The sequence below is a fragment of the Suncus etruscus genome, chromosome 2 (genome assembly GCF_024139225.1).
Source record: "Suncus etruscus isolate mSunEtr1 chromosome 2, mSunEtr1.pri.cur, whole genome shotgun sequence".
Classification (NCBI taxonomy): domain Eukaryota; kingdom Metazoa; phylum Chordata; class Mammalia; order Eulipotyphla; family Soricidae; genus Suncus; species Suncus etruscus.
The window spans coordinates 46650910-46722998 of NC_064849.1; the positions used below are offsets into that span (position 1 = coordinate 46650910).

General features: G+C 33.4%; 1 non-coding gene across 1 annotated transcript; it reads right to left on the reverse strand.

The window, feature by feature from the left end:
- Nucleotides 1-41979: 41979 nt before the first annotated feature.
- LOC126002611 (small nucleolar RNA SNORA51) lies at nucleotides 41980-42112 on the reverse strand. The gene has a single exon (XR_007493294.1). It is a non-coding gene; the product is annotated as a small nucleolar RNA SNORA51 (small nucleolar RNA).
- Between the last annotated feature and the right edge of the window lie 29977 nt (nucleotides 42113-72089).

Genomic DNA, 72089 nt, shown 5'->3' on the forward strand with positions numbered 1-72089 from the left:
ACCTTAAATCAGAATAATAAAGTTGTTCTTTTTCCTCATAGAATAATACTTTTTAAGGCAACAATAAAACTGATTTTTCTGTCAAGGTTCAAAGGGATTCATCTTGTACATATTCTTATTTTTTGAAGATAGCAAATAATTATTTATCAGAGAAACTGATAGGAGATAGAAAAAGAAAAAAATGACATTCAACATACTCTTAAATAACAGAGCCAAGAGAACAGAGGTTGAAAAGAGGAAGTTAGGGAGCATCCCAAGGAAGAAAAAGTAAATAAATTTTAATTGTATGCCAATATTAATGTATCATTTCCACTGAGTTTAAGAAATTAAGTCTGGTCTGCACTGTTAGAGGCACTTAGGTGAGCAAACTTCTACATTATATTCATAGACATTATTCGCAAATGTGCTTTATAACCAAATTTATTTATTTATTTATAATTATGAGAACAATGATGCAAAGAAAGAGGACAAGGTAAAGTCACTGTGGAAGTACAATCACCAATAAACAGAGTTCTCAGAAGAAATCCCCTTGCTGACACCTTAATTTTGAACATAAAGTCAAGGAACATTAAGAAATAAAACAGACCCCATGTACAATTAATTACTTTGTCCCTCAAGTTTCCAGATATACATTATAACATGTCTTAGTGGTACACAAAGCAATTTAAAGCCATGACATTTGTGTAACTCCTGAAACATTGAAGGCATAGTATTTTTTACATTTACATGAATATGCATATTAGTTTATGTTAACCTCAAAAGTTTAAGTAGGTTTTTTTATTTAAGGTTTAGAGTCAAAGGAGCAAAGTAAAACGGTGTTAGAGTGGCAATTATTGTTTGCATAGGCCACCAAAATATGGTTGACATGAAAAGGAAAAGCCTTGGCATAAATATAAGGAGACCCTTTCCCTGAAGTGTCCTGGCATAAGACCAGCTCTAAGTTCCTGCAGAATAGTTTGTCTAATCCAAGTCCTTGTCTGTAGTGCCAATACAGTTTTACTTTTTAAACGGTCTCTGTTGTTGGCAAAAAGATCCTGGAATCTGCATATCCTACATTGAATTCAGGCTGGTGTCGAGCATCCTCTAATTTCACCTCACAATTAAAGGGCAATGCAAAGAGCCCTGTCCAGTAAGCAGGACATTATTTTTGTTAAGTCTTCTCAGTGTTAAGGGAAGTCTCTTTTGAGTAGGTCAATGTCAGAGCAGCGCTAGGGTCTTCCCTGGTAGAGGATTGCTTCTAGGTGATGTTATAGATAGTGTTGGATGTTTCATACAAGACTTCCCTAGTTCAGGGTGAATGGAGAATGCCCATTCTTCTGAGGCCTGTGCTAGGTCATAATGTCAATGTTCAGGGTGTAAGGTCCAATTGCACTACAAGTTTTGTGTGTTCCCATCTCTATTAGATAAGAACTTATTTGTATGTATAGAATTTCACCATTTTAATGTGCTTATGCAAACAAGGAATAATGCCATGTGACATTATTGGTACATCTAAGGGCTGCAAGGACAAGTCCTACAATCCCAGTGACTTGGTTCATACATAAGCGATAAACTGAGGGAATCTTTCACCAAATACCTTATTGATCAGTTCACAAAGAGAAGAAAAGATAAAAAGTATGGGAAATCATCACTATATAAGAAAATATTAAGTAAGAGATATAGCTGTCAAAGAAATAGATATAAAAATTCAAAGGGCATATTTGCTGTTTTATACTTTTGAAATAGTTGGGTGGGTGTTAAATCCGGTGTACCATGTTGTCTGTGATTTTGGATGGTGTAGTGCTGAAGTTAAAAAGGGTAAATGTGGAGTAATGATAGTTTGGAGTGAGAGAATTAAAGAGTAAAAATGAGTTTTTTAGGGCTGTGATAAAGAGCAGAATACAAACTGGACATTCTGCACACATAAAAATATATCTTAAGTACATGGAGTACTACTAATATATATTGTGTGCCCCCGCACGGTTAGAAATATGTACACTGGTATGAAATTACCAGTGACTGCCTGAGTACAGCTGAGCAAATATCTGCCACCCCTGTTAAGCTCCTCCAAGTGTAAAAAAAGCCTTTGGCACAATGGAGGTCTGCTGAAACCCATGCTGACCGAAACTCCCGGCTCCCAGGAAGGAAGGAGATCCTTCCCGGGCGGAAGTTCAAAGCCCGCACCCTAAGCCTCCCTCTGGAGCCGGCTTGGGAGTGGAGAAAGCCTAGGGTACCCCATTAGCTCCTCCCAGGAATCAACCTTGCTGGCTTGCCCAGGCATGTGGCCCAGGGGAAGCCCTGGAGCTCCGGAGGAAAGAGATAGAGGGGTGCTGGGGTGACCCAAGTCCTGCACCCTGGCCCTAGGCCAGGTTAAAAAGGCCTTTGGCACAATGGAGGTTTGCTGAAACCCATGCTGGCTGAGACTCCAGGCTCCCAGAAAGGAAGGAGCTATCACCAAATTTTTAAAGTCCCTCCAGTGAACAAAATAGGCTGCCAATATATTTCTTGGTGTGTCAGATATTTCCTATCCTATATAGTAAGACACCAGATTTGGCTCCAGAACACAGAAAATTCAGCTCAAAGAATGAATATTAAATCATAGAGTAAAAGCAGTGTCTTTGCATTTGAATCTACAACTTATTAAAATTTGGACAAGAACTTATTTTCAGTGACTGGGTAAGTTTTTTCTCAGCATTTTAATACTATTAAGAAAATCCATAGGATACATTTAGACAACATGTGTGGTATAAAATTAAGTAGATTTTTGAAATGCCACTGGCGAGTAATTTTGTATATAACAAGCTAAAATTTGAGTTATAATGAATACGCAGTTATAAAGCTTTAAAATCTTAAGCCTTTCATCAAAGTCATATGGGAAACGAATATTATGAAGAATATTATGAAAGTCCTTATCATGTGTCTGAAGTAATTACATGAACTGACTCAATTTTTTTAATTATTTCTAAAGTACTTTATATCTCAAGCGAAAATAGTGAATATTTAGTATATTTAATTTTACTTTTTAAGACATTTCTCTTACGGTCATCTTTTAAGATATCAACATTCAATTCATTTTTAATAATAAAATTTAATATTTTACTTATCATAAATTATATTATTATTTTATTTGTAAATATAGGCACATAATTAAAATAACTTTGTTTAGAAATAAACTTGTATGAAAATAAATTGTGAATATCAAATAAGAATATTTTGAAATTAGATAAAAATTATTTTAAGGTTCAATTTTTAAGGCTCAATCTAAGCAAAAATTTATTTAGATTATTATGGAATATCATGGAATATTGTGACTATTATAGAATATTATTAAATAGAGAATATTATGGAAAATTTTGCAGCCATCAGGAGAGATAAATTTATGAAATTTTCTTATACATGGATGTACATAAAATCTATTATGCTGATTGAAATAAGTCAGAGGGAAAGAGATAGTCACAGAATAGTCTTACTCTTCTAGTGTTTAAAGAAAAATAGAAAGCATTATTCTAATAATACCCAGAGACCATAGAGATGAGGACTGGAAGGACCGAATCACTATATGAAGCTCACCACAAAGAGAGGTGACTGCAGTTAAAGAATTAACTACTCTGACAACTATGGTGACAATGTCAATGAGTGAGAGAAGTGGAATGCCTGTCTCAAATACAGGTGGAGGTGGAGTGGGAGGATGGAGAAATGGACATTAGTGATTGGAATTTGTACTGGTGATGGGGTGTTCTTTTTATGACTGAAACCCAACAAAAAATCATGTTTGTAATCAAGGTACTTAAATCAATATATTATTTTTTTAATTTTTTACTTAGAATAAAAAATAACCATGGACTCTTAAAATAGAAAAATAAATAAAACAATAGTATGTTTCATTTAGGAAAGGTGATACAGATAGTAAACAAGTAATCAAATGAAAATAATGATATCTAGTGAGAATTTCAACTTTACCTAATCCTAGAATCAAGGAAGTTGTTCATAAAACTATTAGTAAGAGTCTTAATTAGAAATGTAAATGTAGAAAATGACTTTCATATATGAATATTTCTGTATTGTAGACATACAATTAATAGATGTACATATGTAAGTATTTGCATATTTTTATCAAAATGTGTATTTTCTCATGTACCACAAATAAATCATGAAAAACATCAAGTATAGATTTGAGTTGAAATAGAAAAAACAGAAATAAAATTAAGTCACTAGAGATGTTATAATTTAAGTAACTTAAATTCTAAAGCAAATATAATAATAATGATTTATAAAAATATATCTCCCTTTTAGTAATGTAAGTATAGAACACTGGCTAATTTTTATTTAAAAAATAAGAACACTTTATATTAAGCTAAATTCAGAATAGTTTGCTTTATTTTAATATAAATATTTATAATTTATTGCTTCTACACACTTTTCCTTTTGCATTTCACTCTTTCAAAATATAAGCATTTATGTTTGTTCAATGTATTGATTTTTACCTTAGCAAGTTATTTAGAAAAATTACTACTAGATAAAAATTTATACCATTAACTTACATGTCCACTTTATCAGTAATAATTATTAATAATTTCTTAATTATGCAATTTCAGTTTCACAGAATTGTAAAACTATATTATTATTAGAAAATCAAGGGGCCGGAACTGTGGAGCAGCGGTATGGTGTTTGTCTTGCACAGGGCTAACCTAGGACTGACCACAGTTCAATACCCTGGTGTCCCATATAGTCCCCCAAGCCAGGAGACATTTCTGACGTAGAGCCAGGAGTAACCCCATGAGCATCACAGAGTGTGGACCCAATATTAAAAAAAAAAAAAAGAAAGAAAGAAAAAGAAAAAGAAAAAGAGAAAATCAAGATTATTTCTGTAGCATTAAAGTTTTGTCCTAAGCAAAATAAAATATCTATTCTAGTGAGGCTATATATTTCCCTGTAGTTGTTATTTTTAAGTTTGCTTTTTAATCATTATTTACTTATAGGTCAGTGCAATATCTATTATACTTGTAAAGTTTGATGGCAATGTAATTTTCACATTTGAACAATGAATCATAACTTCACTCAGTGGAAGGATATATCTACAACTGTATTTGAAAATGAAGTGTCAATCTGTACCAATCTCTACACATAACCACTAGTGACAATACATAAAGTGATGTTTCAAAGTTTCTTAATATTTTAAATATAAGTGATATTTTTAACATTAAAATAAATCTAGGATTAAGAGTACATACTATTTTTTAGTATCTGAGTTTTAGAACAGAGTTTTTAGAAGAAAATTTTAATGGAGATATAAATATACTGCCACATTATTTTTCAAATGACTAAAATTTAGAAATCCAATTATATAGTCTACTATATATCATAATTTTGAGTCTATTACTCGCTGACTTAAATTTTTCAATTCTTAATTAATGCCCAAATTATTTTTACAAAATTACATATTTTTATTTTAAAACTTATGTGTAAAATTGGTTAGATCAAAATTTTTCTTATTGCGAGTAACAGAATCTTACGTTAGTCTGGTAAAATACATTAGACACAAGAAGATCACAGAACATAATTATTAAGTATGTTTAAGGATGCTAAGGAAAGAAGACACATGAGCTGAGTTTTAATGTAAAGAGCACAATACTTTACCTTAAAGTAAATTTTATATTAATTTTAGTTAAATAAAAAACTACTATTCTTTTAACATTTGCCTTATAATAGTAAGGATTTTTTCTATATATTTATTATATTTATATACTCCTAACATGGCTAACACTAAACATTTTAATTTATTCACTGAGATTATTTTCCAGTTTATAAGGTATAAATTCACAAAGTAAATGTTTTTAAATAAAAATGAATATAGCAAGTTTAATACTATTTTGTCTATAGGTAATATATTTTAGATAGGTACTTTAAGCAATTCTTTTAAGTATAAGAACAGCAAAATCCCTGAACCGTATACAGGAGGTCACAATGAAGATAAATGTTCAAAAGACATTTCTAATTTAAACTAACAGAAGTATATAATTCTGTTGTCAAGAAATTAAAAAAAAATAAATGACCAGTACATAGAAAGGTTAGGTTATATAACAGAATTGTGACTTTTCTGTGACATTTTCACTACAAGCAATAGTGATACCAACATTCTTTTATTTTCCATCTAGTTCACCCCTACATCCCCAGAGATCAATTTTCAAGATTTTTTTGTAAAGCTAATAAAGATGAGAGATTTTTTATAGGAAAGCAAATTTATTGTTCTTAGATAAACATGTCTTTATCAACCTAGTAATTTATCATTTTTGTATATTTTTGTATATTTTGTATATTTCATTATATTCTAATCACAGTGATAACTATACTATTTAAACTTTCATTAACCATTTTAGAGCAATCAGGCATTAAACTGTGAATTGATGAATGAATTAATTTACTATTTACTTACAGAAAATTTCCCACCCAAAAAATAAATGACTGATTTTTTCAAGTAGACATGAATGTTTTTCAAAAATTAATCTTTTTCTGAAAGAGAAAACAAAAGTCAGTAATATTATGAGGTTTGAAATTATTGCATGTGCTTTTTTGTTTCCTATTACAGTGCTAAAAATTACAACCCATGAGCAGAAAGAATAGTGCGGTGGTTAAGGGGCTCACCTTGCAGTGCAGCCAACACACCAGATTGTTACTGAAAGGGCTTATGCTCCCTTAAGTACTGCCAGAGCACACAGTTGGCAATCAGCCCTAAGTACTTCAGAATATTCTCCTACTTCATCCCCTGCACACGTGCACGCGCGCGCGCGCACACACACACATACACACACACACACACACACGCACACACACACAAATACAAACACACACACTATGTAGAAACTCATGAAATATGCTTGTCAGCAACCACCTGATCACTGAAAAAAAATGGCAAACAATGAAACCCAACTACGAACATGTTTGAAATCATGGGGTCCCCAAATATCCTGAAAAAGGTTTGAGAGGCTCAAACAAAAATGAACAAGTAAAGAAAAATCACAAATGATTTATTTAGTTTTATAGCTAAAGGAGCTGGAAAAGATCAGCAGTTAATAAAGCAAGTAAATGTTAAAAAAAATAAATGAATACTGATAACAAGAAAGATAAATACTATTATCTATGACAGTTAGAGTTGATATTTATAAAATAAATACAATAGATAAAAGTTAAAAAATATATAAAGAGAGAAAACACTACTAAATACAACGAGAAATTAAGTGAAATTATACTAAATAGCATTAAAATACAAAGACTTATAAGAAGCCACATTGAATAGTTTATACTATAAAACTGTCTGGTAAATAAAAGTAAAAACATTTAGATAAATAAAACTAGTCAATAATAAGAGAGAAAAGACTGAAAAATTAATTAACACCAATATGGGAATTTAAGCTAATTAACCTATCCCAACATAATGTATCAGATATCTTTGGTATTTATTAAATGTACTATCCTCTGACTCTTGAAAAATTTAGGAAATTATTTCAAGTATATTTCATAAAACCAAATTTACTATGAGTCTAAGAGTAGGCAAAGACATTTTGTGCACTCATACTTACACACAGACACAAACACACATACACACTACTATCAATTTACAATGCCAAGAATATGGCTCGAGGGCTAGAGCACAATCTATTATATTTAAGGCACCACCAAGTGTGGTAACTCCAGAACACTGAAAGGAGTAGGCTTACTTAAAAAATTAAAAATGTATAAACGTTTTCAACTAAATGCTATCAAATCACATTTAACAATGCACCAAAAAGAAGCATATATCATAGAAAAACTCGAGTATATTCTTAGCATAATACCATAGTTCCACATACTTCAATCAGTATAATTTATTATAGTGATAAAGGACAGAGAAAAATCACTTGACGCTGTAAATAAATGCTGAATAAGCATTTGATAAGTCTCACACCAATTAATAATAATAACCATAGTGAAATAGAAGGGAATAATATCCGTACAAAACTATGTCAGATATTACAAACCCTGTGCTAATTTCTTATACATGGCGACAGGCCGAAATCTTTTTCTTTATTAGGAACAAGACAAGGTTGTTCAATATTACCTCTTTATTTAATTAAGTATTAAAGGTCTTAGCCAGAGCAATTAGACAACAAGAGGAAATAAAAGCATTCCATAATGGAAAATAAGTGAAGCCATCATTACTTGTAGATAATATAATTATAATAACCCCTAAAGACTCTATTAAAAATCTATTAGACACAATTAGTACAGAAAAATGATTGGTTGTAAAATCAATAAGTAGGGATATTTTTCATTATTATATAAATTAATGAATGAGAGGAATAAATTAATAGAGTAATATTCTTACATGCATTCAAAGAATTGAAATACTGAGGAATAAATTGAAAGAGGAGGTGAAAGACCTAAAGTGTGAAAAAGTATATGATACTTAAAAGACAAAGAAGAGAATGAAGGATATTAAAACAAATTGAAAGAAATCTACAGAAAAGAATCTACAGAGACGGTAACTATTATATTACATTACTAAGAAGAATTTATGTCAAAAATTCCATTTTACCAAAATATACATATTTAATGTAACCCACAATGATTTAATAGAAAAAAATAATTTTATCATTTCATAAAAGACCTTGGATAATTATTATACTCCTGAGGCAGCAAAAAATAAAAAAAGAAGAAATGATCATGCTACCTATTTCAAAAACACTATGAAATAGAATAAATTAACTCAAATAAATTAAATTAAAAAATCCAGAAACATTTCTACACATTTATCAATATAAAATTTATGAAAAAATATGTTGATAATGTTCTATTGAGGAAGACGATTAGAATAAATGTTGGTGGGAAAACTGGACATCCAAATGTAAAATAAATAAATAAATGATAAAGCTTAAAAAATAAAATAAATTAAATATTTAAGTTTAAAGCTCAAAACTGTAGTGAACACAAAAACTAATAATCTTTCGTGAAAGCAATACAGGACAGTAACAGAATTTTTAAGAACTAAATCATCAGAAAAAGGTAGATGAAAGTAAAAATAAATATTTAAAATTTTTTTGATCAACATTTTGAAAACATCTAATTATGTATTAAGATCACATGCCTTTTCCTAATCTATGATCAATACTATATCATAACTAACATGTAGTATGTTATAATGTATCGCGTTATATTGTTAATATACATTTAAAGAATTTATATAGATATGTTCATTGTCTTGCTTTAAATAAGTATTTCCCCCAATTGTTAATTTGATTAAATTCATGTCTTTAGTTTTTAGTTTTAGGCCATACTTGTAGGTACTTAGACCTTACTCCTGGCACTGCACTCAGGAATCACTTTTGCAAAGTTCAGGGGACTACACAGATTGCCAGAAATAAAATCTGCATTTGGTGTGAGCAATGCAAGTAAGGTATGTGATTACCTTATTAACTGTACTATCTCATGAGCCCAAGTCAAATAGAAAATTTTAATATAGTTCTTTTTGGATATGCTATGCAAAATGTTGGAGATTGTGTTTAAATTTGAAATATATATTGAATGTATTAGTTCATATAAATCAATTTCCTTTTTCTGACTTGTTTCTGACATCTTTTAGCATCATATTTTAACTATTCTATTCAAAGATTATATGTGTGTATATATGGATTATAGAATGTTTTACCTTTATTTTCTTATATTGTCTACAATAACGCTTTGGAAATGACAATCCAAAATTATTTTTATATCAAATTTATATTAAATAATTTAATAAAAATAGTTTTCTTAACCTAAAAAATTCAGAGTGCTTTCATAACTTCTTTGTATATTTTAAATATTAGCTTTTGAAATATTTCCTATTCAGTAGATATTGTTTTATTTGATACATATTTCTTTTGCTGGGAAATTTTTCAGCGTGATGTAAGACCATTTATTTATTTTTTTTGTTCCCTTGATATTAGAGTTGAGACATCAAACATATCTCAACCACATCTCTTATTCTGATGACAGGGAGAATATCACCTATGATTGTTATATGTTATCATTTTATACTTATCAATCACTCAGATAAATTTTAGCAAATATATTGAACAGTTTGATCTTCAAAAATAAAATGAAGGAAAGAAAACATTAAAAATAGTAAAAAAATATTGATGAGATAGAATAGGGAAAACTGAGGATTAATTTAAATAATCATTGACATTATAAAATATAAGAATAATATTGCAATAACCTTTATTTAGCGAGACTAAAGAAAATGTAATTAAAACAAAATAAATAATTTAATGAAATGGAAGTAATTGAGGTTAAACCATTCTGTAGACTATTTGCCCCTACCCATGACACACATACTGAACTGTAATACTCTTTTTTTGTATAGTACTGACTTAGAAAGTAAGTTAAAAGAAAATTATAGTAGTGGGTCAGGGGAAAAGAGAGTTCTCTCTCAAGATATTTTAAGCTTCTGTCAGTGGTCAATGAATTCAGGGGATGATCGTCTCTTCCTTATAAAATATTGGGTGAATATAGTTAAACAACATTTATATCTGGGGTCTGGATGGCAACCTTCAATACTTTCTCGAGGGCCTAGTATCTGCTCTTTCTTAAAGCCAGAATTCTTGGCAGTAAGATTAACATGCATGAGACTTTCATTTAGTATTTGGAGATTAAAAATGATAAAGAGGAAATAAGAGGTAATAACAAGTATGTGAAGAGTAAGATGGATTTAGTACTTATACATTTACTTAAATAAAATATTTACTTGATGAAATAAATTGAGTGATTGACTATGTCTTAGAAACCTATTTTTTTTCCTCCTTCAGTAACACTCTGTAATGCTTAGTTACCAAAGTTTATCTGAATTAATGCATAGAAAAAACACCAAGGTCAACATGAGAAATTTATTAATGCGATAAATTAAGTTCTTTAGATTTGATCAACACTTTGATGCTATTGTGTCCCACTGGTGCTCATCCGCCATCAGTGGATTGAATTGGTCTGGAGCATATATCAGAATTTCACTTTTTAAAACTGAAATGACTTTGGCTTATGACATTTTTTAGATTTCATGTAGATCTCATTATAAGTCAACCTTTTAATATATTATACCATCCTTGATCATATGATTGGCCCCATCTACCTGATTCTTTTGTCCCTTTTTTACATCTTTATTTAAACATTTTGATTACAAACATGATTGTGATTAGGTTTCAGTCATGTAAAGAACACCCCCGCCCCTTCACCAGTGCAACATTTGGGACATTGGTGGTGGGAATGTATTTTTGTTTGTTTTTTAAATTTTGTTACTGGGACACACTTGGCAATGCTCAGGGCTTACTTCTGGCTTTGTGCTCAGAAATCACTCCTACTATTGCTCTTGCCTGACTAATTACGAAAGCAAACATCCTAACCAAGCATTAGTTAATCAGTTAATCTAACCTTACCATCCCATTTATTATCAGGGATAACTTTTGAAAACAATGACAGGAATAAGCCTTGAGTACTGCTACATTTGGCCAAAAGACAAACAAATAAAACCAAAAATCTATTTTGAAGGCTTTCACATACATCATATCAAATGGATAAAAGTATAATAGAAATACCCATAGAATGAAAAAGAATGGAATAAAAACATGTCTGCAACCAAAGAGGATTTTATATACCTAGCATCACCAGGAGTGGCTCCTTAATACAGAGGCAGAATTCCACTCTGGACACTTCTGAGTCTGGCCTAAATATATCTTTTCTACCCTCTCAACATTTTTTAAAAAGTGATAGCAAAGGTGTTTAGGAGTTTGTCTTTCATAATTACAACTGACTGCACAATCTAGGTCCAGCAAACATGAGTTAGAAGCACTATCTTCTGTACCATCTTACTGGTAGTAGAAGTTTGTTTTATCACTTACAAATCATTTTAAGCAGTATGCTGCTGTAATTTACATCATTTGCTAAAAGGTAAATGATTTTGTTAAAAAGAATACCATGGAAAGTAGGCTTCATCTGTATTTATTTAATATAATCTGTGAATGCAATTATATATTGTAATAATATAAAATGTGCTGTTTTAAAAAACACAGTCAGATGCTACAATTAAAAATTGCATTCATTTTTGACCTTGATATCTTCTATGGAATGCTAAACTTAAGGTAAAATTTTTCATGTTTTTAATAGCACCTATGTTAAAATTATATAGCACTTTTTATTAGTTCTTTTTTTTTATTTTCTTTTGTTTTTTTTTGGGCCACACCCAGTGATGCTCAGAGGTAACTCCTGGCTATGCGCTCAGAAATTGCTCATGGCTTTGGGGACCATATGGGACTCCAGGGATCGAACCCAGATCCATCCTGGGTCAGCCGCATGCAAGGCAAATGCTTTACCACTGCACTATCATGCAGGCCCTAGTTCTTGTTTTTTGTGAGATTTCATTAGTCGTTATGAAAATTGGGAATATCCTGATTGTTAAAATTTACATATATATACATATATGTATACATATTAATATATAATAATACTCACCCTACTGAGATTTTGATACTTGTCATTAGTGAATGCGTTTAGAGTTATTTCCTCTAAGATATTATGCATAAATATCATCTATATATGCCAATGTGAAACATCAGTCATAGAATAAGTGCATATCAACACATAAATTCTTATTAACAAATTTTATTTTTAAATATGTTATTGCAGTTAATTTTTAAAACAACATATTGTCATACAGCTTAGTTTGAAATGTTGCACAGACTATAACAGGTAACAGAATTAAATGAATGATTAGCATTGGTTAATACTATATTTAAAAATAAACCTTATGTTTAGACATAAACATTTATTTTTTTACATTTTTATATATTAAACTCCATTAAATATTTTACAATATAATTATTGACATTTTATTTCATAATATATTTGTAAATAAACCCTAAAATTACCAAAATATTATTCTCTGGAATTCATTGGAGGAGGGAGGCCAGTGTTGGTGCTTGAACAACTGATTTTAAAAACAGAATGAATAATTATATAATGAAATAATGGTTCTGGATCTTCTTTGTCTATTACCATTTTTATGCAAAACAAACAAAATCTAAACAAAACTGATGTTGAAAAAAGAATTGTTATATCCTATAATGCTTCTTCTAAAATGAAAACTTGTAAATGGAGCCTGGACTTTTTTCTCAGTAAACTAAAATATAAATAATAAAGAAGCCATTATCACAGTTTCTTGGTGGAACTTGTAACACTAGCTGAGCTGAACAAAGACTAATGTTCCTTAGTACAATAATTGGATACCATTGTGTTTTGAAGACTCAGACGAATTCTGCTAATGGTGAAGCTATTCTTTCTTCAGTAAATCCTAGGTTGTTGCCACAGAAAGAAAATAATATTTTAGGAGGTAGGTAAGGAATCAGCCAGATTTACTCCTCTCCATTAAGCAAATTTGTATTAAAATTTAGTTCATCTTCATTGGTTAATGACCACAATTCACTCTGACACATCATCCTAAGTCACTTGATAGTGGATGAGAGTAGTATTTTCAGAGTGAAGGGAAAGGAAGGGAGGTAAGATGAAGAGGGGAGATAAACTTCAATAAAGAACATTAGGAACAATGTGAAATGAGAACTAGAAATGATGCTGATGTATACATATATATTAGACACACACACACGCACACACATATAATTAAGTTTTGAACTTTTTTCCCTTTGCAGACCAACAAAACTTTTGGTTTTTAGAAGATTCAAACCAAGTTATCATAAATTTTGATTTTTCTTCTGAGTTTGCTCTTGAATCTGCATTTATTCTTTTTTAATATAATTTTTATTTTAATCATAATGGCTTACAAGTCATTGACAATAATATTTTAGGTACATATTAACATAAAATCAGGGGAATTCCCATCACCCCTCCACCTCTGTTCCAGTCCTACTTCCCATATATTCTTCTCTCACCACCACCCCCCTCCCCGGTTCCTAGAGTAAGTGGTCCCCTCTGTGCCTAGCTTACTACTTAGTGGTACACCTGTTTGGTCTTGGTACCTCTCTTATCCCACCCCCCAATTGGGAGGTGGACTAGATAGTTCAAGTTATGTGGTTTTGTTTGAAGAAGAGAAAAGTAATTACCTGGAGTAAAAAAGGATGAAAATGGACAGAGTCCTTCTAGAGGCTTTCATCTTTGGTTTGAGAGACAAAGGGGAAAAAGAAGGTGAAACACCACAATAGTACATAAAGAACTGTCAAATAAAATATCCAGTGAGCATTTCCCCCCCCAAAAAAGGTGGGGGGTATGCACCATATAAAGGCCATGTTATTGAGATTTTAAAAAATGTGGCAGAGCACATAAGAAAAGAAGAAAATAAATAAATAAATACAAGTGGATACATCTACTTCAATAGCCAAACCACAACAATGAAATCAACAAAAAAATAGATAAGTAAATAATAAAAATAAAAAAAATGTTTTGTGCTTTTTTTTTTCCTCGTGCAGATGCACAGTAAATATTGGGGTCATTCGAAAAGGAATTTCCTTTGCCTAAGAGATACAGGGTTTCTCCACCCTTGAAGTATATTGTCAGGGGATTAACTATAGACTCCTTTTAGGTTCATTTACTCACCCCATGGTGTTTTTGTGGTGTATGGAAGACTTCTGCTCCGTCCTGGGTAATAAAATCAGACCGCTGTATTTAGAAGTCTCGGTATCTGCACGAGTCAAGGAGTTAAACTTATGTCTTTCTTTGTGGTTCTAGAAGTTCTGTTCCCTCAGTGTCGTTTTAATCCGTCTTCTATGGTTGGCGGTCCTGGTCTTTGCACTGATCCTAGGAAGGGGCTTGGGATAGCGTCTTTCGTTATGTTTCCAGAAGTCCCCTTCCATTGCAATAGTCTCAGTCAGACCTCTGGAACTAGGGATCATAGTTGTTATGCAGGTCGTAGCCTATGCCCTAGACTAGGATTTTTTTATTGGTCCCAGGATACATACAGTCTGGCCGATGTTCTGTCAGCCAGTCATCTGTAAATCGCGATCTTGGCATTTGGATAGACCAAAGGGTGACAAGTCTTCTGATTTTGTCTTATCGTTAACTGGTTGCTCTTGGGTCAAGTTGTTCCCATTATCCTCGTTGTCAGGGTATCATATTAGGGCTGGCACTTGTTGGTGTTCGAGCACTATTAAGGATGTCCTGGTTGGGATTTGTTTCCTGTGGCTGTTGTGAAGAAGTGTGTCGTTTCTATGTCTGTGATCCAGGGTTCAAGGCTAGACAGTTGGTGTCTAATCACCTGGGGTCTAAGTTGGGTCCAGGTGACATATTTTCAAGGTGGGAAATACTCCTGTATTGTAAACAAGTATGAGTTCTTATCCCTAATAAATAAGAACTCTTTTTTCCCCAGCTAGAGGATCTTTTGGGTTAGTTTTCCTTAGAGATGGGGGCTATTTTCCATCAGAGATATATTCCAGACAATAATGTGCACGAATCTCCACTAACTTTAGGTGGCAGCAGAGATTTGCTATTTGAACCATGGCAGATACTAAGAAAAATGTTCTTTAAAGGTAAGATAAATCTTCACTGTGCCTTTTAAATGAAATAAAGAGAAAAATAATGTATGCTTCCATAATTGTTGTTGTGTTATAGAAAACAGCATACAAAATTAACCTAAAATCAAACTTATCTGGTGTGAGAGATACATGATCACATAGGTGGTTTTACAGGATGAGGCCCATCCATTGTACTCTGGTTGTGATGATCACTATAATTTTCCCAATTGTGGGTAACTGGACTGCATAAATTATGGCACTGGCAAACACCATTTGCTCCCTCACTTGGAAAAAATTCTAAATATTTCTGGACAAATTTACGTAATTGGTTTATTTAATAAATATTTCACCATAGTTTATAACCATCTTTCTCTGCTCAGAATTTTTGAGAATATTGTGCTCTAATAATAATTCTGCTATAAAGCATAAATTATGTATTATTGTTCATATTTTGTCATATTCTTCTACTTTAGCTGTATTTTATGGTCAATTTTAAAGCTATGTTTTTCCTTTTACATTCAGTCTATTGACTAAAGATATATCCTTGATGCTGACATTCTAAATTTTCTTTCTAATCCTTGGCACTGACCTACAACCATAATCACAGTTGGTACCAGAGGCTTCAAAATTAATCATCCATGTCTGTCCTACCTCATATCTAACCCCCACCACCAATTCAAGTAATAAGAGTGAGTTTTTGTATTTATATTCTTTGTCAGCTCAGACCCTATTTATTTCTAGCATAAGTAGCATTGACTTGTTTTCTTTATTTCGCAGACTCAAATTTTCCTGTACAAAAATGATTTGCTTAGTTTATAATCTTATAATCTACATGATTTCAAATAATTTTTGTGTGACACACATTTTCCAGTTCTATAATAGTGATTACATAAAAAGTTGTATATTTTTTAACTGAAATATCTTATTTCTATTGTGTGATACATAGAATTCAATTTATTTATAAATTAATTTATGCAACATCATCTAACTTCAGTATCCAGCCTGAGCTGGATAGGTAATCCTTACTATAACTAGGTATCAAAATTCTATCAGTCATGATAAAAAAATAAACAAAACATTTTTCTTACAAGAAAAACAAGAACTGGGGCTGGCGTGGTGGCACTAGAGGTAAGGTGTCTGCCTTGCCAGCGCTAGCCTAGGACTGACCGTGGTTCGATCCCCCGGCGTCCGCTATGGTCCCCCAAGCCAGAAGTAACCCCTGAGCATTACCGGGTGTGGCCCAAAAACAAAAACAAAAACAAAAAAAAAGAAAAAGAAAAGAAAAAAAAACAAGAACTAGGGCCGGTGCAATAGCACAGAGATAGGGCATTTGCCTTGCACACAGCTGACCTAGGACTGACGGGAAAGGGTTTGATCCCCTGGCATCCCATATGATCCCCCAAGTCAGGAGCGATTTCTGAGTGCATAGCCAGGAGTAAACTCTGAGCTTCAATGGGTTTGGCCAAAAAAAAAATCGAAAAGAAAATATTTTCCGTATCTTAATTCTAAGATAAAAACTATATATATATATGAATGTGGCAATTGTCATATATTAATACTAAGGGATCAATTGTCATTTACATTAAAAAACAAGTAGTTCAAAATTCTTCACTAATGTAGTAGGAAGTATTGCATTTGTAATTTTTTAATTTTTTTTGCTGGTGTTTCATTTGCTTGTTTTTATACTTGTTTTTTTATATTTATATTTATAGTATTAGGTCATTTAGGCCTTTACTAGTCTATGTATGTGTTAGTTCCTATGACATTAAGTATATTATATACACTCTTTATCTCATTTTTTTATATTTCTTAATATATTTCTGTAAAAATGGTCTTTTATGATATTTTACATAACAATAATATTATAATTAGAAAGAAATTCTCATTTTCTCTTTGCCAGTGCAAGGAGTAGTCCTTTTTATTTACAGTCCTTATACTATATTTTTAACATTCCCATGTTTTCTTGGTCTCTGATAAATGTGAAGTTACCTAAGGCAAATGTCCAGACCATTCTGTTTGATCCTTGAATTCTCTGTAACTTTCTTGTCAATTAATATGAAATGCAAAGAAACCTATTTTCATTTAAAAGGGCTTACTTAAAACCTTATCTTAAAAAAAAAACAACCTTATCTTTAACTTCCCTATATTCTCTGTAACCACTAAGATACAATTTTTCTATAACCCCCACCATAAACCTAGCCATAGATAACTTAGTCCTATATTAAATTCCTCCTCAAATGCTGAGTTTCTTATTTCTATACTTTATAATGACCTTATCCTTTTTTTTTAACCTTCTAATTCTGACTATCAAGAAAGAAATTATTCAGGAACTTAGAGATCATAAATGAATTCAGAGACTCATCTTCACCAATCCTACATCAGTAATAACTATTTTTATTGACCAGCCCTTAACTACTCAAAAATGTTTAATTTGTGAAAAATTTACATATATGTATATGTATTTAAGAGCAAATAATAACATTGTAAAACATGAAGAGTCTTAAAAATAGGAATATAGTAGGTAAAATATTAAGAATATAAAATATTTCTTGTTTAGTAAAATTCTAGAGCAATTAAAGGTAGGATTCAAGTCACTTAAATAATTTTTGTTAAATTTTATTTTTCAGTCATTTCAGTCTTTTATATTTATATCTTATACATTATTTGTACATTATTTGTAAAATAGAAGCTTAAGCCATTGACAAAGTGGTTTATTGGCTTCAACTGATTTTATTATAAGAAGATCATATATTGATTGAAGGATTTCAGTTTACACTTGCATTCATGTAAGTATTCAACTCTTTTCTTGGATATTGTCTATTTGTCCTTCAGTAAGAAAAAAAATTAAAAATCTGACTTTTTTAGTCAGCAAAAGATAATATGGCTTTTTATGACTGCAGAAACTTTTTAGATCATCAGTACATAAGGTTTCTCTGTAATAGTGATACAGAGAGAGAAAAAGGAGAGAGAAAAAGAGAGAGAACTTATCAACAAAAATTATGTCTAGGGCCCGGAGAGATAGCACAGCGGTGTTTGCCTTGCAAGCAGCCGATCCAGGACCAAAGGTGGTTGGTTCAAATCCCGGTGTCCCACATGGTCCCCCGTGCCTGCCAGGAGCTATTTCTGAGCAGACAGCCAGGAGTAACTCCTGAGCACTGCCAGGTGTGGCCCAAAAACAAACAAACAAAAAATTATGTCTAAATATTATGAAAATACATAATACAATACTATTAGACACAAACTTTACCTTCTTTTTTGCCTAGTTTTTTTTTTTTTTTTATAAAATTCAGGGTTAATTCTGCATAAATTTTATTTTTAATGAGAGGACACAACTACCAATAGTACCATCTGAGGACTGCCAAATATGGCCATTTAAAAATGAAATAAAAGCATTTCTAGACTGTATGTCAGATGAAAATCTTATTTTTTTCAATTTTTTCACTATTTCATCGCTTTACACTTAGTTTTTTAAATATTATCTCCCAATTAGTTTAATAAGCTTTGTGAATTACTTTAGCCAAAGTAGCAATAGCAAACATAACACAAGTAGCCACTGTGAAGTACTTTTTTCCATTTTCTTATTTTCTTTTGGAACCATTTGCTGGATGAAGAAGCTCAGCAAAGCTTGCCTTCAAGATGACATTAAGCACAGTTGAGATCGAATTAAATCCATCATCCCTGACTGTACTGGGACAATCTAGAGATAAAAAAGTGAACCATTTTGACAATTCCATCCAGCTTAGTCAATTGAAAGAAACAGTTGAGCTAGCTCAGAGAGAGATAGAGAGACCAATGTTTTCTGTTGTAAAAATAATTTTATTTTAACACATTAGTAGAATTAGAATAAATGATATTGTATCCAGTACAAGAGAAAACATTCTGTATGAAATATTTTAGAGACTCATTTACATAAAATAAAAATTTCACTCTAATAATATTTATATGTTTCAGCAAAAACTTTATCCTTGCCTAGTTATAGTCACAGCCATTGAACCATGGATTTAGCATATTCAAGCTGAACTTCAAAGTTAATTACAGTAAAGAGGATTTTTCATCTGATGATTATGCACCTTCCTTTTAAATAACAGAAATTCTTTTAAAAACCTTTTTTAGATCAACTATATGGTGGTCAAATTATTCTGTGAAGAAAACCTCATTGCTAATTTATTATAAATATTGAATAAGGGTTGAATTACTTATGTCCATTCTGGCACCAAAAAAAATAATTTTTCAGGACCAGTCAACAGAACAATGAATAGGGCTTTTGCCTTACATGCATGCTGTTGCCCAGTTTGGTTACCCGGCTTCCTTATCTCTGTTTACTCAGTCTTTAAGAAATGATTCTTGACTGCAGAACTAGGAGTTAACCCTGTGCACAGCAAGACACCCCTAAAAGTTATTTTCTCCAAATACCAAAAATACATGTGTGCTGCAACTTAAAAATAATAGTAGATAAATTTTAATTTTCAAAGGAAGAGGTCATAAGTTGAGAGTTTGATAATATATTATGAGTGTATTGGCAGGTGGGAAAGTGTATGACAATGTTTAATGTTGTTTAGCTATATATGTACCAAATATGCTCAATATTATATGTAATTTAAGTAGACCAAGAATAACAGTAGAAGGGCTGAGCAATAGTGTCCTGGGTTTTGCCTTGCACATGGATGACTCAATTTTGTTTATCTGGATCCCATGTAGTCCCCCGAACACTACCTGGGGTGATTCCTGTGGAACAGGCAGAAATAAGCCTGAGCAGCTCCAAGACAACAGCAACAACAACAACAACAACAACAACAACAACGACAACAAACTATGTGTAAAATTTGAGTTATAAAGTAATCACTTTACAATCTTGAAAAAAATTTTCTACTATATTTCTGTAAAGTAACTCAATGAAGCAAAATAGGTTTTTAAACTACATTAATAATAGACTTATTTTATCTAAAATCTAGATTTCCTATTTATTCATTTTAGCTGTTATATTTTAGCTATATCAAATGAAAGTTCTCTTTTTATACCTAAAGTATTCAAAGTATCTTTAACATATCATACCATAAATCTTATTTTAATTTTTAAACTTAAAAACTTAATTTAAATATTTTTGTCATATTGTCTTATATTCTAAGAAAATTTGCCACACAACTAGCTAATTATAAAAATAATTAAAGAATAGTTTTTAGTCAGCCTACTCATTCTAATTTAAGAAGAAAGAATACACATTTTGAATTTATGTTTAGCACTGGACTTACTTTGATAAGAAAAAAAGTTTATATTGAACCTGTTGATCTCTATATCTTCTTTTAGCAATATAATAATTATATGAATACCATATGCATTCAAATAAATTTATGGCTTTTCCTGAGTGTGAAGCATGTGGGATCTCTCCAATACTGAAGAACATGTTAAAAAAAGAAAACAGAATGTCTTAAATGGATCTTGAAAATATTTATTTAACTTCAGTGCTTATCTCAGGTTTTGTTCATCATCTCATTTAGCCTTTTGAAGGAGATCCTTAAATAATCTCGAGTTCAGATTTATTACTCTATTAATAATTTAATTTCAACTGAGCTATCTTCCTAAAATATATGTATTATTTTTAACTTTCTTGGAATTTTAGAGGAATATTCTTTACTCTGAGAGTAGGGTCAGTCTATCTTCCCACATATCATCTCCTTCCAGGCTTTCACTTTTCTATTTTTCACCACTCTAAAAACGTCATTTGCACAATGACTCACATCAAGCAACTGATATATTGAAATTTATATGGTTTTAGGGGTCAAATGTGGTGGCGCAAGCGGTAGGGCATTTGCCTTGCACACACTAACCTGGGATGGACCTCAGTTCAACCTCCGGCATCCAATATAGTTCCCCTAAGCCAGGAGCGATTTCTGAGCACCAACCCAGAAGTAACCCCCTGAGCATCACCAGGTGTGGTTCAAAAAAACAAACAAAAATATATAGTTTTACTTGATAAAGATGTATAACAAATAGTAAGTTTTATTTGTTTAACTTGTATTTTTTAATATTCTGTTAATACACATATTTGTTTTGTGTCTTTGTCATAGCACACTATTCTTCAGCTTCTAATATATTTTGTTATACTACAGTAGTTATTTAACTCACACATGGTTATTAATTACCCCTTTTTATAAGTAGAATATATTTACGGGTATTAAAAGATAGTTACATGAACTAAATTTAAAATTACAGAGTGAAAACTTTATATACTTTTATATAATGTTTTTGACATTTTCTTAAAATTTGAAAATCTGCTTTTTTTAGTAATAGTTTTTTAAAACATCTTTTTCAAAATATTTCAGGGACTAGAGCAGTGGCGCAGTGTTAGGGTGTTTGCCTAGCACTCGGTTGACCTAGGACGGACTGCAATTCGATCCCCCCTGGGGTCTCATATGGTTCCTTAAGCCAAGAGTGATTTCTGAGCACATAGCTAGGAGTAACCTCTGAATGTCACAGGGTGTGGCTGAAAACAAAACAAACAAAACAAATTCTCTCTATAAGCACATTTACTTTAACTACATTTTTGCAGTTTTAAGAAAAGTGGCTATTACATTTAAATAAGAATTTGTGTTATTTCTGTAGATACCTGTACTAAATTTGAATATTTAAACTTTAATCACTTTTTCAATCACAGATACCATTTATTTTCCTCTTAAGTTTGCTGTATTTTCCTTCTATATATTTTAGTGCCTTTAATCTACTGGAGAGTACCAAAACTTTATTATTACTCCTATGAATAATATTTAAAATTTCTTTCCTTCTGAATAAACAAGACTTTCTCTGATATAATTGTCTCGCTATTAGTATTGTTTCTGTTTATCTGTATATTTATTAACTCATTGGGAAATCTTTTGGCCTTTTTCCGGGGGGGATAACACTGGGCCTTGCTCAGGGGTTACTCCTGCCTCTGTGATCAGAAATAGCCCCTGACTGGCTCGGAGTACCATATGGAATGCCTGGATTCGAATCACCTTCCATCCTGGATTGGCTGCTTGCAAGGCAAACACCCTACAACTGTGCTATCTCTCCAGACCAGGGAAATCTTTTAAGATAGACTTTTAACCAGAGAGTATCGGTTGTCATTTTATCACTATTTGGACTTATCTCAAATTCAATTCTCTAAATATAATGAAATTTCACATTAAATATATTTTTACCATATCATCTCTACGTGTGTCTATGAACCATATCTGTTTATCTATTGCTATGGCCATAAGGCATACCAACTGTTTCTGAAAAACTGATAATTGTTTCTCCTTTCTAAAGTAACTAGTTTATGATAGAATTGAAAAACATGGAATTAAAAAATTGTAAATTTGTGGACTACAGTGTTAGTACAGTGAGTAGGGCACTTGCCATGCATTTAGCCAACCCAAGTTTGATCCCTGGAAGCCCGATGGTCTCCCAAGAACAGCTAGTAGTAATTCCTGAATGCAGAGCCAGAAATAACCCTTGAGTGGGTATGGCCCCCAAATAAGCCAATAAGCAAAAACTAAACCATTACAAACTTTTTTTTAATATATTTTATCGTCCCAGAAATAATAACTTTATGCTAAGCAATGTAATTATTTATACATTTGGTATTTATGTCTTTCATATTAATTTAAAATTGTATTTATTTTATATTTTGATTGTTTTATTTATAACTTAGTTTTCTTTGTTAATCTCTGCTTCACAGTGTCATCAATGTGTTCCAGAAACAAATCAGGATTGGTTAAGTCTAAATAAACTCCTACACAACTAGAATATTAAAGTTCTGCTGGCCCCATTAAGTACTGTATTTTCCGGCTTATAAAACGACTGACCCCCTAATTTTGCAGTTAAAAGATAGGTTTAGGCCTATATTCGCTGTATAAGACAGAACGTTCCTGTGCTGCAACTGTGTGTAACACAGTGAGCCAATCAGAACAAGCAAAGGTTCAAAGGTTATACTGTAATAGACTTCCTCTCTGACTCTGGCCAATCTGAGCAGGCTTTTTACAGTGTAGATTCGGGTCCAAAACATTGTATAATTTGCATGCATAAAAAGCCTGCTTTGATTGGCTGAGTTAGAGCGTCCACCAAGCAAGCTTGCAGTGATTGGTCCCTTATCATAGGCATCTTTTCTGGCAATTCCCTGGTGGCGTCAGTTAATCTCCCCCACTACATGAAACAAACAAAATCCCATCCTCAGACCCTAGCACTGAACCACCAACACTGGGTTTTGTCAGAAGTGGTCCCCAGATCTCCTGAGTACTGTTTGGGAGCCCCCAAGAAAGAAAACTCTGTGGCCTGATTTTTTTTTGTTTGTTTGGTTTAGCGGCATATTGAAACATTTTTCGGAATATACTTGGTATATAAGACGACCCCGATTTTTGGTTGACTTTTTTTGGTTTCAAAAGTAGTCTTATACGCCGGAAAATACAGTACTATTATTATCAACCAGGGACACACTTAATCTTCTTATTATGAAAATTTTTCCCTACCTCCCTAATTTGGGGAGCCATGATGCTAAAGCAGAAATAGTTAAAAAAAATTTCAGGAAAAGAATCAGCTTTCAGTCTCTTTTTATTTACACTCAGAATAGACTTTATTGAAAAAGAGAACTAGTTTTAAGGAAAGTGAGAGAGAGAGAAAAAAAAAGAGAGAGAAAACCAAGGAAAATCCAGAATAGAGTGTATTTACTACCACCCTAAATTTTAATGTGGATGATTAGAGAATGGAATGCATAAACTAGCATTACAAGTTATTGATGTAGGTGACTCCAGAATAAAATTTACAGGGGTTTCTTACAAGATATGTTTGTTTGTTTGTTTGTCACACCATTAGCGCTCACTCCTGGCTCTATGCTCAGAAATCGCCCTTGGCAGGCTCGGGGAAGCATATCGGATGCCCAGATTCAAACCATGATCCTTCTGCATGCAAGGCAAAAGCCCTACCTTCATGCTATCTCTCTGGATCCCATTACAAGGTAGATTTGGTTTTGTTTTGTTTTCCAAAAGAATTCTTGCTACATAATTGTCAGAAAGTAGAAATTTGGCTTTAGGGGTTCTTCTTCCTTCTAAGAAAGTTGGTAGCTTTAAGCTCTCTGGTTTAGAGTTTCAAGGTCAATGAATTTTTCCCTTAGACACAGGAGATAGTCATTTTGCTTCTTATAAAGGGTTTATACATACTTATCCTATTTTGACATTATCCCAATAATTTTATAGTATAGTCATAAAATCCAATCATACTTTTAAAATCAGCAATGAATTCTGAAAGTTTAACATAATTTGCTCAAAATCAACTTGAGATAAGCTACGAGATAAGACAAGCACCTTTCCTACTCTATCTCTTCAGTTCCTTGCTTTTTCATTTCAGTAAAAACAGAGAGCCTGTTTATTATTTATTTATTTATTTATTCTGATTTGTCCCCACTTTTGTAATATGCATGAGCACTGTAGCTTACTTTTACTTTCTTATTTTAGTTGTTTTCTTTTGTTTGGGGGCCACACTTGGTGTTCAAGAATTATTCCTGACTTTGGATTTATGCATTACTCATGGTGGAGCTCCAGGGATTGAACAGAATCAGCTACATACAAAGCACCATTCTGTCCACCCTACCACTTCCACAGGGAAAATAGATCACTTTTAAAAGAAAATGTAAGACATTATCTTGGAATAGATAAAAAATAAAGACCTTTTCTCAATTACTACTTTGTTGGACTCATACATTTGCAGCCATTATGTCAGGGGCAATGTTGGAGAGATCACTCAGAAACACTAAAGTAGGGAAAGAAATTGAAGTTGGAAAAGTTTGATGTGTTTTAGCACCCAAATTTTATAGTATTTCCAGCTAAGAAAACAGTGTTTAGTAAAGTCTTCAAGCAGAAAATAGAATGCTCATTAGACTGGGTTTTTTTTCTCTGGTTCTGCACGCTCCCTAAACACTTTCAGGAGTAGCTCCAAGTACTGCTGTATGTTGCTGAAAGCAAGAACACAAACAATTCCTTTTCCAAGAAGAAACATTTGAAACCATCCTGTATCCATATCTTCTGTATGATATAATACCAAATATGATAATAATGTTTGATATGGTAATACTTAACCAGAACTCCCATGTCAAGCTGCTTATTCATACTAGATCTAGAGAAAGTATAACAATAAGCAAATAAAGAATACACAATAAATGTGCATGTTTTCAGATATATCTCATTATTGTTACAAATCTAAAAAAATATTTTGTAGGGGTATTGGGCTTTGGGCAACATATATTGATTCAAAAGGGTTCTTTATTAATTTGAACTCAAATTACTCCTTGTAGATGCAAGAAACCATATGGGATACATGTGACAGAAACTGAAATCTACCACATACAAGGCAATCATCCTATCTGCTGTCCTATTGCTTAAACCCCTGAAAATATTCATAACTTATGCAATTTTTCACTTGAAAATAATTATTGTATTGAATAATTTATTTTCATTTATGTATTGTATGTTGTATGTATTTGATGTATTTGGTAAGGAACAACTATAAATGTGGAGTTGGAATTTGTAAGCTGAACTGCTTCCTTTTTTTACTATTCATGTGAGATATATCTAAACAAGAGACTAAAATTCTGTCATATTTTGTTGAATTATTTTTGAAATACAATTAAATTTTTAGAAGTTCAGTTAAATGTAATGATACATTATATAGAGCTTAATTTTATTTAACACATAAAAGAATAGCCTGTTTGCAACAATATGTAAACCCATAATACTCTATATTTTTAAGTAACATGACTTAGCCTTAAGCTGGTTTATTAATAAAGGGAAATACTTCACTTAAATATCATTTGAATTTCTTGTTCAGTAATTTAGAAAACTGTGGTAGCTTAATTTCTTATATGGTGGAGAAAAGCAGATAGTGTAATAAGTGTATTGCCTAAATCTTTTCTAATGATATCCATCTAGTCATATTTTATGGCCACTATGATACAACTTCAGTAAAATACTATTTTGTGTTTTGGAGGGGCACACCTGGCAGTGCTCAGGGTTATTCCTGCTCCGCACTCAGAAATAATTTCTGGTGAGCTCAGGGGACAATATGGAATGGCAGGAATTGAACCCAGTCAGGTCGACCGCTCACAAGGCAAGAGCCCTACTCACTGTAATTGCTCTACTCCAAGTAAAATATTCTTTTTTCAACTATTTGTAAAGAATTATTGAAAAATTGAAGTATTTTAGAACATACACACAATTTCAATTGATCAATTTTTTAATATACGAGAAACTGAGAATAATGAATGCTTGAGCATTTATATGAAAACTTTTTTGCCAATACATATACATATCAGTGTGTGTCAACTTAATTATTTTAAAGGATCTATGTTTTCATTGAATAAGTACAAATAAATAAAAACTATTATTTTTAGTATAAACTTTGCAAGATTATTCCAAATTTGTCACAGTCATTCATTTAATGTAACAGCAAAGATTAGTATTACACTGTTTAAAATTACAACTAATGTTTTATGACCTGCAATAATATCAAGACAAATATATTAATACATAATGCCTTGAATGTAAATCTTTGATATAAGATATAGGTTGCTAATCACCAGACGCAAGAAAATCAGTAAGTAATTCTTTCTGCCTGTTTGTTTGTTTGTTTGTTTGTTTGTTTGTTTATGGTCACACTGGCTGTGCTCAGGGGTTATTCGTGGTTCTGCACTCAGAAATCACACCTGAGAGGTTTGGGGGACCACTGCCTGCCCTGGGTTGGATGCAAGTAAGGCAAAAGCCCTAATGCTGTGTTATCTCTCCAGCCCCTTAAATAATTCTTTCTAATATAATTCAAACCTTATAATTTTGTCATCATTGTACTGAAAGAACTATGTCAAGTGAGTATAATATAGTCTCCCTTATCTATGGGTTTTAAGAAAAATAAAAGACATTCTTGCAATAATTCTTAGAGACAAAGAGAGAAGGGCTGGAAGGTCCAGCTCACTACAGGAAGCTCACTACAAAGAATGGTGAGTGCAGTTAGAGAAATAACTACACTGAGAACTATCATAACAGTGTGAATAAATGAGGGAAGTAGAAAGCCTGTCTAGAGTACAGAGGAGGTGGGGTGGGGAGGAGAGAGATTTGGAACATTGGTGATGGGAATGTTGCACTGGTGAAGGGGGTGGTCTTTACATGACTGAAACCCAATTACAATCATATTTTTAATTAAGGTGCTTAAATAAGATATAATAAAAATAAATAAACGAACAAACATAAAATAAGATTACTACCTCAGAAAACTGTTGTTTCAAATGTATTATCAGAATCAATAAAACATTGTTTTATGTCTCATAAAGATTAAAACATTCTATTTTGAATAAAAATTATCAAAAGTATAATCTAAATATTGATTCATTTTTAATAGTTAGAATAAGATTGATAACAGTTGTTTTCCAAATGTCAAAATACTACATTACACTTGTAGGATGCTACTGTATTAGCATTCATTATTCGTTTCACAGAGTGGTCATCTCTATGGTGACCTTTAAAAATGTTTTTGCTTACATTATTGACTTTCTAACTGCATATATATATATATTCTAACTGCACATATATATATATATTGCTACCAAACAATTTGTCTTGAAAATTTATATTTCTACTACTTTACTACTTATTTTTTTAAATACTAAATTTGAATGTGCACTTCTATTTATAGAACTTACAACAAATGAAGCATTTGAATAAATGAGTCAAATTGATTACATAAATATAATAATGGTCCTTTTGTTTTGTTTTGTTTTGTTTTGTTTTTGGCCACACCCAGTGGCGCTCAGGGGTTACTCTTGGGTGTCTGTTCAGAAATCGATCGCTACTGGCAGGCATGGGGGACCATATAGGATGTTGGGATTTGAACCACCATTGGCCGCTTGCAAGGCAAATACCCTACCGCAGTGTTATATTTCTAGCCCTTCATATTTCTTTTATACCAAAATTATTTTAGCAACACCATGCTTCAATATCATCTAAGGGACATATTATTTAAACCATGTTTTAGATTTTTAAGAAAATCAATGTTAGATTAATTTTATTAGTTATATTGTGACTATTAAAATAATCGGCATTTATTTGATTTTCCAAACTATATAAAAATAATAGACAGGAAAAATATTTAAAATAAGTTATGGTGAATAAAAATATATTCACAACATATACAATCTAATAGGTGAGATGCTGCTATTTATTAAAATAAAATGTCAATACACTTTGTAAAATTAGTGATCTTCCTTGTGATTGTACCCAAAGGTATACAGAATTTCAATTCCTAAAATGTAAAATAATTAGGTTAAACATGAGTTATCATTTGTGGATCTCCTGTTTTATACAAAGCAGATTATTTTGTTTATTTTTAGGTCTTATCAGGTTTCTCTTTTATGGGCAACATACTAGGTTCAAAAGTAATAACGTGAGTTTTGTTTCATTCAGTGTCTAAAGATAGACTCTACTAAACATCAACATATGCTTGCCCACAAAGCATCTCCATCTGTATACTCCCTCCAATACTATTAAAAGATTATGAACCCTTTCACAGTGAGAAATTAAACATACTGTATCAAAATATATTATCCATTATGATAGAGAATCTATTGAATCAAAATCATTAAGCACTACTTCTCTAAGTTTCTATAAATCATATGCCAAAACTTTTCTATAATAGTTCTACCATAATTAGTCATGCAATCAAAATTATTCAACACCCTGTTAATATAGTGTTTTAGTTGCTTGTTGACAGAAATACAAGATATGATTTTATTTTTGGTAAAATAAATGATAAATGTAAGAGGTTGGAGGACAGAATTAATTTATTATATTATATCTGACCTAAAACATGGTATTTCTTTGATATTTTGTTAAATTTTTCTTTGTTCAGTTTTAATAAAATTGAAATAGCAATATCAATATAAAGTTAAATATAACTTTTTTGGTGTTTTGAGGCCACACCCGGCAGTACTCAGGGGTTACTCCTAGCTCTGTACTCAGAAATTGAGGCTCGGGGTATCCTGCCAGAATGGTCAGGATGCCAGAATGGGATGCTGGGGATCAAAGGAGGATAGGTCCTGGGTCGACAAGTACCGTACCATTGCATACAGGTGTTTTGCAGAAAATATACCTGATACATCCTAAAAGAAAATATATTGATAAAACTGTCAACTCTAAGTAACTTATAACACTAACATTTATTTAAATTTTTTACAGAAAAATATTGAAAATTGAGATCCATAGTTTTCAAAATAATGTCACTGGAACGTGATATCCTGAAAGATTTTATTTTTTGAAATCATTATAAAAATGTATTAATTTCTTCTTTAAATGTCACCAGAGATGAAACACACAGTGTGTGCCCTCATCCCCCACTAAATAAGATATTAAAAATCAATATTAAGGCACTATTGGAACTTCTTGTAGCATTATCTGTGAGGTTGTCTGAAGAATTCTCATAAAGAATCTCTGAAATTCTTTTAGAACAATAAAGATTTTCTCTGTGTTTTAATAAAAGTAAAGGAAATTTGCATCCAAGATTGCTTATGGTAACTGTTTTTAGATTTATTATCTGCAGTATCTTAAAATAGAACACTTTAAATGCACCACTTACTCAAACTGGAATTTATTAAATGCAAAAGTGTAACAATTTCCATGTTTCTGAAAGTTGAGTTAATTATATTAGATATATTGTGCATTTTGCATAGAAAAACAGAGCTATAAAAATCAATACTAAAAAAGGCTAGTGCTATAGAAACTATAAGAAATAGAGGCTATAACTTGAACCTGACTGGAGAGATAGCATAGCTGATCCAGGACTATGGTGGTTCGAATCCTGCCTTCCCATATGGTCCTCCGTGCTTGCCAAGAGCAATTTCTGAGCAGAGCAAGGAGTAATCCCTGAGCACTGCTGGTTATGATCCCTCAAAAAATAAAATTATCGAGCATGTCATTATAAGGAAAAAAGGGAGTGGTAACAGGGAACAGTAATTTTGCCTGATAATTTTTAAAAACTATGCAATATGGAAGAAAAATAACAAGACCATTTGAAGTATATACTTAGGAATATTGATATAGTTGATTTTATTTGTTTTGTTTTTGTTTTTATGGGGGGGGTCACACCTAGCAGCACTCAGGGGTTCCTCCTGGCTCTGCATTCAGAAATATCTCCTGGCAAGCTAGGGGAAACATGTAGGAGGCTGGGATTCGAACCACATCCTTCTGCATGCAATGCAAATGCCCTACTTCCATGCTATCTCTTCGGCCCCTATATAGTTATTTTTAAATCAATTAAAAAATAGTAATATTGGGGCCGGGAAGGTGGCACTAGAGGTAAGGTGTCTGCCTTGCAAGTTCTAGCATAGGACGGACCGCGGTTTGATCCCCCGGTGTCCCATATGGTTCCCCCAAGCCAGGAGCGATTTCTGAGCGCATAACCAGGAGTAACCCCTGAGCGTCAAACAGGTGTGGCCCAAAAACAAAAACAAAAAAATAAAGAAAGAAAAAGAAAGAGTAATATTGAAAATAAAGTCTTGCTTTGTTTCTTTAACTACATTGAGTTTTCTGCCAAGTATTTTACTTGGTAGAAATAATTTTTAAAATTCAACACTAGTTGAGCAATTAAGTTCCCCTCACTTTAAAAATTTTACTACGATTTTTACTTATTTCTTATTTTTATCCTTTTAAACTACTTGAAAAATCTGTAACATATTTGATAAATTTCTATTGACTTCTTATTACTCATATCTGTGGTCATTAAATATTTAAAAGTATCAAATAACTCAGTTAATTATTTCCTAAAATTATTTAATTATTTGAAACTAAAAGTATAGTACAATAATTAAATAGGAACATATCAAATGTTATACTATTTACATGCTAATGATTTACCTTGTAAATTGTATATATGAAAACTAATTTGATAATTCTAAATTAAAGATGGTTCAGGTATCGCATTAGCTATAATAGTAGAGTAAGTATGTAATTTATTGAACTTCAGTTCTAGGAATCAACTACAGGAGACATGTAGAAAGTCAGACAATACTTTGATGTCGAATAAATTCTATTATAGAAGAAAAATAAGTGTGTAGAGAATTCTTTAGATAATTATAATCTTCTAATGTACAATTTATATATCTATGCCCCCCTCTCATGAGTGAAAAATAATTTTTATATTTTTATATTTTCAAGCCTATTTACAATATAAGTGTTCTTGAAAAGAACTCTATTTCTTTTTTTTTTTTTTTTACTTTTTTTTTTAATTTTTATTTTGATCATAATGGTTTACATAGTGTTGACAATAATATTTTAGGTACATATTTACATAAAATCAGGGGGGATTCCCATCACCAAATTGTCCTCCCTACACCTCCGTTTCTGTCCTACCTCCCATTTCCTCTTCCCTCATCCCAGGTCGGCTAGAATATGTGGTCCCTCTGTATCTAACCCACAACTTAGTAGTCTTGCACCTGTTTGGTCTTGATGCCTCCCTTAGTTCCCCCTCTAACTGGAGGCAGGACTAGCTAGTTCAATTTGCGTGGTTTTGTTTGAAAAAGAGAAAAGTAATAAACTGGGGTAAGGATCTAATACCCCGAAACTGGGCGGAATCCTTCTAGAGGCTCTCATCATCGATTTGAGAGATGGAGAAAAAGAAGGTGAAACACTCCACCAGTACCAAAAGAAGTGTCAAATATCTAGTGAGGGCTTGAGCTGTATCGATAAGCACCACAAAAAAAAAAAAAAAACAGGCAAACAAACAAACAACAAAAAGCAAAACAAGCAAAAACAAACAAACAAAAAAAACACGCCATGGTCTTGAAATGAGAAACATGGCATAGCACATAACGAAAGAAAAGAAAGGAAGAGAAAATATAAGTATGGTTGGGGACAATTTCAATAATCACTCCCAAACAGAGAAATCGACCAAAATAGATAGGTGAATACAAATAATAACAACAATAATAAATGGAGGTAAAAAATATATAGATAATAACCAAGGTTTTGTGCTTTTTGTATTTTTATTTTTTCCCTCCTGCCCTGGCACAGTAAATATTGGGGTCATTCGAAAAGGAATTCACTTGGCCTAAGAGATATGGGGTTTCTCCGTCCTTGGAGCATACTGTCATGGGATCAACACTAGACTTTGCTCAGGAGCCTTTACTCTCCCGGTGGTGGTTTTTTTTTTTTTTTTTTTTGGTGTGTGGAAGACTTCTGTTCTGTGTTTAGAGGTCTCAGTTTCTGCACAGCTCCTGAGGTGGGACTTATGATGAAGTCAGTCTTTGTGGTTCTAGAGGTTCTGTTACCTCCGTATCATTTTAATCCATCTTCTGTGGTTGGTGATCTTGGTCTTTGCCCTGATCCTAGGGTGGCACCTAGGATAGCATCTTTCTTTGTGCTTCCAAAAGCCCTGTTCCGTTACAATTTTCTCTGCCGGACCTTTGGGACTGGGGATCCTGGTTATTGTGCAGGTCATAGTTCAAACCCTAAACTAGGGCTTTTTTTTTTTTTTTTTGGTCCCAAGATGTATACCGTCTGGTCGTAGTTCTAGCAGCCAGTCAACTATAAATCACGATCTTGGCTTTTGGACCTACCAAAGGGTGCCAAGACTTCTGGTTGTGTCTTGTCGTTAGCTGGTAAGGTAGGTTAATCTGCTCTAAGGTCAGGATGTTCAGATTTTCCTCATTGTCAGGAAATCATGTTAGAGTTGGCCCTTGTTGTTGACCCCGCAGTATTAAGGCTGTCCCGGCTGGGATTTGTTTCTTGCCACTGTTGTGAGGAACTGTGCCGTTTCTATGTCTGGGATCCAGGGTTCAAGGCTGGATGAATGGTATCTAATCACCTGAGGTCTAAGTTGATTCCACATGACATATTTTCAAGGTAGGAGATATCCCTGTTTTGTAAACAACTATGAGTTCCCATCTCTAGTAGACAAGAGCTCTTTTTTTTTATGTGTAAGATTTCCCCTTTATTTGGTGTGCCTTTGCAGGGGGAAGTGGTGCTACATTATAATGTCTGTGTATTTGTGGGTGGACAGAGGGGATAACAGAAACAGGTCACATACCCAAAAGCGAGGAAAAGAAAAAAAAAAAGGAAATAAAAATGTATGCGCTCACAAATGTATATGTAGGACAAACATTTAAAAAATAAATTAATTAATTAAAAAAATTAAAAAATTAAAAATAAAAATTTAAGGTGAGTTAGTGAGGTTTTTTAAAGGACCAAAGTGGTGCAAAAGACTACCTTACATTTGGGGGAGAGTAGGTGAAGAGGTGGTGTATTACCAGTCTTATGCCTATGTTGGAGGTACAGTTTTTCCCCTTGTCTTTTGGGTGTTTCCTGTGGTGTGTGGGTTCCCAGGCATCTTCCTATCCCACCCCCTGACCTTCTTCAGATTGGTAAAAATTTGTGGCAGGGAGGTCTTGGAAGAGTTCTTGCGTTGGGGATACTTTTGGACCTAGATCCGGTTTCAAGAAACAGTCCACGTTAGGGGGAGTTGGTAGGGAAGGCCGCACAGCATGAGTCCGCAGGGAGTTGGCTGTCTTTTCTTGCAGGAGACGAGGTGTGGGTTTGACTGGGTGTCCCCTCGCCTGGGTGCTGGGTACTGTTTCGTTGGGTAGGAGGTCGGCCTTGATGCCTAATAGATTAAGGATTGAGGGTGAAGAGTTTTAATATGGTGGGAGATCTGGATGGAATTGAGGGGTGAAGGGATAGTTGGATTTCCAGAGGGGAGACAGGGGAAGGTATATGGGAGGGGTATGCAGGGAGAGGAAAGAGAAAATACCTTAGAAAGAAAAGGAGAAGAGAAAGGGGAAAAAGTAAAGAGAAGAATAGAATTAAAAAAAAAAAGTAGTGAGAAGAGAGGGGAGAATAGCAAGGGAATGCTGGTTAGGTTGAATGTGTTCGAAGAATAGAGCCTGTAGTTTAAGTCTGTACATCACAGGCACTGCTTCGGTGGTCTGACTGGTCACTTGCTTCAATTCCTAAAAGAAGGAATAACCTAGATATAAAGTATATGTTAGAGAGTTTTCTCGTGGCCCTCTCGTAGTGCATGCTATGTATGGTATCTCGTGTGGTATCCCGAGTTGCCATCTTAGTTTGTCCGCCCTTTGTATCCAAGGGCGCCTGTGGACAGAAAAGCTGAGAGGTTATTTAAAATATAGTAAGATAAAGGCATTAAAACATAGTGCTATGGTATGCTGCCATTGCAGTCGTGATTTCCCTTGGTGTTCTATACTTGTGTTCCTGTATACGAACTCTAAGGGATTATTGTGGGCCTTTGTTTTGGAAGTCTGATTACTTACCTGTTCTCTTAATGCTGTTGTTTCTGTTGTTGCTGTTTTCTTTGTGGTATAATGTGTTGTCAAGTGTTTGTGTTGCTCCTTTTTCATGAATTTTGGACACTGCTCCCACGTATATGTTGAGTATTACAGTGTTCGAAGTTTCTACCCTGTTAAACCCTGTTATTTGATTGTTAGGTATTAGTTGTGTTTAAACTATATGTTCTAGGTGTTTCAGAATAGTGCCACCATTCTGTGTTTATCTTTTGTCTTCTGACTTACTTCGTTTAACATAACATGATCTAAGTCCATCCACGTTGCTGCAAAGTCTGTGATTGTATCGTTTCTGACTGCCATGTAATATTCCATTGTGTATATGTACCACATCTTAATGATCCATTCACCTGTTGTTGGACATCGAGGTTGGTTCCACGATTTGGCTATTATACTGAGTGCTGCAATAAATAGTGGGGTGCATACGTATTTTGGAATGAATGCCCTTCCATCTTGGGGGTATATGCCTAGGAGAGCAATTGCTGGGTCAAATGGCAGCTCAATTCTGAGTTCTTTGAGCACTCTCCAGACTTTTCTCCATAGATGTTGGACTAGGGGGCATTCCCACCAGCAGTGAATGAGAGTTCCTTTCATACCGCATCCCCGCCAACAAAGGTTGTTTCCATTATTTTTGATGTGAGCCATCCTCACTGGTGTAAGGTGGTATCTCATTGTTGTCTTGATTTGGATCTCCCTGATGATGAGTGAAGGTGAGCATGTTTTCATGTGTTTGTTGGCCATCCTTCTGTCTTCCTCAGAGAAGTGTCTATTCATTTCATCTCCCCATTTTTTTATGGCTTTATTTGGTTTTGAGGGTCTCAGCTTTCTGAGTGCTTTGTATGTTCTAGATATCAGGCCTTTATCTGATATGTCGAGTGAAAAGATTTTTTCCCATTCTGTTAGCTGTCTTCTTGCGTTAAGTAGGGTTTGTTTTGCCATGCAGAAGCTTTTTAGTTTGATGTAGTCCCATTTGTTTATATTACATGCTAAAGTTCTTGCCATTGGTGCTCCATTCTCAAAGACCTTTTTGATATATAGGTCTTCGAGTGTTCTGCCTATTTTATTCTCGATAAACTTTATAGATTCGGGTCTGATTTCAAGGTCTTTGATCCATTTTGAGTTGACTTTTGTATAAGGGGTGAGATATGGGTCGATTTTCACTTTCTTACATGTGGTTTTCCAGTTGTACCAACACCATTTGTTGAATAGGCTTTCTTTGTTCCATTTCAGATTCTTGCCTCTTTTATCAAATATTAGTTGGCTGTATATCTGGGGGTTTATGTCAGGGAATTCTGTTCTGACCCACTGGTCTGAGGTCCTGTCTCTGTTCCAGTACCATGCTGTTTTAATTACTATGGCTTTATAGTATAGTTTCAAGTTAGGTAAGGAGATGCCTCCCAGCTTCTTGTTTTTCAATATGTGTTTGGCTATCCTGGGTCTTTTGTGGTTCCAGATGAATTTTGTGATTGATTGTTCTATTTCTTTAAAGAATTGTGTCTGGATTTGGATAGGGATTGCATTAAATCTATATAGAAGTTTGGGTAAGATAGTCATTTTGACTATGTTAATTCTACCTATCCATGAGCATGGGATGTTCTTCCATTTCTTTAGATCGTCTTCAATTTCTTTCTGAAGTGTTTTGAAGTTTTCCTGGTATAGGTCTTTCACTTCTCTTGTAAGGTTGATTCCTAGATACTTGATATTTTTTGATACTATCTTGAATGGAATTGTATTTTTAATCTCTCTCTCCTCAACTTCATTGTTTGTATATAGAAACGCTACTGTCTTTTGTGTATTTACTTTGTATCCAGCCACTTTGCTGTATTGGTTGATTGTTTCTAGGAGTTTTACTGTGGACTCTTTAGGGTTTTTGATGTAGATCATCATATCGTCGGCAAATAGAGATAGCTTGTGTTCCTCTTTCCCTACTTGAATTCCTTTGATTCCCTTCTCTTGTCGGATTGCTATTGCTAGGACTTCTAAAGTTATATTGAATAAGAGTGGAGAGAGTGGACAGCCTTGTCTAGTTCCTGACCTTAGTGGGAATGCTTCTAGTTTCTCGCCGTTAAGTATAATGTTGGCTATAGGCTTTTCATATATAGCTGTAACTATCTTGAGGAAGGTTCCTTCTAATCCTATTTTGCTGAGTGTCTTTAGCATGAAAGGATGTTGGATTTTGTCAAACGCCTTCTCTGCGTCAATTGATATGATCATGTGGTTTTGGTCTTTCATGTTGTTGATGTGATGTATCATATTGATTGATTTGCGTATGTTGAACCAACCTTGCATTCCTGGTATGAATCCCACTTGGTCGTGATGAATGATCTTTTTGATGAAGTGTTGGATTCGGTTTGCTAAGATTTTGTTGAGAATTTTTGCATCTATGTTCATTAGTGAGATTGGTCTGTAGTTTTCTTTCTTAGTGGTGTCTTTGCCTTCTTTGGGAATGAGTGTGATATTAGCCTCATAAAAGGAGTTGGGGAGGATTCCTGTTTTTTCTATGGTTTGGAAAAGCCTATGGAAAAGTGGTAGTAAGTCTTCTTGAAATGTTTGATAGAATTCACCTGTAAATCCATCTGGGCCTGGGCTTTTGTTCTTAGGGAGTTTTTTAATTACATCTTCAATTTCCTCTGAGGTGATTGGACTGTTTAGTCTTTCTATATCTTCCTTTTCCAGCTTTGGAAGAGGGTGTTTGTCCAAGAATCTGTCGATTTCTACTGGGTTCTCTAGCCTAGTTGAGTATAGTTGTTCATAATATGATCTCATGATATGTTGTATTTCATGGGGTTCTGTTGTAATCTCTCCCCTTTCATTTGTGATCCTATTGATTTGGGTGTTTTCCCTCTTTTTTTTGGTGAGTTTTGCCAATGGTTTGTCTATCTTGTTTATTTTTTCGAAAAACCAACTCCTGGTCTCATTGATTTTTTGTATTGTTTTCTTAGTTTCGATGTTGTTTATTTCTGCTCTGGTTTTTATTATTTCTTGCCTTCTGGTTGTGGTTGGATTTCTCTGTTGCTGTTGCTCCAATTCTTTGAGGTGATCTTTTAAACTGTTGGTTTTGTTATTTTCCTGTTTCTTGACATAGGCCTGTATTGCTATGAGTTTCCCCCTAATTACTGCTTTTGCTGTGTCCCATAAATTTTGACATGTTGTCTCTTCATTGTCATTTGTCTCAAGGAATCTTTTTATTTCTTCGTTGAGTTGTTCTTTGATCCAGGTGTTGTTGAGCAGCATGTTATTTAATATCCAGGTATTAGTTTTTCTCCATTGCTTCTTCTTGATATCAATTTTAACCTCTGTTGCATAGTGATCTGAAAGGGTACTTCTAATGATCCTTACCTTTGTGGTCGTATATAGGTTGGCTTTGTATCCTAAGACATGGTCTATTCTGGAGAAGGTTCCATGTGGGCTTGAGAAGAATGTGTATTCTGCTTTCTGGGGATGGAGGGCTCTATATAAGTCTATCAGCCCTAAATCTTCTAATTTTTCATTTAGAGCTCTTATTTCTTTGCTATTTTTCTGTTTGGTGGATCTGTCCAGTGGTGATAGTGGAGTATTTAGGTCCCCTACTATTATCACATTTCCCTTCATGTGTTTCTCCAGGTTTGCCAGTAGTTGCCTCACATATTTTGCTGACTCTAGATTAGGTGCATATATATTGACCAGGGTTAGTGTTTCTTGATCTAATGTTCCCCTGATCAGTAAGTAGTGACCCTCTTTGTCTCTGATCACTTTCTTGAGGTTGAATACAATTTGATCTGATATAAGAATTGCTGTCCCTGCTCTTTTTTGTTTTCCATTGGCCTGGATGATTACTTTCCATCCTTTTATTCTAAGCCTGTGCTTATCCTGTAACTGTAGGTGTGTTTCTTGTAGACAGCAGAAGTCCGGTTTATTTTTCCTAACCCAGTTCTCTACTATGTGTCTTTTAATTGGAGAGTTTAGTCCGTTTACATTTAGGGAAATTATTGATAGAGAGGACTGTTGTGCAGTTGTATTGTGTGGGGTGGTTGTTGTTACAATCGGGGGTTTGGATTGTGTAATTCGTCTCTGAGTAAATCGCTTAGTATCGGCTTAGTTTGCACAAATAGTTCAAGTTCGTTCATATTTGAGAATGTTTTTAGTCTGCCCTCCCATATGAATGATAGTTTTGCTGGGTATTGGACCCTGGGTTGGAAATTTCTTTCATTCAGTCGTTTAAATATGTCATTCCACTGTCTTCTTGCTTGAATTATTTCAAATGGGAGATCTGGTTTGATTCTTATGTCTTTTCCTTTGTACTTGAGGTTTTTTTTCTCCCTTATTGCTTTCAGGAGTTCCTCTTTCTCTTTGTTTTTTGCCATTTGGATTATTATGTGTCTTGGTGTGGGTTTATTAGGGTCTATTTTATTAGGGACTCTCTTGACTTCCTGGATTTGTCCTGAATTGTCTTTCCAGAGGGTGGGAAAGTTCTCTGTTATTATCTCCCTGACTACCTGTTCTTCCCCCTTCCCTATTTCCTCCCCTTCTGGTATACCTACAATTCTTAGATTGTTTCTTTTGTCTTTATTCATTAGATATTGGATTTTTCCTTCCAGTGCTTTGCCTTTTATTTCTTTGTTGGTTTCTTGATCATTTTTTGATTGCAGTTTTCCTTCGAGTTCTTCGATGTGCTTCTCCAACTCTGTGTTTCTGCTTGTAAGGCTTGTTATTTTGTCTTTTAAATCCTTCACTTCTTTTTGTATGGAATCTCTCATGTTCTTTGACATTTCTTCTTTAATTTGGCTGATTCTTTCATCCATGGCTTTCTTATACTTGGTTGCTAGGGTTTCTTTCATCTGTTTTAGTAATTCTTGCATTTCCTTCCTCATGACCGCTTTTAGGTCTTCTTCCCATGGATCTGTGCGTTTTGGTGGACTTGGAAATTTAATAGGGTTTGTCATGTTGTCTCCAGATATTAGGGATTTCCTTGATTTACGCATAATTCTTTGTATTTAATGGTGTGTTTTGGAGTGCTGTGGCTTCTAATTTCGGCCTGCTTTGGTCCCCTTCCTGAAGGTGATTCTAGAGGATGCTGTTGGGTGGGCTTGTTGAACCTGGCTCTTTCTCCTCCCCTTTGCTACTTAGAGTTCAGCCCTCCTGCAGTGGGTATTATTGCTTTTCTACACCTTATTTCTGTCGGCGGTGCAGTTCCACTCCTGGCCACACTGGTTGCTGGCGCTATTGAGCCTAGCTCCCAATCCCCCCTCCTTTCTCTGGGAGTCAATGGAGCTCTGCCCCCTCCAAGTTTCCCTTGAAGGAGTTCCCTCAGTCCGACCCTTCAGGCTCTGCCCTCGCCCTTGGGGAGTCCCTGGTCCACTCAGGGTCCAGGGGGGTGGACTGCTCTAGGTCACCTGCGAGTCCAGAAGGCTGGCCCTATCTCCCCCCGTCTATTCGGGTTGCTCAAGTTGCCGTTCCAGGTGCCCACCTGGGGGAAGGGACTTGCCCAAATCACTCTCGCAGGCGCTCGTGGTCCCTGGGATGTGCTGGGCTAGGCTCCCGCGTGAGGCAGCAGGGACTCACCCAGGCCTCCCAGGCTGGCGTCTGGGGTCTCCGGGGGATGTGGCGGGCTAGGCGCCCGTGTGAAAGGGCAAGGACCCGCGCAGGCCTCTCGGGCCGGCGTATGGGGTCTTTGCGGGATGTGGCGGTCTAGGCGCCCGTGTAAAGGACAGGGACCCGCGCAGGCCTTTCGGGCCGGCGTCTGGGGTCTCCGGGGGATGTGCTGGGCTAGGCTCCCGCGTGAGGCAGGAGGGACTCACCCAGGCCTCCCTGGCCGGCGTCTGAGGTCTCCGGGGGATGTGGCGGGCTAGGCGCCCGTGTAAAGGAGCAGGGACCCGCGCAGGCCTCCCGGGCCGGCGTCTGGGGTCTCCGGGGGATGTGGCGGGCTAGGCGCCCGTGTAAAAGGGCAGGGACCCGCGCAGGCCTTTCGGGCCGGCGGTTGGGGTCTCCGGGGGATGTGCTGGGCTAGGCTCCCGCGTGAGGCAGGAGGGACTCACCCAGGCCTCCCGGGCTGGCGTCTGGGGTCTCCGGGGGATGTGGCGGGCTAGGCGCCCGTGTAAAGGAGCAGGGACCCGCGCAGGCCTCCCCGGCCGGCGTCTGGAGTCTCCGCGGGATGTGGCGGGCTAGGCGCCCTTGTAAAGGAGCAGGGACCCGCGCAGGCCTCCCGGGCCGGCGTCTGGGGTCTCCGGGGGATGTGGCGGGCTAGGCGCCCGTGTGAAAGGGCAAGGACCCGCGCAGGCCTCTCGGGCCGGCGTATGGGGTCTTTGCAGGATGTGGCGGGCTAGGCGCCCGTGTCAGAACTCTATTTCTTAATATAAATATTCTTAAAAAGAAAAGTCTAGAGGCGATGAGGAGATTGTAAAAACCGTTAATGTCCTGTTTTGCATATGACTGACCTGGATTTGATTCCTGATATCTCAAGTTTTCTCAAGTGTTGTTCCTTAGCATAGAACCATGAATAAGCCCTGAACAAGCAGGTGTGGCCCAAACAGACCATCTTGATTAAAAGAAAGTCAATGCTTAGCACAGGAAAAAGACAAAAAGTTGTTTCTCTACCATATAATACATAGATAGATTATATAAAAAACAATAAAAATTTAAGTATTGCTAAATAAATAACTTAAAGTCAAATAATCCAAACTTCACTGCTAGAGAAAATATATTTATGAGATATGTAATATTAACTCTCACATTCTAAAGCAAAAGTATTCACCTTTTTAATTATCTTCTTTTCACTTCTAGACAAAAAGGTAATTGCATAATTAGTTAAAAGTTCTCTAATTTAAAATTTTGGGCTAAGTATTTCTCAGTTGTATGCTTTAAATTAGTTTATTCACCTACTCATTTTTAAATCTCAGTTCATTTGGTGAAAAGCAAAATAAAATAGTAATATTTGCCACATCAGCTATTGCAAACAATTTAAGTGGTAAATCAATAAATGGTTTTAGTGTGGAACAAAATAAATACTCATTAAATGTTATGTTTTGTATTTTCTCCTATCACTTTATCTGTGTATTTAATATGAAAGTCACTGAAGCAAACATTGAACATGCCTAGATAAATAAGAAACTTCCTTCTCATAAATTTAGTGAATTTAAAAAAAATCATCACCGTGTATATTTATTTTGTCCCCCAATTCACAATACAGACCAGGCAAAGGGCCTGTGTTGAGGTGTATATGGGGCACATTTACCGTACCTTCTCTTTCTATACAGTCAGTGTAAAAAACACAGCCTGTGGTAAGAATTGGGAGGCCTTATCTTTTCTTTTTTATATGTTTTAATTATATATATTTATATATGTAATTTTATATAATTTTTAAATTATATATATACATTGACTGTTACACTGGTGAAGGATTTTATAAATAAATATATATAAGATATATATTTATATTTGTATATAAAATATAAATCTATTTATAAATATATATTTATAAAATATAAATATATTTATATTTATATATAAAATATATAATATATATATAATTCTTCACTAGTGCAACAGTCAGTATATATAATTAAAATTATATTGAAATTATAAATATATATAATCCTTCACCAGTGCAACATTCCCATGACCAATATACCAAGTGTCCTTTCTCCCCACCCCACACCTGCCTGTACTCTAGACAGGCTTTCTACACAGTAGAAAACCATGTATATTTTTAAAGTTTTTTCATATAGTACAGAGTTGCAAAAATGTATTAGAGATTTTTAAGGAATATATATATATTTTTATAAGCCTAAACTTAGTTTCTGTTTAACTGTTGGTGAAAGAGTAATTTCCATTTTGTGGCTGTTCCTAAACATTTAGTGGCTTGAATTACAAAACCAGCCCTCAGTGACATACTGAGTCTGACCACGCTTTGGTTGGAGCAAGAACAGATGTATATTCCAGTGTATTTTTAGTCCACACTATAAATTCAGGTTAAATAGCAGTGAACATATGACCTGGAAAAGTCTGTTTATTTTGAAATTATCTCTGTGGCCTCACATTTTTAAGAGGCAACTTTTTCAATTTCTTCAGATATAATTCAAGGTAGGAGTCAGGCATGGTGTCCTATTAGTGTTCATGAGATATAGTCCCATAAGATGCAGAAGAAGTTCCTGAGTCAGCAGCCAACGTTAGGAGACTCACTGTGTTGCATAGCATGACAAAATCCACATAAAACCAATGAGAGTGTGATTTGTAAAGAGCAATTGTTGGCAGATTAACAGAAAATGCCTTTGTAAGAGGTTGATAATCAATGCTGGGCTCAGTGACCACCAGATTTTCAATTCCTTTAAAGCTGCCTGGGGAATCTGTTTAGTAAAAATTCCACCAGTGAAGTGTCCGGTAATTGTCTCCATTATCAGCAAGCAACTTCAGCACTGCTTGCCAGTTTGGAGTATTCCTGGAATGTATGACATGAATATTAGCTGATTTTCAATGTGACAATTGCACAAAATGATAGAAGAAATTTTTTTCAGAGTCTCTTCAAATTTAGGATGTAATGTCTATTATATTTTCTTATATAGATGCACTGTCTTAATTGGAAGTAAAAATTATGTCACCTCTGTTGATTTCCTCATCTGCAGCATGTCAAGGACTACATTAATTGTGAAACTGTGAGAATTACAATGTATGAAGTTACCACTGGAATCCACTGTAACATATGAACTTTCATAAGGTCTGGAATAAGGCAAAAATAAAGTCCACAGATATCCATAATGCACAGAGAATTAGAAGTAAATAAACATTTAAATGGAAATATGTCAAAATTTTCATTAGTTTTACAAATGAGTATTCCTTATCTCCTCAAATAAATGGACTACATTTTACAGGCTAGTATTATAAAGATTAAATAGAAATTAAAATGTGGTAGAATTGATTTCAAAATCAACATTTAAATAAAATATATGGTTAAAATAATTTCAAAGGTATGATAATATAGTATCCATAATTTCATCTATTAATTTGTGTAATAAAATATCATTATAGCATTTAGAAACTGTTTCCAAAACCTTTTTAAAGGTATTCTTCTATTCTTCTATACAAATAATTTCTAGAAAATTAATTTATTGGGGAATATCTCTATCTTTAGTTTCAAAGACCTTTAACTTATATTTAGATTTAATGTTGTATAAATGTATATCTTAATACATAATGAAATCTTACTATTTATTCTTTTAGCACATTATCATACATATTCATTTATCTGAATTATTCTGTATTTTCATATTCAATTCACATATTAGCTCAGCAAATATTCTCTTTACTCTGTGAATAAAAATTAATACAAATAAATTTCTATATTTTTAATGTTTATATATTTTAATCTAAACATATGTTCTGCAGTCTCTATGTATGAAGTAGAATGTTTCTAAAGGGTAATTTAAATAAAGTACCACATACATGAACTCAAGACTTAAACTCACATCAAAAAGAAAACTTAATTTTTTTAATTTAATGATATTAGATAAGTTTTTGTCATGTAAATAGTACACAATTGTGATAAATAAATTACATTTGAAAACAAAGCATATGGAAGGAAAGAATATATAATAAGTTTTATGTAAAAATGAATCATACTTAATGGTAGATATAAACTTTTCAATGAAGTATATAACAAAATCATATTAATTTAGAAGATTCTGATTCATCAAAGTAGAAACTATATATAGAGAAATCATTTATTAATCTAAATAGGATAATTCTGCTTGCCTTGTATCATATTACTGCAAATAAGATAATTTTCTTTAAATGTGTTTTCTTGTTTCTTAATTTTTACTATGTAGTCTTCTCCTTTTTTCTTTTTTTATTAATAACGTTTTTGGTTTTTTTTTTGCTTTTTGGGCCACACCCGGTAATGCTCAGGGGTTACTCCTGGCTATGCGCTCAGAAGTTGCTCATGGCTTGGGGGACCATATGGGACGCCGGGGGATCGAACCGCGGTCCTTCCTTGGCTAGCGCAGGCAAGGCAGGCACCTTACCTCTAACGTCACCGCCCGGCCCCTTTTATTAATAACTTTATTTAACACCTTGAATACACATATGATTGTAGTCGGGTTTTGGTCATATAATGAACACCCACCCTTCACCAGTCCCAAATCTCCTCCCCACCCGCCTGTACTTTAGACAGTCTTTCTACTCCCCTCATTCATTCACATTGTTATGATAGTTCTCAATGTAGTTTCAGTAGGCAGAAGAAAAGAGAAACATGCAAAGCCAATTTGCTCCCCTCTGTCTCTACCAGTTGCAAATCTTACACCAGGGGCAGATCTCTCCCACATTCACAGACAAATGAGTCACCTCTTTGCCAGGCACTTCAGATAGTCAGTTTCACTCACTTAGTCTTTTTTGGCCTTTTGGCCTGGGCAACTCTCTAGAATACAGTATTTTCTGGGCCCTTCTTTGCCCTCTCAGGAGAGCTTCAGGTGACAAAAGAGAAGAAAAACACACAAAGCCAACAGGTCCCCTCAGTCTCTCCCAGTTGCAAATCTCACAGCAGGAGCAGACCCCTCCCACATTTACAGACAAAGGAGTCACCTCTTTGCCAGATGCTTCTCATAGGAGGTTTTTCCTCCCTTTTATTTTCTAAACTCTTTATATAATTGAGCTAAGAGACATGTCTCAGGTGTTTGAGATCCACAAATAGTTCCAGGCAGCTGGATAAAAGAAAGTATTGGGGAAATTGAAAGTGATGAAGTTTAGGAAGTCTGTATGGAATTAGTAATATAATTATTATTTATAATATAAATTAATAAAAAGAGGTGGGACCAGAGTGATGGCACAGTGGTAGGACATTTGCCTTGCATGCATCTGATCTAGGACCACAGTTCAATCCCATAAGGTCCCCAAACCAGGAGTGATTTCTGAGTGCAAAGCCAGGAGTAACCCCTGAGAGTCACTGGGTATGCCCCCCTAAAAGATATATTTTAAAACAAGCACAAAAATTTATTGAATTCATATCATACAAAACGGTCATATATGTATAAATGTCATATGACAGTATGTTTTATTTGCATTTATCTAATATATTAAATGACATGTTACTGTGTATATATTTTGTTATATAATTTCACTGAAGCTTTGCAATTTTTATTCTCATTTATTCTTGAAAGATTGTTGTTTGATGGAAAACAAGATAATATAAAATTTAATTTATTTTTTTGTCAAAGTGTCCATTTATTTCTTCTCCTCTGATGGAGTTAGATGATTTTTTCTTGTAAAGTTCTGTCAGTGCCTTGTATATTTTGGATATTAACCCCTTATCTGATGGGTATTGGGTGAATAGTTTCTACCACTCAGTCAGTGGGTGTCTCTTGTATCCTGGGAACTATTTCCTTTGAAGTGCAGAAGCTCCTCAGCTTAATATAGTCCCATTTACTTATTTCTGCTTTCACTTGTTTGAAGAGTACTGTTTCCTCCTTAAAGTTGCCTTTAGTCTCCATGTCATGGAGCGTTCCACCTACATGTTGTTCTTTTAAAAATAAAGAAATACAAATGGCTAAAAGGCACATGAAAAATGCTCTATATCACTAATCATCTTGGAGATGCAAATCAAAACAACTATGAAGTACCATCTCACGCCACAGAGATTGGTGCACATCACAAAGAATGAGAAGAAGCAGTGCTGGTGGAATGTGGAGAGAAAGGAGTTCTTATTCACTGCTGATCGGAATTCTGTCTAGTCCACCTTGTGGAAAGTGATATGGAGATTTCTCAAAAAGCTGGAAGTTGAGCTCCCATACGATTCAGCTATACCACTCCTAGGGATATATCCTAGGACCTCAATACAATACAAAAATCCTTCATCACACATATATTCATTGCAGCATTGTTTACAATAGCCAGACTCTGGAAACAGCCTAGATGCCCCTCTATAGATGAATAGCTAAAGAAACTATGGTGTGTACATACAATAGAATATTATGCAGCCTTCAGGAGAGATAAAGTCATGAAATTTTCTTATACATGGATATATATGAAATCTATTATGATGAGTAAAATATGTCAGAGGGAGAGAGATATACACAGAATGATCTCACTCATCTATGGGTTTTGAGAAAAATGAAAAACATTTTTGAAATGATTCTAAGAGACAAAATAGAGGAGGACTGGAGAGTCCATCTTCGGACATGAAGCTCACCACAGAGATTGTTGGGTGCAGTCACAGAAATAATTACACTGAGAACTATCATAACAAAATGTGACTGAATGAGGAAAGTAGAAAGCCTGTCTAGAGGCTTTCACTACTGGAGCATATGTGTACTTTTATAGTTATGTGCATTTCTTTGGGACATTAACATACACAGTAAAATAAAACACATGGTTAGCAATCCCAGTCCTCCATTTATCTATCTGTATTACATAAAACTCTATTGTGATTTCTTTCAAAGTGGCCCTCTAGTTTATGAATGTGTTTTTTTATATTACTACATTTTTATAGAAGGTATTTTCTTTTCTTTTCTGTACTTCTGGTCTCGTATTTCAACATTCTATATCATTAGGATTCCCAAATCCAGTACTTAGCATTTCTTTACCTTGAAGATATTTAAAAGGGATAAAATATAGCTTGGAAAATATTTTGGACAATATAACAATTTGAGCGAGGCCTTAGAATTTTATGTTTTGTCATATTTCACTAATTGCTATTCAAGCCACTGTCTCGTTAGCCAAGTAAAATGCATAAACCATTTTCTCTTTTGGGGCATTTTTGTTTGTTTGTTATTGTTTGGGGGCCACACTCAGTGACACTCAGGGGGTTACTCTTAGCTATGCACTCAGAAATTGCTTCTGGCTCAGGGAACCATATGGGGTATCAGGAATTGAACCCAGGTTCGACCTGGGTCACTCGTGTGCAAGGCAAACATCATACTGTTGTGCTATTGCTCCGGCTCCACCATTTTCTTATATAAAGTTTGTTATCTTTTTACATTTGTGTTGATTATAGGATCAAATCATATCTATATTCATATTTATTTAAACATTTAACCAGAAACATGTAAGTTTTCCAGATAATATTAATATGACTTTTCACTTAATTAAAATTTTATTTATAACTGATCATTACCAATTTTATCTATAATATTTTTTAATTTTCGAGTATTTAAATATACTAAAAGTAGTGTATCTGTATGTCACAAGGTTCATTAAATGGCACAAGAAGTATTTATTTGCTTTTGGGCCACACCCAGTGATGACTCTGGAACTAATATGATCCCTAGATGGTGCTCTAGGGACCATATGGAATGCCATTGATTGAAACCAGGTTTATTGCCTTGCCTTACAATCAGTGCTCAGGCTAACATTTGGCTCTTAATTATACATGGTAAAATTTTTTCTCAATTTGTTAAATATAAAATTAGTAGTGTCCTGAATAGTCTATTTCCTGATACTAATAGGTAGAGAAAATAGTCTTTACTGTTATTTTATAAATCTTAGCACAGTGTCTACTCGTATTGATTATCTAATGGAAAATAAAAAATATCCAAATTTTGTTCCAATAACTTTAATATGCAATACATTATTTGGGATAACTGACTTATAGTTTAAATTATTTAGACTACACTGCTTGTTTAGTACTACCTTCATTACTGAAGCACACCAATAGTTGTTTTTTTAAGTTTTTAAAGTTAAAAAACTTAAAATAGTTTTTAAGTTTAATTATTAAAAACTTAATAGTTTTTAAGTTCACTTATGACAAGCTTTATTATTTTATTATAACTTAAAAGTCCATAGTTTATGATTTCTGAACAATAAGTTGTTGATGGGTCCTTTAATCTAAAACTCTAACTATAAATGTATTTAAATAACATAATGCACTTCATTTTCTAAATATAAGTGCTTGAAATTATATGTTTCTTCTAATGATTCTATATTGAAGAAATTCAATGTTAAGCAGTTTTTTGAGATTGCAAATATGATGTATTGCATAAGGATAGAGAGAAAGTGGCAGTTGGTCAGAGATATGTTGGTGGATCCTTTCTGAAGAATGATAAAGAATCTGAGGGAGTGTTTAAGGATATTTTAAGCCCTGCTCTCATCTTTTTTATTTGCTTCTTCTCCAGTTCTATGTTTTAATTAAAAGAGTAAATTGAAACAGCCTGAATCTTTTAGCACCAATATTCTCAAGGGATGTTACACAGCCAATTGGGTTAAGATTCAGGCATCTGCAACATAATTTTCAGCCAACTAGTCAATGACTAGCACTCTGGCCCTGGATAAATCTCATAATCCCTTTGTAACAGTTTCAATACTGGCAAAGTGTAAAGGCAAGTTTGTCAGCTCAGTGTTGTACTTGCTAGGAATAAAATGTCTGTAAAGCAACACTCATGAATAAAGGTAATTGGATTCACTCCAAACTCAACATTAAAAGAAGAAAACTGTTGACAGATCTTGACAAATTTATTCAAATCGTAGAGCAAGAAATATATTAATAATAAAGAGTAAGTGCTCCATTATGACCAAATAAAACATTTATTAAACAATTATGGACATTCACAATCTAGTTTACACAGTAGGCTTAGCAAATTGAGTAGCACTTTCAGTAGGCCGTTGCAATTATGTCTTTTATTTATTGATTTTTATACTGGCAGATTGTGATTTTTATCATTTCTAACACAAGTGAGGTTTATAACATTAGAATGTTTTATTATTTATAAAAATGTGATCTTCATAAAACTGAGTTATAAACACATTTCTCTTTAATGGACTCAATGATCCAAAATTGAATAAAGAGACCAATTATACAAATAATAAACACAATAAAAATAAAACAAATATAATCTAATAGATAAAGCTACAAATTTGGTTTCTAATTAACTGTTTGAGCCAAGATATACTTTCAATGTTGAAATCAACAGAATATACACTCTGGGAATTAAAGCAATAGCATAGTGGGCTTGGGCTTTTACTTTTCACAAGGCTAACTCAGATTCAATCCTTGGCACAACATACGGTGTACCCAATTACATCAGGAGTGATTTCAGAGAACAGAACCAGGAGTACGTAGTGAGACCTGCTGGTGTGATCGCAAAATAACAACCGAAAAAACATAAAAGGTAACCTGTACAGAGGAGTGTCTGTATATCTTTCTTATAATATCTTCTATTATACATATATCATCATTATACAATAGATTATTTTATGTTTTAAACAATATTGTGTAATCTCAATATTATGGATAGATAATACTAAAACACGACTAAGGTGATCTCTATTATTTCACCTCATTACCAAGTATTTCACATTAACTTTTCATATTGCCTTATTTCTATTTTCTTAATTAATAGTGTGTTTTAATGTGAATATAAATATATTTCATTCAGAACACCTAGAATGTTTATAACTATACATAGAATATTTGATAATGAGTAGAAATAAAATGAATTGAATGAATCAGAAGAAAATTTTATAAAGAATACATATTTAGATTTTAAAAATGGTTGGAAAAGCTAAAAAAAAGTACCAATGAAGGAAATTGTATGGGTAATATAGGAAGACATTATCTCATTAAAAATTCATAGAATTTTGCTTTAAACATTTTTAAATATTTAAGTAGTGTTTGCCTACCCAGAAGCAATCTGTTGAGATAAAATATAGATAGAAGTAAACTAACAGTTAATAAATAGGTGAATAATTGTTCTCAATCTAGATCACAGGTTCAGGCTTTGAAATTTTTTTAGTATAATTTCAGATGGTTTCACCTCAGTAATAAGACAAGTCCAAATACTAAATCTGTATATGTTGTAAAGCCTTCAAACTTTCTGTGAATACTCTAAATAAACTCTCAATTTTGATTCTTCAAAAGCATTTTACTTCCATTTGAAATCATTTATCACAGGGGTGTATTTACTAGTTTGAAAATTTTTTCTATATGTAACTATAAGCTTAGTCTGTTGTTAACAGATAAAGGTGGTGGCAGTTCTGGGACAATTTTCTTGAGTATGTCTGGAAGGAAAATTTATAAATAGTTCTCAGAAGCTTTCAAGTCACTACAGGCAATATTTAGTTTGGCTGCATGAACTAAATAGTTTAATGATATATCCTAGTAAGGTGTTTCTATTATTCTGGGTGTTATTAGAATCATTGTTACCCTAAGAGTGATGGGGATTGGAATGTATATAATGAAAGTAATTAAACTCAACCTTTAAAAATGAGCAGATCTTCTCAATTTAATGTAATCTCATTCTTTTATCTTTGCTTCCACTTGCATGGGCAGTGGAAGTGTTTCCTCTTTGAAGATACTTTTTGTTTCAATGATACAAAGGCTACTCACAAAATGAGAAACTATTCACCCAACACCCATCTAAGGAGTAAGTATCTATAATGTACAAGCTTCTTACATAACAAGAAAAAAACTCTAACCCCATCCAAAAATATGGAGAAGACATGAACAAACATATTTTCCAAAGAATACATAAGGCCAAAAGGTACATGAGAAAATGTTCCAGTTTACTAATCAAGAGAGAGATGCAAATCAAAACAACTGTGAGATATCATCTCACACCACCGTGAATGTCATAAATCACACACACACACACACACACACACACAAGAATTGCAGGTGGATGAAGGGAGAAAGTCTCTCATTCACTGCTGGTGAGAATGCCATCTAGTCCAGCCTTTCTGGAAAACAATATGGATAATACTCAAAAAAACTCAAAACTGAGCTCCTATATGATCCAGCAATAGCACTACTAGAGTTATATACTAGGAACACAAAAAAGACAATACTAAAGTGTCATCTGTACTCCGAAGAACATCACAGCACTATTTACATTAGCCAAAATCTGAAAACAACCCAGGTGTCCAAGACCAGACAAGTGGCTTAAGAAACTGTGATACATTTATACACACTGGAAGACTGAAATTGTTAGGAAAAATGAAGTCATGAACCTTACTTATATATTGTTGGACATGGAAAATATTATACGGAATGATATATGTCAGGAGAGGTATAACCATAGAATAATTTTACTCTTCTGTGAAATATAAGGAAAATAAAAGTTAGTATGGTAATAAATAATATCTATAAACAACAGAGATGGGGGTCAGAAACACCAATCCACGTTAGGAAGCTTGCCACAAAGATCAATGAGTGCATTTAGAGTAGAGAAGTGCCTACTGAAACAATGTTAGATGGGTCTGGTCATTCTGGACAAGAACAGTGTGCTGCAAAGGGATGAAGTTACATGCATTGTACCACTTCATCAACAGCAGTAGAAAATATAGTGTCAAAAAGGAGAAAGAGAGAATCTAAAAGGGAGATATATATATATATATATATATATATATAATATACATATATATATATAGAGAGAGAGAGAGCGAGAGAGAGCTATAGAGAGAGAGAGAGAGGGGCAGAATGCCTGCCCCGAAACAGGAGAGGGTTGATGGAATGGGAAAGATATGGACATTGGTGATGGGAAAATTGCACTGGTGAAAGGTGGTGTACATTCTACAACTAAAATCCACTATGTACAGTTCTGTAACCATGGTGCTTAAATAAATAAATTTTATTAAACATAAAAAAAGAGCAAGCATAAGCCTTTCCCCTAAAATACTTTGTTCTAGATCATTGATCGCTCTCCCTGGCAAAATACTTTATTTTCAATAATTATAAAACTTTTATACCTAAAAGAGACCTTTTATACCTAAAAGAGACATTCTAGCCTTAGACTATTTGTACTCAGTTAATCTTCACAAAAACCCTAGGATATATTGTCAAATATTCATAATTATATATAGAGAAACAAATAGAAATTAGAAAACTTTCCAATGAAAGCTAGAAAAAATATTAAGCCAATATTCTTACAAACAACTGGTAACAAAGATTTTGATCTTAACTAATTCAATGGTTTGTATATTTCAACTCTTATAGCTCCTGTTTCTGACATAAAGTATGCATTGAAGATACTGCATATAAAAGTAACAGTGCTTCAGTTTCCAAGTTAAGACTACATGGGAAACATATCTAGAACTTTCATTTTTTTATTTTATGGTCACTGATTTATATTGATTCTCTTGGCTCTAATAGTGCAATATGTTTAATAACCACATAATTTACATCTATTGAATTTATTTTTAGTTTTGTTTATATATCTTGCTAATTGACTAAACTAGAAGGAAAAGAAAAGAATAAAAAAGCAACATCTTATCAAGAAGAGCATGCCATCTAATTTTCCAAAGTGAATTAGAAAAGTGGCAGAGACTTCAACCACTTCTCCAAGCTTGCTTCTTCTCCAGGAATATGCATCTGGGCTTTTCACCAAGGATAGATTCCAAATGTCATGCATCACTCAAATCTCAGATGAAAAAGCAAGATTTCCTGCTGCCTGCAAGTCAGAGAAGGCTTTGAACTCTGAATTAATGGAGAAGCATTCAACAAGAGCAACTTAACATATTGATTATACATAAAGCTAAATATATTTAATGAACAAGTCATAAGGATATTTTGAAAGTATATAATAATTGTAAGAAATCTTTAATCATCTTTGAGTAGAACATACCTACTGTGCTCAGAGATCACTCCAGATAGTGATCAAAAGACATTAGGTCCTGCTGGAAATTGAACCTAAGTTGGTCAGCTTGTCAGCTACAGGCAAGCATCTTACCCACTGCATTTTCTCTCTTTCTTCATACTAATGATATTTCCAAAAAAAATTGCAATTTATCACCACAATCTATATATTGTTTGGGATGGAGAATGAGTTGCTTCATTTTTTTTGACAAGTTGTGATGTGACCCAAGTAGTTGTGATGTGAGCCAATTTAGAGAAAAGATTTTTGTTTTGCTTAAACCTATATTTGAATATACATATATTTTCAAAGAATTTTACCAGAAAGAGTGTGGTGATTTATCTTTTAAGTTCCTTGAGATAAAAATGAAAATCTTGAAAAGATTTGATCAAATGTTCAAGTCAAATATGGAATAAAGCCAAAAGGAGAGACAATAGGGGAAACAATATATCTTTTTTTAAACTTCTTTTATTGATCATTCACAGGTTCAAATCTCATGAATCATAAAAGATATTTGCTGAAATTCATTACAGTACTTCTTCGTTCCTGACTTGGATGATATAAAATTGTAAGAAGGAGAAGAGGAGAATGTGGATTGGAGGACCTTGATTGAGGGAATAAGTATAAAAGTTAAAGAAGATGAAGATGAAGGGAAGTGATGACAATAAAAACAAAAATAACTAATGGAACATTGGTGGATTCCAATATTCTTAAATTTCCTCCAGTCCCTGGGAATTATTTTCAGTTGTTTTTTTTTTTCTTTTCTCCACTTTCATTCCTTGTGCTCAGTTGTCTTATTTGGGGTATTTCTTCATCCTCATTAACTTCATCATTTTGATTAATTGAAGGAAAATACTTTGAGAAAAATAGAATTAGAAGAAAAGTTGTTCTGACATTTTCTTTTCCATGTTTGTTTTTATCCCAAACTGGAAATACACCATAGTAAGATAAAGCAATTTCCTTTCATAGACCAAATATACGTTTGATTCTGGCACTATAGATGGTCCCCTGAGTCCTCTAGAAATGATCTCTTAGTGTCAGAAGTATGTCCCAAACACTATCAGATAATCAAACAAAATCAAACAAACAAACAAAACACTTTTTCACCCCTTCATTTATAAATCAAACCTTATAGAATTACCGCAGCACTCTGGCAGGAAGCACGCACGCGCGCGCGCGCGCACACACACACACACACACACACACACACACACACACACACACTCCTTAATTACTTACTTCTGGAAATGAAAGTATGTTGTCCTCTGCTGAAGTGCATAGAAGTCAAGCTTTCCCCTCATCTTTCTGTATATTGTACTGTCTCAATACTATTGACATAGTTTAGTACTATGTCAAATTATACTGTGGCTCTATGTAAATGTAGGAAGTAGCAGTTACTGTATATTTTCACTTGTTTAAGAAAAATGTCAAAGAATCTTTTGAAAATTATCTTATAGAGCATCAGTAGGGAAGATTAAAAATGTCTGGGTAGGCTATGTGGATATTTGATAAACTGTTTTGGAATATTTAATTGTGAATGCTTATGAACATTATTGCAGTTTAAGATGACAACTTTAAAATAAAATTATCTCATTACTTCTTAAAGCCTACATTTCTGTGGAAGAATTAGTAGAAACAGCAGGTTCTTATTTGGAATTAACATATTACTAACACATTTTTATTTTTAATTTTATTTTTGTTTCACTGGAAAGGAAATATATTCAGTTAAAAGTGTGCAAGTTTCAGTAACAGTAACTTGTTACAGAAAGTAAAGTGTTCAACAAAAGATTGATGACTCTCTCTCAGAACAGTTATATTAATATGACTTTTCAGATCTGCTATGAATAATATATTGTCAAATTCTGTCACTCTTGCTCATATTTTTGATGCATACTTTTAGGATATTGTCAAAGCTATATGGCTTAAGAAAGGGGATTTGAAATAAGCTTTTATATCTCAGTGGTTAGAAAGCATTATAGATATAACTTGCCATCAGTTCTTAATAATCATGTAACTTGGTACTGACTATATTGTACCCTTGATTTGTATCTCAAATTGTCAGCTGTTCTTTATTACCTGAACCTAAGAATGGTGCTTAGTCCCCACCATTAGACATATCTTTCTGGTGCTATCGTACTAGTTAAACATAGAATGATTGCTGACATGTCTTTACTGGCACTATATTAACTAGTCAAGGAGATGAACTATCAGGAGAAGTGAGAATCAATGATAAGATTCTCGGGAGTACTCTCATCTCTAAATGCTAACTCTTCAGCATACAGCCTTACATGAGACCCTCTATCTCAAACTCAATTTACCTGTGGGCCGCAGGAGGCAAAGTCAGTAGTAAGCCTTGAACATTGGGGGTGTGTGACCCAAACAACTGAAAAAAAACAAAACAAAAAAATATTCCTCCAGGGCAGGGCCACAAAATGTTGTACGGAGGGCCGCAAACGGCCCATGGGCCGCAAGTTTGAGACCCCTGCATGATACCTATCTGTGTGACTGGCTCAGATATTGGATTATGGCCAGTTAAATGTGCATAGAATTAATTTTAGGAGAGGCAACTCAATGAAGAAAAACTTTGTAACAGTGAAAAAAAATACCAAAAGTGAAAGGTCAATTAACCTTTTCAGACAATGAACAACCTGCTCAAAAAAAATATTTTTTTTGATATCTGAAATACTCCACTGATTGCTTATTGATAGGGGAATTATAATGCAAAACTTTCTAGATGGATAGGATACAACATATCTTCAGACTCTGTTTAATAAGTCTATAACAATTAATTGATCATGAACCTTGTTCTAAAAAAAGAACACAAAGATTAAAGAAAAACAATAAATGAAAAATAAAATTAAAGCATTCAAATGTCATGTTTCATTCATCTACTAATGGATAAATCAAGTAAAAATGTTCAATAAAGTTCTTAGTAATATCTCAGTAACAAGATTATGTCTTGGAAGTATAGTCATGAGATTTTAAATATTGTCTTCATCTAAAAATATCTAGAAAATAAGTAGATCAATAAAGTAAACAAGCATAATTAAAATAAAATGTGTATAATTCCAAGTCCAAAAAATGGAAAAAGGAGTAAGAGTAATTGAATAGAGTTCAGAAAAGTACTTGGAAAGAAGCCCAGAATTACATAATAAAGGGTTTCAGAAGCAATATTAATTATGGTGTACTTTATTCTAAGGAAAAGAGACAAACAAAAAAGATAGCACAAGGAAAATGACATCATTGAGAGAATGACTAAGGGTCTGATGTAGAAAATAAGAACGATGTATTCAGGTATCCAAAGCTATGAGGCATATATTAAAACTGCCTAAAGACGTTATATAAGCACTAAAATTACAAAACTTCTATTGGCATAGTTAAGCAAACATTAAATATATAGGAATATATGGTCTTCAAACACCTACCTATGAATAAAATATATTAAATAAGATACACTAGGGGACTATATATTCCACCGAAGATCAATTTAAATAGTAGGCAATTTTGTTCTCTCTCAAGGCATATTGGATTACTATTTAAGCAATGTATATAGGAACAATAAATTCCTTTTAAGTTGCCTAAGAGATAAAATATGCAATATTGAGATAATTTTTTTTAGGCCACACCAAGTGATGCTCAGGGACTACTCCTGGCTATGATCTTAAAAATCGCTCCTGGCTTGGGTGGACCATATTGGACACCAAGGATTGAACTGAGGTCTATCCTGGGTCAGCAGTGTACAAGGCAACTCGCTAGCACTGCACAATCGCTCCAGCCCCTAGTTGAATAATTTTTGAAGGTTACTTTAGTGGTGAAAATAGTGAGAGTGAAATATACTCTTAGATTTCTTACTTTGTAATTTAGCATTGAAATTCTTCTCAAAGAGTTATGGCATTGAACAAATCATGAAAATGGGTTAAATTTTTCAGATTCTAATGTGCTTTTAACAGCTCATTGGAAGACATTTAAACAATCTTATTTTGTGAAATCAGAGGTAGTATTAGTCACAATAGAAAACCTACATACATGGAAGTCCTACATGGAAGGAGAGTTTTATTTTATTTTTTTGAGTTGAAAAAGAAAATTAATTTAATTTTATTTTTTTAAATAAATTTATTAATTGAAAATGCATTATAGTTGACAAAACTGATCATAATACATTTGTTTCAGGATGACAGGAAGCAAAATTATCAAAGCCAACTTACAGGGAATTTAATGAATAATGTATATTATTCTCAGTTTCATAAATTTCTAAAGGTTCAAATATTTTGGTAACGTAATTTCAAGATGTTGGGTCTAATTTTAATGTTTAGTCCTGAAATCTTTCTGTACCATGTTCATAAGATAACTACATTTCTCTATTCTGAAAATATCCACTCTTCTTGTATTGTATCATATGCCCCAATATTTTTATTTCATCCTGTGAAAGCATTGAAATATCATTATTTTAAGTATTTGAAACAAATTATAAATAAAAGACTTAAAAATGTGAAAACATATAAAGAAAATAGGAGATCAAAAATAAAAAATAAAGAATTAGAAAAAGAAAAGGAGAGTTTATTAACAGGTATTTTTTGACAATTATTTTCACCAATAAAGTCGTTAATACAATAGCAGAAGCTTTAGTATGTTCTTTTTTCTTTCAGATAGTAGATGGACTAGAAGAAAACAAAGATGTGTGTTTATGTGTGTGTGTGTGTGTAAGTTGTTGTTTTCATGTTTTATTATTGGGAAAGTAATCATTGCAGAACTGTGACTCCCATGAAAATAGGAATATCTACAATACTGACTTTATACCCCCATCCTCAAGATTTTATGAATATAATGGTATAGGTAAGACTGTGAGAAAAAACTATTATAGTTGTAGAAAATATTTTTAAAATTAAAAGTAGACACTGAATCTGAAGAAGTAAGAATATATAAAAGATAAAAAAGAAAATAAAATGTATACTAAATCTTCAAGTAATTTAGGTAATGTAATGTTCTTTTAATATATTGATAGAAGTAGAGAATAGTAAGTTAAGAAGTGAATGTCATATTACATAGGCAATCTTTAGGCTGTAATATAATTGACAGTATCAATAAAATGTAGAATAAATGATGAGGAAGTGATTTATAAGTAAACATATATTTATATAATTGGTACATTAAATGTTATATATTGACTATTAATAAAAAAAAGGTGAGGAGAAAAATGAAATTAGAGAATAAATCATAGTTTAAATGTTTGGAGGTTCAGAAAAATGTGATTCTAAGCTTAATTAAGCTTTAATTAAAATTGTAAGAGAAACACTCAAATGTTTAAAATATATGATAAATCAAATAAATTTAGTACTAATCAGTGTAATAACATTAGACAGTGTTTCCTTTCTTAATTAAGTGAATCTCATATCTTAATATGACATATTCCAATAAGTTCTCAATAGGACTCTAGACAAACATAGAATTATTTTCTATAATATATAAAAGACTAACTTCACAGAATAAGAGAAGCTTGCAGACTTAAGTGATAGCACAAAGGTAGGGTGTTTGCCTAGCATGCTGCCTACCCAGGAAGACCTTGGCATTTCATATGTTCCCCCTAGCCAGCAAGAAGAAATTTCTGAACACAGAATTAGGAGTAATCCCCAAGTGCCTCCCTGTGTGGCCAAAAACAAGAAGAGAAACAAAAACAATGTGTGAAGCCACTGGAAGACACAGAATTTGTGGTGTGAACTCAAAAGCTACCACTGCTATGGGTTATATCAAGCCTGTTCTAGTGACATTTTAATTCCATATTCAGACTCCATTAATTAGCAGCAAAAGAAGTGAGCAAACCACCTGGATATCAATTCTTTTAGTATTTTTACAGTCACTTTTCTTATTTCAAATAAATAAGTGACATCACATTGGGGAGATCGTTGCAATGATATGTTAGTTAAAAAAAATAAGGAACATTTTATTAGTTTCATTCTCCCCCTCTGCTTTTCTTAGTCTCATTTTTGCATATTTATTTACTTAATGATTTACTTATTTAACCAATACTTACATATTGATTTACTTTATTGCTTATAGTAATCCATGTATACTACTTGGTAGATTTTCAAAGATAAACTAGAAATACTTAAATAAAATTATCTTTTTTGTTGTTTTTTTGGACCACACCCTTTTGATGCTCAGGGGTTACTCCTGGCTAAGCACTCAGAAATTGCCCCTGGCTTGGGGGGGACCATATGGGATGCTGGGGGATCGAACCGCGGTCCTTCCTTGGCTAGCTCTTGCAAGGCAGACACCTTACCTCTAGCGCCACCTCGCCGGCCCCAAATAAAATTATCTTAATCCATGTTACTTTAAAATAAATTCTAGGAGCTGGAGCAATGGCACAGAGGTAAGTCGTGTTTGACTTGCACCAGGCTGACCTAGGACAGACCACAGTTGGACCCCCTGAGTGTCACGGGGTGTGGCCCAACAACGGTAAAAGAAAAAATAATTTCTGCCAATACAATTTTTGTGCAATATTTTAAATATTTTTGAAATTTAGTAATGGTGGAAATAATAGTCTAGTCAATTACATTGAAAACCAAGATGTTTATACACATCATTTGTGAAAAGTAATACCTAATTATTCTGTCTAATTCTTACAAAAAACAGAATCACCATCTACAGTACACTATTTGAGTTATAATATATAGATGATGAATCAAATACACTTATAGAAATATCTGTGTAAGGGGCCGGGCGGTGGCGCTGGAGGTAAGGTGCCTGCCTTGCCTGCGCCAGCCTAGGACGGACCTCGGTTCGATCCCCCGGTGTCCCATATGGTCCCCCAAGAAGCCAGGAGCAACTTCTGAGCGCATAGCCAGGAGTAACCCCTGAGCGTCCCAGGGTGTGGCCCAAAAACCAAAAAAAAAAAAATATCTGTGTATATAGAATCTTATATTTTTGTTAATTTTTCCATTAAATTGACAAACTACATTGCTAATTTATAAGTCTAATTCAGTTTTTCTAAAACTTTTAACAAAATTTTATCAATATTTACTTAAGAAAAAGTATTGTTCTTTATAAATTTTACAAGTTATCATAAATACAAATCATAATATGATAGTTATAATCACTAATGATACAGTTTTTTCTTTTCAGATATGCAATTATATTTGTTCTATATGCTGATACATTTTTATAAGATACAATAGAAACTAGTTCTAATGGAGTTATTTATTATTAAAACAGGGGCCAGAGCAATAGCACAGTGGTAGGATGTTTGCCTTGCATGTGGTCAAACCAGGATGGACCCTGGTTTAATTCAGGCATCCCATATGGTCCCCAAGCCTGCCAAAGCAATTTCTGAGAGTAGAGCCAAGATTAACACCTGAGATCAGTCAGGTGTGACCCAAAAATCAAATAAAACAAAACAAAACAAAAAAACAAAAAAAATACAATTTTATGATTACCTATACTATGTATTTACCACAATTTTGTTATTCTCTAAAATTAATACTTTTGTTTTCTCTTTTTTTTTCTAGCAATCAGATATTAAATTTGGTGATGGAAAAATATGATATTTGTCAGTTTTAGTACATTAATTTATCATTCAATTATTTCACTTTGATAAAGTTTATCGAATTGAAATACAAGTGCCTGGTTAAACACATACTAATTGTGGGGCTGGAGCAATAGCACAGAGGTAGGGTGTTTGCCTTCCAAACAGCTAATCTAGGATGAACCTCGGTTCAATCCCCAGCATCCCATATGGTCCCCTAAAGCCAGGAGCAATATCTGAGTGCAGAGCCAGGAGTAACCCCCAGAGTGTCACCGGGTGTAGCCCAAAAAACAAAACAAAACAAATGAAAAAAAAACACATAATAATTGAGCTACATTTTGTAGTTATTTGCAACTGAAAAAATGAAAGACTAATTTTGCATACTCAAGGTTGTGAAATAATTTAAACATATTTTTACTATTTTGATATTTAAATAAAATATTAATTCTTTTAAAAGACATTAATATATTAATAAATATTTTCAATGCATTTTCTTAAATATTGAAATAGTTTTAATAACACAATTTAATATATTTCATTATTTTATTATTTATTTGAAATATTCACTGAAGGTAGAAAATAAACTTATAATTATCAAGTCTGTTATTTATTAACAAACACTTTTTAATTTAAAACTTATCATAACTATGAAAATCAGCATTTACTAATTTAAATTTATACCTAAAAAGAGCTTTTACAATGAAAGTTTTGTTCTTAAAAGATATTTTATCATATGATTAATTTGTGGAATTTATAATGAAAATTCTGACAGTCTCAATGGCAGCATTAAAAGCAGAAGTGAGAATAAAATAAACATGCAAATATAAGCCATATGTAAAATTCTTATGCATTAAATATCAAAAGATGAATAATTTATTCAAAATTAAGTGATACTATAGATTGGCTTATTAATTATACTATTCTCTATCCCTATAATCTATTCATTTCTTTGAAAAACAAGAAGATTATAACTTACTGTATAATCACAACTCATTAGTTCTGCCTTGTTGTTAATTATTTATTCTTGTAATTAGGAATTCATGCACTGAGTTGACAATAATTATAGATTTTTTCACATCACATTGAAAAAGCAAGTATCATTAAATCTTAATCATCTAGTACATAATTTTAAGACCCCAGATCTTATACAGATATCTGAAATATACACAAATATTTCTAAGATCATAACTTGGATAATTATTAGTTCATACATTTATATGGATTTATGACATAGTTTTAAAACTTATGTAAACATGTTGCAAACCTTCGACATTTTATTTTACTTGAATAAATGCTTAAAACTTCAATTTTCTCATAAAATGCTTATTATAATACTTGTTATAGACACAATTTATGAGATGTATTTTTGTTTGAATTTTCCATACATATTTAATGCTAAAATATTGAATTTATAATCATAAACACATAGTGTTCTCTCATTTTTTTGTTGGTTTCATATAAAAAGTTCAATATCTTAGGGGGAAAATGCATTATTAATAGAAAAAGAATATTAGGTAGATAAATCAGGTAGTAGTTGGTAGAATTATGATGCATATATTCCAAAAACATTTAAAAATAAATTATTTATTTTAAATATAATATACCCAATCAAATATTGGTTGTTTATTTTTAATTTTTAAAATATACATTTTTTTCTAACTGGAGCATTTAACTGAAGCAATATTTTCTAAGTACTTAAAAAATACTGTTAACATAATTAAAAAGATTTAACTTCAGAGACTCCGGTAAAGGGAATATTCCGAAAGTTAAAAGCAGAATAGAGAAACCGTATAGTATAGTGGCTATATGTCAACCACAAGCAACTGTGAAAGTTCTGCCATGGGAAAGAAAAGTGAGTGGAATCATTAAATTATAATTTAAGTAATCAGATAGCACAAGAATGTAAGGATTTAGATTCTTGAACACACCACACAGTTTTTAAAGGATTGGACAAGTTATATTATTTAGAATTTACAGAAGAAAAAGTTTGAACACAACTTATTGATTTCAATCACTATATAATATGGCCCTGTGTTTCAGGAATAACTGGGAGCCAATAGCACTGCTGAAACTGCCTCGGTTTTGATGAGCACCAGACTATATGTTACCTGTAGTAGTCCCACATATCTAAGTGCTCATATAGGAATGTTTAAAGGAACAAACTCACCCATAATCGATCTTGAGATTTGATGATATATGTGATAAATGAACCTATTTTAATTACATATGCAGAAGAGAAACTACTTGATTTATTGTCAATGGTAGAACATTACACCTTGTATGTTGAGGTACTGGCTTGATCCTTGGTATTCCTTAAAAAATGCATCTGCAGAGGACAATCCCTGAAAATTCCTTTGATCACAAAAATAATTGTAGACCCAAAGTTACAGAGGAGTTGTTCAACAACCAACCCAATTTTCTATAATGACTGAGTAGATATCAAGTCACAATGTTTAGTATAAATTTTCTTATTAAACATAAAAATTATGCTTTATAATCTCTTAATTTTTTCTTGGTATGTACTGTTATTAGTCTGAAAATTTTAAATAATGCAATATTTTTTACCTTCAAGTTATTTACCTTTATTTAATTTCATAAGCATAAAACCTTTTAGGCACTTTAAGGTAATAAATGACAACAGGGGGCTGAAGAGATAATACAGCAGGTTTTGCAGCTGACTCAAGTTCCACCGCCAAGGGCTGATAGAAGTAGGGCATTTGCCTTGCACATGGCTGAACCAGGATGGACCTGCATTCGATCCCCAGTGTTTTCTATGGTCTCCAAAGCCAGCAGCAATTTCTGAGCACAGAACCAGGAGTAATCTTGAGAATCACCAGGTGTGACTCACAAACCAAAGGAAAAAAAAGTCCCATCACAACCACAAACCATTCATTTAGCCCTTCCATACCTGAGAACAGAGCTATGAGTAAAACCTGAATCATGGTACTTAAATAAAAAAAAAAACAAACAAACAAACAAAAAGCCTGGGGCCGGAGCGGTAAGTGTTCTGCTAAATAGGCATCTGTCTTGCCTGTGCTAGCCCTAGGACTGACCATGGTTCAATCTCCTGGTGTCCCATATAGTTCCCCAAGCCAGGAGCTGTTTCTGAGCTCTTAGCCAGAAGTAACCCTGAATGTTAACAGGTGTGGCCCCCAAACAAACACAAAAACCAGAATACGTCCAGGTGTGGCCCCAAACCCCAAAATAAAATCATAATTATACAAACAATAATCTTAACAAATATATCTTCATATTAAGAGAGAGATGGATAAGATAATTGAATTGTGTTGACTAAGTAGGACACAATTCCAAGTCAATTTTATTTTATTTAAAGTAGTGCTAGGCATAATTTTCAGATCATTGGTTTTCAATAACAAATATTGTGGTTTAGAAAAAAACAATTGATATATGAATTTTTCTCTAACACTTTTAATGCAAAAGACTCAGAGAAAAGGATAATCTATTCTTTTTTTATAAAATCTTTACTTGAGTACCTAAGAAGACTGAAAGACCCAGCAAAAACTGTCTCCTAGAAGCTCCAGAAGAGCCCTGCTGCTCCATTCCTCTTGTGGCCATGTGCTCTTTCTAACTAATAAACCCCACCATAACACATAAAAAAAAAATTACACTACAGGCATGACAATGGGGAAAACTCTTAGGCAAACACCATGCACAGAATAAAGATGATAGCTCTGATGACTTAAAAATTACAAATCATTTGATTAATCTCTCAGATAAGGAGTTTAGACTAGAAATATGTAGGATCCTCATAGAAATCAAAGAAAGCATAGATCAAGAGGAACAGAACAGAAAGATAGAAATTAAAAAAATTCAAACTAAAATAACAGGTCTTAAAACATTGTAGCTGAACTGAAAAACTTCAATGGAAATTCTCTCCACCAGGGTAACTGAGGCAGCTGAGGACAGAATCAGTGAACTGGAAGGTCAAATGCAGAATAACTCCATCCAGCAGAAGAGAATGGAAAAGAACCTTAAGGCCAATGATCATATAATAGAAAAAGTACTCAAGAATGTGAACAGATAAAAATAGAAGTCTTTGAAAAACTCAACAGAAACAACATAAAAATCATTGGAGTCCCAGAGGGCCAGGAAGAAGATCCCCAGAAATAATAATATCCCAGAGATAAAGACTGCAGGTAATCAAACTGCATACCCGAAGAGTATCAGCTAAAAGAGACCTGAAGAAAAACACTGCAGACACACCCTTTCACAATGACAAATCCCACAGATAGAACACTGAAAGCAGCAAGATAAAAAAGAGAAATTACATGCAAAAGAACATCCTTAAGATTTATAGCAGACATGTAATAAGAAATTCTCAAGGCCAGAAGACAGTGGTGAGATATTGTGAGAAGACTGAATGAAATGGATGCTTCACCTAGAATACTGCACCCAGCCCGACTCATGTTCAGGTTTGAAGGAAGGATACATAGCTTCATGGATAAGCAACAGCTCAGAAACTTTACAGATGCAAAACCAGCCTTACAGGAAAAACCGAAAGGTCTACTTTAAGACAAGACAGACCAACAGACACACCAATGTTATATACAAAGACGACATTAAACCCCATGACAATATCAATGGACTAAATGCACCAGTTGAAGAGACACAGAATGGCAAAATGGATCAAAAAATGTATCCAACCTTCTGCTGCCTACAAGAAACACACCTTAATAATCAGAATAAACAGACTCAAAATAAAAGGCTGGAGGAAAATCAACTAATGAACAACACCCTTAAAAAAACTGGGTGACCATAAGACAACACAAAATTTAGATTCAGAAAAGTTGTAAGGAACAGAGATGAACACTTCGTACTAATCAAGAGATATGTGCAACACAAATCACACTAATAAATATATATGCATCCAATGAGAGACCAGTAAAATATCTAATACAATTATTGACAAATTAGAAAGATATATCAATAATAACACAATACTTGTGGAAGACCTCAACTTGGCACTGTCACCACTTGATAGGTCAATCAGACTGAAATCCAACAAAAATATACTATCTCTGAAAGAAGAAATGAAAGAAAAAGGCCTAATATATGTAATATATATTTTATCCATATAATATATATTATATATACATATACATATAAACATACATACATACATACATAAATATATATGTGGGGAAAGGCTGAACCCCTTGCTGGAGGTTTGCAAGTCCAAAAATAACTCCCAGAGAGAAAGATTAAACCTCATTCTTCCATCCCCCTTCTGGGCAACAACTATCTGCCACAAATAATTCACTTCAGACGACGAAGTTAGGGGACCAAAGGTTTGGCAAAGAGAGTTCTTTGACAGTCTGATGCCAGTTCAAACAGCCATTCGACCCAGCCGTCAGCTCTGCCCAAAGCCCCTTACGCCTCCCCAACAAGCTATTTTATTCTTTTCTTAATCGCCCCCACCTGGAAGATCCAGGTGGGACGACAGGCAAAAACAATATTACAAAAAATACACAACATATTTATATATGATACTCTATCCCCAGAAACATGGATACACATTCTTCTCCAATGTACATGTGTCATTCTCCAGGATAGACCACATGCTAGCACATAAAACATACCTCCATAAAATCAAGAGGCTAAAATTCTTGCAGGCTACCTTTGCTAACCACAAGGCTCTGAAATTAGATGTGAACTACAAAGGGACACAGAAGAAAAACTTTTAACAACTGGAAATTAAAAAGCCTACTACTGAACAACAAGTGGGCTTGAGATGAAATCAAGGAGAAATCAAAATTTTCCTGGAAAAAAATGACAATGATTACACAAACTATCAGACTCTATGGGACACAGCAAAAGCAGTACTGAGAGGAAAATTGATAGCTTTGTAAGCATACATCAGAAAGGAAGAAGGAACATACCAGAATAGCTTAATGACACAGCTTATAAAATTAGAAAAACGATCAACACAGGAACCGAAAATAAAGAGATGGAAGGAAATAACAAAGCTTAGAGCAGAAATAAATGAAGTGGAAACCCAAAAAATGAACGCAGAAGTTGTTTCTTTGAAAAAAATAAACAAGATGGATAGACCATTGGCAATAATCACAAAGAAAGAGAAACTTGATATCCTGTATTAAAAATGAAAAGGGGAAGATCACGACAGATACTGCAGAAATTCAATGGGTAATCAAAGACTACTTGAGAAACTTTTTGCCACTAAACATAGAGCCTGGAAGAAATGGACAAATTCTTGGACTCTTATAATCTTCCATATTTGAATAAGGGAGATGTAACACATCTAAATACCCCATCACTAAAACGGTAATCAAATGTCTGCTCCCAAATAAAAACCCAGGCCCATATGAATTCAATAATGAATTCTTTCAAACCTTTTAGGATGAACTGCTTTTCAGGGTCTTTCATGGAATTGAAGAACGGTAATATTTACAAACAGTTTTTATGAAGTCAACATCATCTTGATAACATAATCAGACAGAAATGCTGACAAAAAAAATTGCAGAGCAACATCCCCGATGAACACAGGTGCAATGTTCCTCAACAAAATCCTGGCAAATAGGATCCAATGCCTCATCAAAAAGATCATTCACTAAGTTCAAATATGTTTCATTCCAGGAATGCAAGGATGGTTTAACATCTGTAAATCTATCTACATAATACACAATATCAACAACAAGAAAAGTAAAAACCACATGATCATATCAATAGATGCAGAGAGAGCATTTGTTAAGGTTCAACACCCATTCTTGATAAAAAAAAAAAAGCTCCCCACAAGATGGAAAGAAAAGGAATCTTTCTCAATATAGTTAAGGCCATCTACCACAAACCAATAGCAAATATTATTCTTAATAAAGAAAAACAAAAAAATAGAAGTGTTAATAAAATTAATATGCATGAGATGGTCATTAAAATATTTTCTTTTCAATGTCATTCTATTCTCAGTTTTATAACTATAATAGGAAAACAGATTTAAGATATTAAGATGTTTGTATTTTAAGTGACTTTTCAGACAGAAAATTGTTTTAAAATACGATAATGCCCATTTTTTAGGTTGGAATATAGTGCAAGAGGGTAGTCACTATGCTGATTTTCTTCTGGTTAAAATATTAGTATTTTCAATAACAAATAAAAATTAAAATTGTAGTACAATTATGGCTCATGAAATATTACTTTAAGCATATGGTAGATATGTTCATGTCTGACATCTATAATTCATCTACCCCGTTTTAATGTGATTTTCCCCAGGACATATTTTTATGACTGAATGTTAAAATTCATATGTTTAGACCCCAATTCTTGATAGATGGAGTTTTGTGGTAAGACATTTGTTAGATGAGTATAACTAAATATCCAAGCCAGAGGCAATAACAATAAAATCATAAAACCCAAAATTTAATAACAAAATTTAAAGGTGTGTTTTATGCTGACAAGCTGGGGCAGGAAGTGGTGGCATGGAATGGTCTCTGAGAATATTGATGGAAGTAGGGTGACACTGGTGATGGGATTGATTCTGAAATGTATGTCTAAAACCCAATCATAAATAACTTTGTAAATCACAATTGTTTAAATAAAAAACATTCTAGTGTTTATTTTCTTTTTTGTTTATCTTTATAGATATGAATTATTTAACATTAGTGCTTTAGTTCTAAGTATTTAAGAAATTTATTTAAAGAACCCAGGTAGTAATATGTATCACAGAAAACTTATATTGCATTGGTTTATTAGGCTTGTTAAAACATTATTCCATGTATGTTTCATTGGATTTTCCACATGATTTATCACAAAACATTATAATCTATAGGTAATACTTAAAGGTATAAAGAGATTTCTTCAGCCATATAATTATGGTAATTTTTGTTGTGAATGACATATGAAATTGTTATTAATGTGCAAATCTTCTTATTCATAACCATAGCTCTATTCATGGAAAACAAAAAATCCATATTTTTTCTTACAATTATTGTTTTAGTTCCTTGTTCACTAAAATTGATATGCATTATCTCATTTACAATTCACATTCTTGCAGGAAGGAGGAGAAATTTTAAATTATTCACCCTCAAACAACAAAGAAAGATGAAATATGCCTCAAATTTATATATGCATTTTTATTTTCAGTGTATGAATGAATGGAAGTAAAAGAATGATAAAAACAGATGTTATATTATTATTTAGTTTCTTTTTCTCCTCCCTTGAAATGAAAATTTTAGATATTATTTTGTTGTCATTAGAAGTAGATGATATAGCTTTTAATTATTTTTGCCCTAATTTGATAAACTCTGTTAGCTGATTGTAATCATTTTAGAATTGTAGTCTTGAATATTTGAGCCTGTTTTTCTCATGTTCATTTTTCATTTATTATACTAATTATAATATGTATTTATCACTTTGTGAATGCACTGCTACTTTTGTTTGTGTGTTCTTTGTTTTATTTATGTGTTTTATTACTTTTTTGTTGATGATCCTTTGTAGTTTATTTTCTTTCAGTTTTTGGGTCACAACTGGCAGTGCTTAGGGGTTCCTCCTGGCTCAGAAATCGCTCCTGGCAGGCTCATGGGGGGACCATATGGGAAGCTGGGATTCGAACAACTGTCCTTCTGCATGCAAGGCTAATGTCTTGCCTCTATGCTATCTCTCCAGCCCCCAGTTTATTTCCTTTTCAGGATAAAAACTATCTTATGTTTTTTTCTTAACTGATTGGTTTAAGCTTTTAAGACTGATTATTTTAAAATTACTTTCTTCCAAAATAACTATGATCCTTGATATTCATCACCCCTTGCCACTCTCTTTTTTAATTTTTTTTTTTAATTTTGGGCCACACATGGTGATGCTCAGGGGTTACTCCTGGCTATGTGCTCAGAAATTGCTCCTGGCTTCGGAGACCATATGGGACACCAGGGAAACTAACTTCAGTTCATACTGGGTTCGATGCATGCAAGGTGTCAGTGTCACTGCTCTGGCCCCCCTTTGCCACTCTTAGAGTGTTTTAATTTTATTTATGTACTTTTGCATATTCCAAAAATTAAATATTGTTAGCATATTAATGGGACTAACTTATTTTTATAATTAACTTGATAATGGTATGCATATTTGGAGGTTTTTGGTTTTTTTGGGGGGGTGCCACATCTGGTGACACTCAAGTTAATCCTGGCTCTGCACTCAGAAATAGCTCCTGACTCTCTCAGAAATCTCTCTTGCTTGGAGACCATATGGGACACCTGGGATTGAACCAAGGTTCCGTCCTGGATTGGCCAATTACAAAGCAAATGCCATATCACTGCGCTATTGCTCCAGCCCCTGTAGTTGTTTTTCAAGATTGTTTTTCATTTATATTAATATTTCACAGGTAGTGTCTAAGTTTTTACTTGTGCTATGTACTATTTACTAATTATTAGTAAATATCTTTACTCATGATTATTTTCTTTTTGTTTTTGTTTTTGGGTTACATCTGGCAGTGCTCAGGGGTTACTCCTGGATCTACTCTCAGAAATAGCTCCTGACAGGCTCAGGGGACCATATGAAATACCGGGATTCAAACCACTATCCTTCTGCATGCAAGGCAAAAGCCCTACATCCATGCTATCTCTCTGGTCCCACTCATGATTATTTTTATATATAAATTTATTCTCATATTCATTGTTTCCCTACTGTAACCTGTGTTACTATACAGTAATTCAGATTCATCTCTATTAACTATGCCTTTCTAAATAATATTTTATCTTTTGCTTATAGTTCAGCCTGTTTTTCGCATTTCTTTATATGCACAATTAATGGAGAAACATTTTATCGGAGTCAGCTCTCTTTATTCCTCATGGTTTTCCTAGGTCATGTGCTTTTTTTTTTTTTTTTTTTTTTGGTTTTTGGTTTTTGGGTCACATCGGGCAGCACTTAGGGATTACTCCTGGCTCTAAGATCAGAAATCGCTCCTGGCAGGCTCAGAGGACCATATGGGATTCCAGGATTAGAACCACAGTTCTTCTGCATGCAAGGAAAAAATGCCTTACCTCCATGCTCTCTGCTACGTGCTTTTTGAGAAACATATTTTAATGAATTACAAACCTGGTAGCATTATAACTTATCTAATTGTGGTATAAAAGTTTTTGTTTGTTTCGGGACCATATCAGGAAGTGCTCATGTTTTATTCCTTGCTCTGTACTCAGGTATCTCTCATCAATGGCTTGGAGACCATATAGAATGCTGGAAGTCAAATCTGATTCAGCTACCTACAAGGTAAATGTCCTATCCACTGTGCTATGGCTCAAGCCTCTATTTAAATCTATGGCTAACAAATCTGTATTTAATTCTGTGGGAAATTATAAGAGAAATCTAGTTCTTTTCTTGTCTTACTTAAATTAGCCCTGGTGTTCTTAGAGTTGGAAAGTTTTGCCTCAAGACTTGCTTTGATTCCATTACTTAAAATTTCTTTTACTACACAAAACAATGACCGTTAAAGAGTCAACTTACAATGCAGCATTTTTTGTTTATCATGTCAACTGCATGTTTACTATGTGAAATTAAAAATGACTGGTTGTGACAGGTTTCCTAAAAGCAATTTTTTTAATTTTTTTATTTCTTGTTTCTTTTTAAGGAACGTTCAAACTCTTTTTATGCCTGACTCTCTGGAAAATGCTTTTTGTCACTTGCTCTTATAAGTATGCTCAATTTTTCATCACTCAGAAAACTTTTGTTACCAATCTTTTAAAAATTCTAAGTCTCATAAATATTAGTATGAATTTAGTGAAATATAAGAAAGATAAGAAAATAGAGAGAGATTCAATAAGATCATTGGCTTCTACAGAAAGGAGAGCTAATGATAATGTGTGCTATAAAGTTAAAGATTTAGCCATCTCAATTGAAATAAGGGCAGTGCTTTTAAGAAATATTTGTGTTATGTTATGACACTTCAAACTATTTCCACCAATATTATATTCTTATTTATTTCCATATATTGGAATGGCTCAAATCTTTGCAAGTAATGTATAGAGATGTACTTCTAAAACATTTTAAAATTTATTTTTATGTATATGTATAATTTATTGATTAAATTAATTTTTCATAATTGATATTTGCTAAATTTCAAAAGTAGAGAAAACATGGAGATCGTGCTATATAAATGGTTTACACATAAAACCCTACCATTATCAGTTTAATAAATAGAATGTTGCCTAAAATAAAGTTAAGAAAGAGATAATTTATTCTCTCAAGCATTT